The 72,089-nt window shown below is 34.9% G+C and overlaps 5 protein-coding genes and 1 long non-coding RNA gene across 9 annotated transcripts; 2 read left to right on the top strand and 4 right to left on the bottom strand.

The window, feature by feature from the left end:
• The first annotated feature begins 20,243 nt into the window (after nt 1-20,243).
• Nucleotides 20,244-22,688, top strand: LOC140813689 (subtilisin-like protease). Its single transcript, XM_073172328.1, has one exon. The coding sequence runs from the start codon at nt 20,342-20,344 to the stop codon at nt 22,586-22,588; it is 2,247 nt and encodes a 748-aa protein (XP_073028429.1). The 5' UTR covers nt 20,244-20,341; the 3' UTR covers nt 22,589-22,688.
• Nucleotides 22,689-25,587: 2,899 nt separating this feature from the next.
• On the bottom strand, nt 25,588-27,992 carry LOC140815070 (uncharacterized). Of its 2 annotated transcripts, none has more exons than XM_073174173.1 (3): nt 27,841-27,992; nt 27,326-27,441; nt 25,588-27,171 (listed from the first exon to the last, which is right to left on the bottom strand). In XM_073174173.1, exons 1-3 carry the CDS (start codon nt 27,967-27,969, stop codon nt 26,670-26,672), a joined length of 747 nt encoding a protein of 248 aa, XP_073030274.1. In that variant the 5' UTR covers nt 27,970-27,992; the 3' UTR covers nt 25,588-26,669. The 2 variants fall into 2 exon arrangements, 1 of the variants encoding a protein (XP_073030274.1); XR_012114251.1 differs by having other exon boundaries at nt 27,044-27,171; nt 27,275-27,441.
• An 879-nt stretch (nt 27,993-28,871) lies between these two features.
• Nucleotides 28,872-29,981, bottom strand: LOC140815593 (uncharacterized). The gene has a single exon (XM_073174670.1). It carries the CDS (start codon nt 29,979-29,981, stop codon nt 28,872-28,874), a length of 1,110 nt encoding a protein of 369 aa, XP_073030771.1.
• A 6,744-nt stretch (nt 29,982-36,725) lies between these two features.
• On the top strand, nt 36,726-41,475 carry LOC140814887 (RCC1 domain-containing protein RUG3, mitochondrial). Its single transcript, XM_073173984.1, has 6 exons — nt 36,726-37,299; nt 37,770-37,909; nt 38,950-39,144; nt 39,941-40,069; nt 40,171-40,326; nt 41,004-41,475. Exons 1-6 carry the CDS (start codon nt 36,782-36,784, stop codon nt 41,204-41,206), a joined length of 1,341 nt encoding a protein of 446 aa, XP_073030085.1. The 5' UTR covers nt 36,726-36,781; the 3' UTR covers nt 41,207-41,475.
• Nucleotides 41,476-52,191: 10,716 nt separating this feature from the next.
• Nucleotides 52,192-58,605, bottom strand: LOC140814018 (uncharacterized). Of its 3 annotated transcripts, XM_073172868.1 has the most exons (13): nt 58,472-58,605; nt 57,557-57,799; nt 56,373-56,582; nt 55,348-55,428; nt 55,175-55,261; nt 54,936-55,031; nt 54,381-54,434; nt 53,991-54,221; nt 53,567-53,848; nt 53,274-53,482; nt 53,122-53,170; nt 53,004-53,043; nt 52,192-52,492 (listed from the first exon to the last, which is right to left on the bottom strand). In XM_073172868.1, the coding sequence occupies exons 1-13, from the start codon at nt 58,481-58,483 to the stop codon at nt 52,344-52,346; spliced, it is 1,743 nt and encodes a 580-aa protein (XP_073028969.1). In that variant the 5' UTR covers nt 58,484-58,605; the 3' UTR covers nt 52,192-52,343. The 3 variants fall into 3 exon arrangements, with proteins under 3 accessions (XP_073028969.1, XP_073028967.1, XP_073028968.1); XM_073172866.1 differs by having other exon boundaries at nt 53,274-53,848; XM_073172867.1 differs by having other exon boundaries at nt 53,274-53,848; nt 57,557-57,796.
• Nucleotides 58,606-61,979: 3,374 nt separating this feature from the next.
• LOC140814716 (uncharacterized) lies at nt 61,980-64,277 on the bottom strand. Its single transcript, XR_012114142.1, has 2 exons — nt 64,135-64,277; nt 61,980-62,165 (listed from the first exon to the last, which is right to left on the bottom strand). It is a non-coding gene; the product is annotated as an uncharacterized lncRNA (long non-coding RNA).
• Between the last annotated feature and the right edge of the window lie 7,812 nt (nt 64,278-72,089).

Below are 72,089 nucleotides of genomic sequence, written 5' to 3'. Positions count from 1 at the left end.
ACTCTTCAATTCTGGTATCATTCAGTTTGTCAATTTTGATTCATCAGTTTTGAGACTTACTAAGACTTTTGAGAACTTTTGTTTATTTACTTCAGTTCTACTTGGTCCATTTCAATCCGATAAGTTTTCTTCAGTTCTGATATCAGTTACGTGCTTTCAGTTCAGTTACTTTTCAATTCGGGTCTCCAGTTCTGTAATGTTTGATTTGTCAAAGTCTGAAACTTATAATTTCCAACACAGATGAATTGCTAAAGAAATTTGTCTTGGAAATTTTGCTTGGAAAGTTGTTTGAAATTCAAATGCAGATTATCCAGGTTGCAATATTGATTGAAAAAATACAAGCGGATCATATCAATTTCTTGAATATATGATCATTTCTTAATTTAGGAAGAATAAAATATCTATTACTACATCTACCACAGAGGCAGAATAATTGGCAGTCAGGAGTTGTTTTGCTCAAACTATTTTGATTTAACAACAACTCATGGACTGTGGTGTCAAGTGATCCTCTAAGTATCCTATATTTTGCGACAACACTAATTCCATTGTAATCATTAAAATCCAATTTTGCACTCTCAGGACGAAACATATTGATATTAGACATCATTTCATCCAGGATCATGTCATGAAGAAGGGCATCAAACTGGAATACATCTCAAAAGATGAACAAGACGCGAATATATTCACCAAACTGCTACAGAATGCTATGTTTTATTATTTCCCTAACATTCTTGGTTTAGTTGATTTATCATAATGCATAAATTTATGGTGAATAAGTTATATTGGTAAGATTTTGTTGTCTAACCAAACTTAAATGTGTCTAACCGAATAAAGAATTGGACAAGCCGGTACATAAGTTTAGCTGGTCCAGCTCTAACTTATTGAAGCTTGACCTTCTCCAATGAGTTTTGAACATTTCCTCTCCCTATCTTAAAGAAATCAATTTCTGAACGGTCGTGTTTAAAAAATGTTTGTTACAATTTAATTACAATGAATTATGGATATTAATTCACGCATGTCCTTTCAATTAAATTCACCATATGTAGGTTCGTAATTCCTTGCTACTGATTATCATGATTTAGTGTAGGTTTTCGGGAGCTTTCAGGTGTAGTTGTATATTTACTATTTTTTTTCCTAATTTAATGAAAATAATTTCTTAAAAATATATATTCAAATTCTCCACATGCTTTCAGACACATGGACTGACACCCATGTCCCGCCTGACTGTATATATACTCGAGATTTTTCTCAAATCATCTCAGTTGCACACTGGAGCATTCTCTTTGCTTTCGCTGTTACCCTAGCTTCCTTCGCTACTGCTACCGTGGAGAATGACTAGATTCTATCCACTATCGACGGGACCAAATTCATCATCTCTCATAATATTTTTAAAGATATGTTTGATCCACCCTCCATGGGTTTGGTTAATTTTTCAAGCTATCGAATGGAAATGTAGCACTCTGGAAAATCCAATTATCCCTCTTTGGTCAATTATTTTGTTTGGAATTCTCTATGCAATGGTGAAAGGAAACAAATGTTGGTCATGATTTTCTCGTGCCCAAATGCACTGGAAGTTTTAAAAATTTTTAGATCTTGACATACAAGATATTTTTGAGCACTCGTATGGTTTTAATAAATTAAACATACATAAAATGTTTAGTATTTTTACTTTTAGTGAATTAATTCACTTGACTCCAACTACTCGGGCATTAGCGAACATAGCTCTTATTGTAAATCCCTACAAACGTTTTTCGATCTCCTAATCCGGTCCATGACTGGAATATTTATTCCTCTTCTAAATTGCACTAGAAAAATAGAAGATATTTTACGTAGAGATGGAACACGAAAAAGAAATCGACTCAATACTTCTGCGAATATTTCTCGCATAACAAAAGAGATTTTGAGAGCAACCACCGAAACTTGGGAAGAGCCGAAATTCTTTCTTGCAACAACCTTGTATGTCTCGAATCAATGCCATATATTAAGAATAATTAACTCATTATTTCTTTAATCCATCATTTACTCAATTAATCTTTAATTAAGTCAAGTATAGATTCTAAAATCCATGCCCAAATCATGCCAATCTCGACTTTTAATACATATATCTTTTTCAAGAATATCATGCATTAATTCTATTTTTGCTTTGTGTGTAAGTTTCTAAAATTATGGTATCATGAATATTTTCATATTACATAGATCAACACCATATTTTATAAGAGTAGGTCTCATGTGCGACCGTCTCACGGATATCAATATGTGAGACGGGTCAACCCTACCCATATTCACCACAAAAAGTAGTACTCTTAGCATAAAAAGCAATACTATTTCATGAATTACCCAAATAAAGATCCGTCTCACAAAATTTGACCCGTGAGACCGTCTCACACAAGTTTTTGCCATTTTATAAATAAATAAATAAACTTAATGGGATATATTTTAACTCAATTAAAATATAATTTAACTATTAAATCTCATTTGAACTATAATAAATTTGCATGATGGGATTATACTCTTACAAACCCATGATCCATGCTTCAATTACATTAATCTCATCATAATCCCGATCGGTGATCAAATATCATCGTTGTGATAATTTCAACTTGTTTGTTATTATGATGCACACTTTAATATCGAGATCTTCAATGTCTAAATAAGGCATGTGCACTCCCTTTGACTGTTTTAGCAGTAATGCTCTCAAAATTTTTATAAGCTTTTATAAAATTTATTTTTAAGCTTATTGATTGATCATATCAAGCTTATTTCTTATAAATTCAACTCATTGAATTTATTATCTCAATGGGAACAAGTAAACCAGTGCTTGTGTGACTCTTAATGGTTCAGGGATGTAGCTAGCCGTGAGTTCACAACTCTTTGTGATTCAGGACATAATCCTTTATTCAAGCTTACCCTAATTTGCCTCATTCTATGTATCAACTATTGATCATGAGAATGCCAGAAATCATATTTCTGATTAAACACATCGAATAATGGTAAGAGCGTTTAGTAGCATCGCCCCATGATTACCTAGGTATCACTGATAGTGCCTGCAAGAACCAGTCTATTATGATTAACATACAGTACGGTCCCTTCATCTCATATATCCCGATCAAATCTGCAAACATTGGTTCATCGAGGGTAGCATAAATAGTGATATCGCATGTATAATTGGAGAACTAATTCTCTAACGTACATCTCATACTCTGACCAGAGATTTAATGTACTATTATTTCATCAGATCACATAGGATATCCACATCCGTAGGCGAGCGGTGAATTTCCGACTAGAATGCACTGGCTCTTACATGTATCACAACTGTACCCAATCTCCCCACCTGATGACTCTCCTGGAGTCGGTAAACGAGTCAAAGCACAACCCTAGCATATAGAGCCTCAGTATTGTCCCGGATCGTAAGGACTAATGGTATATAATCATAACCACGGACTTATCCTCTCGATGAATGATAACCACTTGGAAAGTTCGAGGGAGGGTTGTTCGGTATGATCATCATATGACTACACATCTACATGTTTGGACATCTCTATGCCCTTACCAAGAAACGCGGTACACAACATCACAGATGCTAGTCTCGAGCTCAAGCGACCTTATCCATGTTTTAGGTGGCTGAATCGACTAGGAACGAATTTAGATTATACAGTGTTTACAAATGAGTTTCAACATCGAATTACGATTCATTTATATTAAAGTATAATCAAGAATTTTATCTATTCTGATTGCATGAATATACAGATAAAGTAAAACAAATCATGAAATAATGAATTATATTAAAATAAATATTGTTTATTACAACTGAGTCAATAAATTCTCTAGCCAACAGTTGGCTTACAGGGCATCTACTCTAACAATCTCCCACTTGCCTAGAGCCAACTACCCAGAAACTTTAATCACATTGCTTCACGATGCTTCTCAAACAATGGTCCTGGCAAGGGCTTTGTAGGTGGATCAAGAACATTATCTGCAGAGGGAACTCTTTCGACTGATATGTCTCCTCTTCCCACAATCTCCCATATGATGTGGAACTTCCTCAGTATATGTTTGAATCGTTGATGAGACCATGGCTCCTTTGCTTGCGCAACTGCACCAGTGTTGTCGCAGTACACCGGACTGGATCAACTCCATTAGGAATGATGCATAAATCTTGGACAAAATTCCTCATCCAAACTGCCTCTTTTTCTGCAGCAGATGCAACAATGTATTCAGCTTCAGTGGTGAAATCCATAACGGTGTCTTGCTTGGAACTTTTTCAAGAGACAGCCGCACCATTTAGCATGAATACAAAACCAGATGTTGATTTCGAATCATCTACATCACATTAGAAGCTAGAATCAGTATAGCCTTCCAATTTCAATTCTCCGCCCTCATAGACCATGAACAAGTTCTTAGTCCTTCTTAAGTACCTAAGAATATCTTCCACGGCCTTCCAATGCATTGGATCAGTATTCGCCTGATATCTGCTTGCAACACTCAGAGCATAGGCAACATCAGGACGTGTCGATATCATACCATACATGATACTACCAATGGCCGACGCATATGGCATATATGTCATCATCTCTATCTCTCCAATTTGGGACACATAGCTTTAGATAGAGTAACATCAAGACACATTGGTAAGTATCCTCTCTTAGACTCTTCCATATAGAATCGCTTCAGAATGATATCGATATAAGTGGCTTGAGTGTGTCCCAGCATCCTTTTTTTATCTATATCTATAGATTTGTATTCCTAATATATAGGATGCTTCACCCATGTCTTTCATGGAGAATTTACTTGCTAACCATACTTTAGTTGATTGCAGTAATCATACATCATTCCCAATGAGTAGGATTTCATCAACATAAAGTACTATGAATGTCACTGCACTCCCACTAACTTTCTTGTACACGCATGGTTCCTCAGGATTTTTAACAAAACCAAATTCATTGATAGTGTTATCAAATCTGAGGTTCCAACTCTTTGACGCCTGCTTGATACTATATATTGATCTCTGAAGTTTGCATACCTTATGCTCACTTCCTACTGATAAGTATCCCTGAGGTTGAGACATATAAAATTCTTCTTTGATTTTTCCATTGGGGAATGCAGTCTTTACATTCATTTGTCATATCTCATATTCATACCATGCTGATATGACTAATAATATATTGTGATGGACTTAAACATAGCAACTGGTGAAAAAGTTTCCTCATAGTTAATTCATTGCCTTTGAGTATAACTTTTTTGCAACAAGTCTTGCTTTGAAGGTCAATACTTTCCCATCCACCCCAAGCTTTCTTTTGTAGATCCATTTTCATCTCATGGGAACGATTCCCTCAAGTGGATCCACCAATGTCCAGACTTGGTTTTAATATATAGTGTCCATTTCAGACTGCATGGCTTCAAGCCATTTGGTTGAATCAGTATTAGATATTGATTCTTTGAAATTCATTGGATCATATCCAACACAAGTCTCATCATGGCTTTGTTCATGAAAAAACGTATATCTTGCAGGTGGTCTAATAACCCTATCAGACCTTCTAAGAGCGTATACTTCAACTACTGGTTGTTGGGGATTAGGTTCAACTTCTACAATTGAGGGAGTATCTTGAATTTCTTCAAGTTCTATCATCTTGCCTTTTCTATCTAATAGAAATTCCTTTTCAAAAATGTGGCATTTCTTGAAACAAACACTTTTACTCATCATGGTTGTGCCACTGTTTCGTGCACGCTGCGTGCGCAGCACTGCACTTAGAAGAACAGTTCCGTGCAGTCTAATTTTTTTTTTAAATTAAAAATTAAATTTCTGGAAAAATAAAAATCATTTAGAATGTTTCAATTTTCTGAAAAATTTTCTTGTGTAGTTAAAAATAAATTATTCAATATGATTTAAAACCATACGATATAGAGAACATGGCTCTGATACCACTATTGGGATCTCGGTTTTCTCGTGCCCAAAAGCAGAGGAATTTTTAAATTTCTTATGATGTTCTAAATCTCTCAGGACTCAACCACGTTTAATCATCGTACTAAAACATGACATCGAACCCCAAAACAATCCCTATATTTTCCCAAACATGGAAGACACGGACCCCGTGTACACATCGGGTCAGGGTCCGTGTAGACTCTGCTAACTTAACCTACGGAATTAACAAAGGCACATATCCCATGTCAGGGTTCGGCTTGGGGTCCGTGTAGACTCTGGAATGGTAAACCAACGGGAATCATTACACTTATGGCTTAATCCTCCTAACTCAATCATTCGAACTGTGAACGAACACCTCGAGACCCATCCTAGGATGTTATGACAATTATTCAAACTCCCATGACGCCTCAAAACAACGACACAAATCATACGAATGCAACTCAAACTGTGAACATGACATTTTGACACAAAAATGTTTCCTACGACTTGTAATGCAATCCAGTGCCTATCGACACGAAACAAAGCACCAAAAATCATCCTAACCTCATAATCGAAATACTTAAACACAACAGCGATCATCCAACGGTTCCCAACGGATCCTGAAACAAATAACTTCAAGAACGCATCAAGTACTCATTTTCCAGAAAATTACAGTTTAAGCAGTCCCACAAAAATGATCATAACTCACTCGTTTCTTGTCCAAAAATTATGAATTTACCGTCAAATCAAATGTATCAAAAAGTTATATATTTAATATGTTGAAAGTTTTTTTCTAGAAAGTTGACCGAATTTTTGCAGAAATCGAAATGACAACAGAATTCGGATTTCCAGATCTAAAATCATTTCAAAATCGATCTAACCAATTTTTGCTCAAACTTTGCACAACACACATGAATTTTTACACATAATAATCATAAGAACATGTACTATAACGAGATCGATGCATAAACGAAAGAATATACATGTTTTTTGATACGGGAAGGATGTGATGGTTGATCTGGGACGGACGTGGCATGATTTTCTTGAAGAAAAGTTGACGAAAATTTCTAGAAAGATGAAGAGGAAAGGGGGCGGCTGCTCTTGGTTCTTAGAACCCTAAATTTTCCTTTCAAAAATATGAAATGTGGTAAAGTGAAATGGGTGTGTGTGTTGTCGTGTATGTGTGTGGGTAAAAGTTTGTGTGCATGAGTTTTGGTGTGTGTGTTTTAGGTAATTAGGGAGAATAAAAAATTGCTTAATTACATAATTAAAAAGGTAATTAAAATACTAACTTCCTACTCACCTTTAATAAAATCTCTTAATTTAAAATAAAATGCATAAGTACTAAATCTTTAAAAGTTTTAAAATCTTAAAATCACATAATAATTAAATTAGGCCTTAAAATTGTAAAACTTAATAAATCGTTTAAATGCCAATTTCTTGACTTGAAATAAAATACCCCATTTTAAAATCACCTAAATCGTCGCCTGTCTCATTTCCTCGATCCCACCCGAATAATCGCTTGAAACATGAACATAAATAATTTAAGATAATGCAATTAAATAAATCATGCATCGCTAAAATCGTTTTAAAATTATTTAAATAATTTAAAAAATAAATAAATGCGTGGGTTTTACGTGTACTGAATTTGGACTCTACATTAAACCTCATATTCGATAACATTATCAAAGAATTTAATTTTGTTAAGAATCTTGAGGAACCTTGTGTGTATGAGTTGGTTAGTGGGAGTGCAATAACATTCCTTGTACTGTGTTGATGACATTCTACTAATTGAGAATCATGTATGATTTTTTCAATCAACAAAAGTATGGTTAGCGAGTATATTCTCTATGAAAGACATGAGTGAAGCATCATATGTATTAAAATACAGATCTATTGGGATAGATAAAATATGATTTCAGGGCTCACCAAAGTCACTTATATCAATCTCATACTGAGAAGATTATCTATGAAGGAGTTCAAGAGAGAATATCTAACAACATGTCATGGTGTAACTCTATTCAAGTTTATGTGCCCTAAGACGATTGAGGAGATAGAAACCATGACACACATTTCTTTTGTGTTTGTCATTAGTAGTATTATTAAGGTAAGATATCTAATCGACCTGATATAGCATATGCACTGAGTTTTGTAAGAAGATGTTACTCTATTCAAGTTTATGTGCCCTGAGACGAATGAGGAGATAGAAACCATGACACACATTTCTTATGTGTATGTCATTAGTAGTAATATGTACGATAAGATATCTAATCGACCTAATATAGCATATGCACTGAGTTTTGTAAGAAGATGTTACCCTAGTCCATTGCATTGGAAATCCATGAAGGATATTCTTATGTACTTAAGAAGGACTAAGAATTTGATCATGGTCTATGGAGGTGTAGAATTAAAATTTGAATGATACAATGATTCTAACTTTAAATCAGTTTTGAATGATTAGAAATCAATCTCTGAGTTTGTATTCAAGTTCAATGTAAGGTATTGTCTCTTGGAAAAGTTCCAAACAAAACACCACAATAGATTCAACTGAATGCATAGATGCATCGTGTAACGTCCGCAAACCTACGTAAACCATATGCATGCAAATGATTTAAATTTCATATTTGATTTATTTAATTGATTTTAATTGCTTGCATGATGCATACTAAGGGACTAATTGCACTGTATATTTTACTCGAATATTCAATAATACGCTGGGGAAAAGAGAACGGGGGCGACTAAGACAAAATAATATTTTTCAATAAATATTTTCAAGACTTATTAATAAGATTAAATATGATGAAGTTTTTCTAAAAATGATAAGACTTCAAATTATTTTACGAGACGAGCTCGATTTTATCCAAGAAGCCGGTTTTGGGCAAACAAGAGACTTTTAATATATAAAATAAATTATTTTTAAAAACTAATTTTTGTAAACGTTTTTTTTATTAAATAAGTGTTATTGGGACCAATTTACCTGGATGAGTAGGCCCAAAGCCTAAAACCCAAGCCCATGATCCTACAAATTAAAACCTATAAAATAAAAACCTAGGCTTTGGAGACCACATAGCAGCCGATCCTCACATACTTTACACACACTAAAATTTTAAATAAAAGAGAGGAAGAAAACAAGGATTCTTCGTCGCTAGTTCGTTCTTTTTCGCGCCCCACGCTGACTATCATATATTCGAGTTCTAAAACGCAAAGGCACGTTTCTAAATCCCTTTGACGCATCATTCAAACCATAGTGTGCATGTTTTGTTTATTGTGCATGTAGAATATGTATGCACGGTTGTTTTAACAATAGTACAAATATTTTCAAAGTTTTGATGCTTTTACGCTTGTTTTGAAAACGTTATGATTTCCAAGGGAATGGCTGCCAACATAGGATGAATTATGGATATAACAAGGACGCTTTACGATGGAAGCAAAGGCTGGAATCGAGCTTGGCTAGGAAGAAACGAACATAGGATTTCCTCATGGGTTTTATGGTGTTTGGGGTCGTCTAGGTGGGGAACTTGCGTGCGGATCGGCCAGGGCTTGGGCATGGGCATGGGCTGTGCTGGATGTGGTTCAGTGTTGCTAGGACTCATGTACAGTTGGTGGGGAATATTCATGTGTGCAAGGACTCTCCCCATGAACGCATAGGTGCGTCTCCTGGTTCAGTGTTGCTAGGACTTTTGTACAGTCGGTGGGGAAGATTACATGTGTGCAAGGACTCTCCCCATGCACGCATAGGTGCGGCTCCTGAAGAAATGGTTCGTGTCTTTGTTGGGTTGGTCTAGGCTGGTCCATTAGGGACTAGGGAGGATGGTCAAGGGTCGAGACAGAGACTGGTGTGTCTTGGTCTAAGGTGGCTTGAATCAATGCTTGAGGGAAATCGTGCGGCTCTTGTTCTTGACGGCAGGAACGTCGTGCACGGGCTGGGGGCCCGTGCGTGGTCAAGGAGGGTTAGGGTCCCTAGGTGCTATGGTCAGGGGCTGGCTCGAGGTGGCTCGGGTGTGGTTCGAGTAAAAAGAGAGTTGGCTCAAGGAAAGTCGCTAGGGTTCGAGTTTAGGGTTTAGGAAGAAAAGGTCCGAACCATGGTCCACAGGGGTCGATTCATGGCTCACAAAAGTATTTTAGGTATAAAAAGTCTATGTTTAAAATTTGGAAAGAAAATAATAAATTTTGAACTAATTTATAGAATTAAACGCTCACGAAATAGTAAATAGGAAATTTAATCGAAAACCTCTGATTTAAGCTAAATAAAAATATTTAAAATTATATTTAAGCTTAAATAATTATTTGGGATGATCTAGAATTAATAAAAGTAAGAAAAAGTCAAAATCGAGAAATTTTACGTCCACGGGCAAAACGGTAATTTTAGAACTGGGTAGTACGAAAGGGCTTGGCAGTATCCGAATGGTCATAACGCATGATAAATATACATTATGATGATTTTGAGGAAAATATGGTATCTTGTGAGTTATGGTAAAGATATGAAATTTTTACTGTAAAATGTTATTTTTGGAAAGTCATGATATTTTATGATTTATAAAGTAAAAAGAAAAATATTTTGAAAGATGTGAATTGACTGTGACAAAGAAGATATATGATTTTTTGAAATATCGTGAGGGAGAGGGCGCCCGTATACGGGAAATTCCCCAGAGGGAGCCTAACGGTCGTATTTTTAGTTTTACGTCGGTGCCTAGTGCACGTCCCCATGCGTAATGGTGAGCTAAGACTGATCAGTCGACCAATACATAAAAATCTAGTCAATTTCAAGGATCAAACTTCACCCAAAATGATAAAAGATTAAAAGTTTTACGATTTATGATTATTTATGATTACAAGCTTATTTTAAATAAAAGTATGATTTTAACGCATGTACTTGTATATATATTATTTGTTACTCATGTTTAGAGCGTGTTAGGTCATTAAACTCACTAGGTTTGAATGATGCAGGTGATATTTTGAGGGAAGCGCTGACGCTTGAGTGGATCGAGACAGACAGTACGCTCCCGAGGGCTTTTATTTTTCCGCTTTAGCTTGATAGTAAAAGTTTTAAAGGATTTTTTTAATGATTTAATTATATATTTTTATGCTTTATTTGGAAGTTAGTATGATCATGTTAAAGATTGGAGTTGAATTTTGTTAATTGACGATTTAGAGATTTTTATGTACTTGAGATTTTATATATTAAATTATTTTGATTTATGGAAATGATAATTTATGGTTAAAGGGTAAATTTTTGAAATATTGTTTATAAAAAAATAATAGAATTTTAAAGTGAAAAAACGAGGGTCGTTTCACATCAGTTGTTACAAAAGAGGCTTTTTGGATAAGTACTTCCGCTCAAGAGTGGAGCGTAATTCTAAATGGATTTGATCCAGTCCCGATGCACTGCAACAACACCAGTGTCGTTTCACAAACAAAAGAGTCGAGGTCTCATAACTGATCTAAACATATATACAGAAGAAGTTCCACATCATCTCGGATATTGTGGGAAAATGAGAAATATTGGAAGAGATAGTAGCCTCTACATATAACGTGTTGATCTACTTACGAAGCTCCTACCATGACCATTATTTGAGAAGCATAATAAAGTAATTGATTTGATCTCTATAGGTAGATGATAATAGGGCAAGTGAGAATTTTTTGAGTAGGTGCCTGGCGATCTAACTTGTTACTTGGACTTTATTGACTCTTGTGTAAAAAAAATCTTTATTTTAATAATATTGTAAGATTTTATCCAATCATATCATTTACTTTTTTTTGTATCAATACAAGCTACATAGACAAAGTTCTTGACTATACTACAGTATCATGAGGTCTATCTCTCAATGTAGATCGTGAAATTCATTAGAAAGTGTATTGTGTATTTCAAATTGGTTCCTAGTTGATTCAGGAGCCTAAAACAAGGACAAAGCTTGGTCGAACCTGAGACTAACATCTATGATGTAAACATTATATTCCATTGGTAAGGACATGAAGATGTTTATTCATGCAGATGAGTTCTCATTAAATAAGTCATTGAACACTTATCTCTCGTCATTTCCAAGTGGTTATCACTTATCCAATGAAATAGTATGCTGTTATGTTTCTATACCATTAGTCCATTGACCTAGACAACCCAGAGGCTTTACGTACTACCACTTCACTTTGATTCATTTACTTACTCCATGACGGTCATCAGGTAACGAGATTGGTTGTAGATCTGACATACATAGGAGTTGATACATTGTATTTGGTGATACCTAGGAGATCATGTGACGATGCTACTAGACGATCTTATCATGATCCGATGGGTGCAATCAGACTTGAGCTCTAACGTTCTTGATTAAGAGATTGATGAAAATGATGGGGCTAATTAGGGTAATCTCATATAAATTTAAATTATGTCCTAAATCATATGAAGTTGTAAACATACAACTAGTTTTATCCTTGAACAATTGAGGATCACACAAGTATTGAATTTTATGTTCCTATTGAGATAATCGAATTAAAGGAGTTGAATTTGACTATTGTAAGTTTGATGGAGATCAAACATAGTGCTTATAAAAAGATTTTATAGGTGGATTCAATATTTGAAAGTTGAAATTTAGCTTGACTACTAAATAAGTGAGGAGAGTACATCTGTCTAACTTAATGAAGGATTTCCAAAATAGAAAGTTGCCAAAAATGAGTCAATAGAAAATTTTGATATTAGAAATTTTCATTTTTCATTATAATAACAAGATTTGTAGCCTCATCGTATCGCTGTTGTCTAATAATCAATCCAGATTATAATGGAGTCAGAATTATTTAATTAGTAAATTTAGAAAATAGTAATTAAATGTTAATTAAGTAATTTTTACTACTATGTGAAATAATCATTGAATATTCAAGAAGAGATCATTAATTAATTAATTAATTAATTATTACTTAATTATGTCATAGTTTTCAAAAGTTGCAAATATTACATGAGATCATGACTCGGCATTGATTATTTTATTAATTAGAATAGAGTTTTTTACAAGGTGAGATCTCCCAAGTAAGAATACTATGGGTATGTTTGGTTGGGTAGATTAAACAAGGTTAGATAAATAATCAAACATTATCTAATGTTTGGTTAAAATTTTAAGATACTTTAACAATCACTTTGACCCGATTTAAGACCCAATTTTATGGATAATTATTTGATTATTAATCTAATAAAACAAGTGGGATAGGCTATCAACACTCATCAAATTACATTTTTATCCTCTTATTTCTTATTTCATGTCAACACTCATCATTTTATACCATGTCAAATATTATTTTGTCGTTTATTAAAAATAAGCAATCGAAAAATATATTTATAATAAATATAACAATAAAATTAATATTCAAAATATTATTACTATTTTAATTATTAATTAAATGCATATTTACAAATATATTTTTAATAAATATATTTAAATTAATTTTAATAAATGTAAATTATAATTATAAATATTTAATTATCTACCAAATTATTTTAAGAATATTTATAACTATTTTAAAAAAACAAAAATATTGTAATTATTACTAAACTTTATTTAACAGTAACATTCAAAATATTATTTTTATTTTAATTGTTAAAGTAAATGCATATTTAAAAATTTATTTCTAATAAATATATTTAAATTTATTTTAATAAATGTAAATTATAATTATAAATATTTAATTATCTACCCAATTATTTTAAGATATATTTAATTAGCACTCGGGGCATTTTGCTCATTACAATAAAATTTACAAAATTAATCTATCATTTTAAAATTATACCAAACACCATGTTATTTATCTCACCATTTTATTAATTCATATCTCTCAATTTTTAATCACTCTAATTACTAATCATTTACTTATCCCATCACAGATACCAAACGGAGCCTAATAGTATTTTAACTTAGGAGTCCTAGAAAGATTATAAATCAATCCATGAAAAGTTGAAATATAATAATACATGTCAAATTTACATGCTAAACATTTTCTTTCTCCTCTTACCGTAGAATTTGGCCATCACTCCCTTATCGAAAGTCTCAGCCGTCCTCCTCCACATCTCCGGGCACCGCTTGCGGTCTTGCTGCAACCGTGGTTCTGTCAACTTTCCGCGACCAATTCTCAACGCAATATTTTGTTTTGTTTTCTAGTGAAATCTAGACAAGGAACTCAATTTTCAATTTTGGACTAAATTTGAAAAACGAAGAACAGTGGTCAATCCACTAGATCATTCGTAGAGACTTACTAGGACTATCTACGCTAATCCTGAAATAGTTTGATGTCAAGCGTGTTAGAACGCAAATGTAAATCTAAACATTATATGTATGGATTTGAATCATTTGATTGTTAAAACGAACATTTCTTTAAAAATTTTAAACTTCTATTGCGTCTTTGGTGTGAAAAACAGTACTCCACCATAAATTACTTTATTATGCATCTATCTTCTGTCTTCGCTCCTCACTTCATCGTTCACCCCCTTGTTCGTCTCTTCACGATTTAAATAACTGAATCTGTGGGTTCATTACTTGTGATTCTCTATTTGGTTTATCTATATCTATATGTATCTAAATGAATGGGTGATAACAATGATTCCTTTGGAGTGCATAGAAAGGTCCTTATTTTTTCAAATTCGGTTTAATTTGAGCTGTGACGTTTTGTATTTTTTGCACTTGCCTATTCCGTTCTATGTTTATTTTTTTTCCAAAAAAATCGGTTTATTCGGTCACCGAACAAATAAAAAAAAATTTAATTCAGTTCAGTTTCACGCGTTTTTTTTAAAACATATATATTGGGAGATCAAGACCGAAGGAAATATGTTAACAACAAGCAATCATAAGAAAAAATCATGCACAAGAAGAATAAATAAAGACCTCGTAACATCCTAGATTCAACGATTGCTCAACTTGTGTGCAGTAGATTTGCAGATTGAAAAGGTGGTCACTATTTTAGATATTGTAACATTTTATATTGAGTTATTTTTTCATTCATTAACTTTGAATGCATAAATACATTTTAACTTGAATGTTTTCTTTTACATATGATCGAAAACATAGTGTTATATTAAAGACTCGATTCAATCCTTGATGTTTGGGCTCTTTCCTGGTTTGGTCTCAAATATTTCGGCTTTCTCAGTTTAGCATTAAACATTTACAAATCGTTCTTTCTGTTAATTTAACTGTTAAAACTAACGATAGACACGGTATGTGTCAGTCACGTCCCTAAAATCCTCACAAGCCAAATCCTATGGCTTTAATATTTACAGTCCAATTTCGAGCAAGGACGGATTTCTTCTTTCTTACTTGCATCATACTCAGAAATTTTGCTCCACTTTGAGAATGAAATCAACGCTGATTCTGGGTTCTTGTTCATTGATTGTATTTTTTTACAGTCATTGAGATTTTTTTTTTAGAATTAGTGTTTGATTTTTTTTTTTAGAATTAGTGTTTGATTTTTTTTTTTTTTTTTTGAATTAGTGTTTCGATTTTGACAATTAGAGGTTTTTAGAATTTTCTCTTTTGTGGAAAATTTGAGTAGTAAATTAAGCAACTGATGTTGATTAAAGTTCCGCATTTTTTTTTTGGGTTTCAGGTTGAATAGAACTTTTGATTCCTTAAAAGTTAAAATGACGATCCTTCTTTATCTGACAGGTAATTTAACAAAATTTTGTTTCCAATGATTTTTTATTGTTTCTATTATAGATAGATTATCTTAGAGTTGGTTCTCTCACGTGAGACGGGTCAATCCTACCGATATTCACAATAAAAAGTAAGACTCTTAGCATAAAAGGTAATATTTTTTCATGAATGACCCAAATAAGATATCTGTCTCACAAAATACGACTCGTGAGACTGTCTCACATAAGTTTTTGCTATTATTATCTTATATTATATATTAAAGTTTCATACGGAGATAAAATAGCGTCATTGTCTTTTCTTTATATCCTTAAAATACATTTATTCTTATAACAATATCTTAAATATTAAATTCTTTATTCATTAAAATCACATCAACCCCACATGATCGTAGCGGACTCAGGATTTTTATCTTTATAAAAAAATGAATATATATATATATATATATATATATATATATATATATATATATATAAAAGACATTTTAAAAAAATAAAACTTTAAACATTAGGAAAATTTTAATTCATATTTAATATTTCAAAATTTATTTTATATATTTTCTAAAACAATATTAGTTTGTATATATGAGCATCTTCTAAAATATCACATCAGCCGTCCTCCACACACTATTTCGGGTATCGAGAAACCTACATTAAATGCTTATATTAACATGAACATCTGCCCCCAGGGGCATTGGCAGTGTGATAAGGACCTGGAGTGAAGGACTGTTAATCCATGTTGGCAAGGGTTCGAGTCTCGGCTCCTCCTTTATGGTGAATTGCTCCAGCCATCCTCTCCTCTGGGTACCTGCTGCCGATGCATAATCTTGATTTACCTCCCTTCACGTTGGGGCTTGGGACGGCTCTGTGTGGGGCCCTCGGGTGTGGGGTTCACCCTTTTTTATTAACATGAACATCTTCTCGAAAAAAATAACCTAACAAGTCACACAACTCGCCTATCATGTGCGCGAGCGCCACTCCCTCTCTACATGTATATAATAGATTGTAAAAGCATGCAACACCCTTGAAAAAATAAAGTATATCTAATGATTTTGATATGTCAATAGTCATTTGCACTATTTAGTATAGGATTTTGTATCAAAATATTGCAATTTTTGCGCCAAAACTCTCAAAATCATCTATTTAAAAATTAAACTCTAAAAAATTATTATTAAAATATTCTCAACTTTTTGTTAATCTCTAATTGTCGTCACCCTTGTAATCGGTGTGTCATAATCATCGTCTTATTGTGGGACAAGCCAAGATTCAAATCCTGGTTATAGTTAGCTGTGTCAATTCGAGTGGATCATGTCGATTACAAATATAACTATTTAAAAATTGCGCAATTTGAACCCGACCCAAGCCCAAACCAACTCGAAACTCACAACCCAAACCCGACTAACACAACTCAATCTAATCAACTCGACACAACCTGATTTTAACTTTTAAATTTTTTTAAAAAAAATTTAAATAAATTTTAAATTTTATAAATATAATATTAAAAAATTAAAATATACTTACTAAATCAAATAAACAATTGTTTAAAAATAAAAAATATACAAAATAAATATTAAGTTATGAAAATTTATGATATAAATATACAATTAATATTTTTCAAACAAAAAATATATAAAAACATTATACAATATTTATTAATTATATTTTATAAAAACATTTAAAATTTCGGGTCAACCCCAGTTAACTCGAACCCAACACGAATACAATTATTTTTTTGGGTCGGGTCCAATTCGACCATGGTTCGCCGGAACGGCTGGAACGGCCGTTCCAAAGTTCCAGGGCAAATCGGCGAGTGTTTCGTAGCGTTGTTCTTCTACTTTTTAGCGGCGATTTAACGGCCTTGCGGAACGTGAAATCCGAATTTTCACCTTTCCCATGGACATGAATTTTGTTTTTGTTGATGGAGAAGAAGATGATTGAAGTGATGGTTGGACGAAACGGGAACGGAACGAGCGTTCCGGAACCGGAACGCAAGCAACCTTGACGAGGTTCTGGGGTGTGTAGGTTGATGGCTTGTATCGGCGTTTCATATACCAAAAACGGGGATTTAACGGCGGAACGGAACGGGACACGCGGCACGGAACGGAAAGGATTTTTACAGCTGCAACAAGAAAAAAATAGTATATTTAATTTTTGATATTGTTGAAAATATTTTAAATATAATGACGATATAAATTGTGTTCAATAAATTGTTAATAAAATTTTAAAAGTATTTTAATTTCTTATTTACATCAAATAATCTATTTAAATGATATTTATTTAAATTTTCATATCTCTAAATATTTTCCAAAAGTTTTATTTTTATAGATTTATAATATTTTTTTAAAATACCAGTTCCGCGACCGCTCTGCGAAATTTCATTGTAACTGGAACGGTTCCGATCTCCGCGACCGCGACAGCGAACCATGAATTCGACCTGACTTGAATCCGAAAACTTCAAACTCAAACATGATTTTTTTCAGGTTGAACTATTTTGGGTTGACGAGTTGGATTCGATTTTGACACCCCTAATTATAGTGACCCCCTCCCCGTCCCCAATGTAAAATTGCAAATTCATTATGTCAATATATATAGATAGTGTTCTAAACATTAATAATTAAATTAGATTTAATCTATAGTGAAAAGTTATATTTAATATAAAAAATAATATATTTTATGGGTGTTACAAAATTGATCTTGTTATGCAATCTTAATATCTTATAGAGTTTTTGTGTATAAATTTATTTTAACTTAATCTCTTTGTCACCGCGTATATATATTTTATAGCAAATCATTAGATAATTCTGTACGCACAATTTTTTTTAGAATTAACACATTTGAAAATCATCATTTTAAACCAAAAAAAAAAAAAAATAGAGTAGGTCTCTTGTGAGACGGTCTCACGAATCTTTATCTGTGAGACAGATCAATCATACCGATATTCACAATAAAAAGTAATACTCTTAGCATAAAAAGTAATACATTTTCATGTATGACTCAGATAAGAGATATGTCTCACAAAATACGACCCGTGAGACCGTCTCACACAAGTTTTTGCCAAAAAAATATTATATTTTGAAAAATTAGAATATTCATTCATTCTGATGATTCCCAGATAAATTCTGACAGATCGAGCATTGTATATAATTTGGAATCTGAGAAGGGTCGATTAAAAACATTAATTCAAATTCGAAAAAATATTTAAACTCTCTGAAAAAAGAGTAGGTCTTTTGAGAGACGGTCTTAAGAATCTTTATCTGTCAGATGGGTCAATCCTACTGATATTCACAATACAAAGTAATATTTTTTCATGGATAACCCAAATAAAAGATCTGTATCATAAAATATGATCCGTGAGACCTTCTTACACAAATTTTTGCCTTGAAAAAAATATCTAGCGAATAATTAGATTGAAACAATTAAGAAATTGAGTCAGTGGTAGTTGAACTGATGGCCCTCGATGTTAAATTTCTTTATCTTTCGTCGTTTGAAATTTTCTGATTGATAATAATTAGTCCAATTTTTGGGACCAATTTTACTATTATTAATATTCTAAAAAATTAAAAAACATGCTATTATTAAATGATGCTCAATTTCTTGATTATGCTTACATAAAATCTATAAATTTTAAAATTTTAATACATATTATTGAACAGATAATTTATCGGTTCAGGTAAAGAAAACAAGGTAAAAATTGTGTGAGACGGTCTCACGGGTCGTATTTTGTGAGACAGATCCCTTATTTAGGTCATCCATTAAAAAGTATTACTTTTATGCTAAAAATATTATTTTTTATTGTGGATATCGGTAGGTTTGACTCGTCTTGCAGATAAAAATTCGTAAGACCGTCACAAGAGACATACTCAGGAAACAAAACCATCAACAAGTATGTTTCATCACACAAAAATTATCAGTCGTAACAATCAAAATTTGAACAAGATTAACGATTATCTACTCTATTAAAACACTATAAATTATATTTGTATATTTTTTTAAACTATTTTAAATTTTCTTTTTTATTTTATGTTTGTGAAAAGTATTTTAGAAACAACTGGTTGGAAAAGTTGGTTTGAATGCAAATAAAAAAATCAACTGGAATAGTAGGTATAAAGTAAATTATTTTAATAAATGGCGAATGACAAGAAAAAAGAAGTGATGTTAGAAAACCGTACGATAGCTCGTAACTATCAAGTTCAACTCGGGAGAACTTACGCGGAATCACACGATTTTTGGTATTTGAGATGGATTTTAATTTGGAGGAATAAAATTATTGAAATAAGAGTAAGTATTTAGTGAGACGGTTTCACGAATCTTTATCTTTGAGACGATCCTACCGATTTTCACAATAAAAAGTAATACTCTTGTCATAAAAAGTAATAATTTTTCATGGATGACTCAAATAAGATATATGTCCCATAAAATACGACTCATTAGACCGTCTCACACAAATTTTTGTCATGAAATAAAAGAACAATACAGTTGTTGGGTAATATAATTTTGATTTATCAATTAAAACAAAAAACTTTAGACGTGAATTTGAAGAAGTGCTTAAAAGTCGTAGGCCCCAAAGTCTTTATCTCTCTTTCAATTAGATATTGACCTCTTCCATAACATTTTTTAAAAATATAATAACCCAAAAACAAATCGAAAATTTGAGTCTTGGTCAACTTACACTCGGTTGATATATTCCACACCGTGTTGAATACTACTATAAATTAACAATGCTTTACACAGAAAAATCCATCACAATGCATTAAGATTCCAATAATTACACCTAAATTTCTTCAATTCTTCCAAGAATTTGTATCCCTCCCAAGATTTCAATCATGGGTTTTTTCGCATTTTTTCTTACATTGGTATTCACATTCAATCTTCATGCATTAAGTATAGGAGCTCAAGAAAGTAATTTTGAGACATATATTGTTCATGTTGAGTTGCCTTTCGACCTGCAGCCGAGTTTGAGTAGTTCCTTGATTGATATTCAAGGATGGTACCATTCGTTTTTGCCGACGACGACGAAGAATTCGAGCTCGAACCAGGAACCCCACATCATATATTCTTACCACAATGTTTTCAGAGGATTTGCAGTAAGATTGTCTCCGGAACAGGTGAAAGCGATGGAGAAGATGCCTGGATTCGTGTCGGCCCGGCCCCAGAAAACTATCCCTCTCCACACAACACACTCTCCCAATTTCTTGGGGTTGAATCAGAACATGGGGTTTTGGAATGATTCCAATTATGGGAGAGGTGTGATCATTGGCGTGTTGGACTCAGGAATCAACCCTGATCATCCGTCGTTCAACGACGAAGGGATGCCGCCGCCGCCGGCTAAGTGGAGGGGGAGGTGCGAGTTTAATACTTCTGTGTGTAACAACAAGCTCATCGGAGCGAGATTTTTTACTATAGGTGATGGTACACCATATGATGAAAATGGGCATGGCACGCATACGGCAAGCACTGCCGCGGGGAATTTTGTGAGGGGTGCGAATGTTTTTGGAAATGCCAACGGTACGGCTGCTGGAATAGCTCCTCTTGCACATATTGCAATTTATAAGGTCTGTCAGAGAAGATGCTCGGAGAGTGATGTTCTTGCTGCAATGGATGCTGCTATAGATGATGGGGTAGATGTCCTATCCCTCTCTCTAGGCGCGCCGGCAAGAAACTTTTTTGACGATAACGTTGCTGTTGGGGCGTTTAGCGCCATGGAAAGGGGGATATTTGTGAGCTGCTCTGCAGGAAACAGAGGCCCTTCTCTTGGGACTATTGAAAATGGTGCTCCTTGGGTTCTTACGGTTGGAGCCAGCACGATCGATCGAAAAATCAGGGCGACTGCAGTGCTTGGAAACAACGAACAGCTAGATGGGGAATCCAACTATCAACCGGCAAGCTTTGGCTCAACATTCTTGCCTCTTATTTATCCTGGAATTGTTTCGACAGATCCAAATGCTACATTTTGCTTTCCCCAATCGTTGATGAATGTTGATGTCCAAGGGAAAGTCGTGTTATGTGACGATGGAGGCGGGCTCGGAAGAATTGCTAAAGGAAGGGCCGTGAAAAACGCCGGCGGGGCGGCCATGATTCTAGTCAACCAGCAGCCGCAACGCTACTCCATCCCTTCCGAATCGCACGTTCTCCCCGCAACACATCTCAGTTATGAGGACGGGCTCAGAGTAAAAGCCTACTTAAACTCAGCAACCACACCAGTCGCCACAATTTCCTTCAAGGGTACGATAATCGGGGACACCAGCGCTCCCACGGTGGCATCATTCTCCGCCAGAGGTCCAAATATGGCCAGCCCGGGGATCCTGAAACCAGATATCATTGGCCCAGGTGCCAACATCCTCGCCGCCTGGCACGTATCAGTCGAAAACAACACCAACACGAAATCGAATTTCAACATAATCTCTGGAACCTCGATGTCCTGTCCTCACCTCAGTGGCATCGCAGCATTGCTGAAAAACGCGCATCCCGATTGGTCTCCAGCCGCGATCAAATCCGCCATCATGACCTCCGCCGATCGAGTGAATCTCAACAGAACCTTAATCCAGGACCAAACTCTCCGCCCCGCCAATGTTTTAGCCACCGGTTCCGGTCACGTAAACATACTGAAGGCCACCGATCCAGGCCTCGTTTACGACCTGAGCCCAGCAGATTACCTACCATACTTATGCGGATTAGGGTACACAAATCAACAAGTTGGTTACATTGCGAATCGGGCAGTAACGTGCTCACTGATTTCAAGCATCCCAGAAGCAGAATTGAATCATCCATCATTTTCTGTGTTTCTTGGGACCGCACTTCTCGGAGGAACTACTCAAACATACACCCGAACAGTTACCAACGTGGGCGATGCGAATTCAGTTTATACAGTTGAAACAGTTGGATTGCCGGGTGCTGTTGTGAATGTTGAGCCCAATGTTCTTCGATTTTCGGCATCGAATCAGAAATTGACTTATCAAGTGAGATTTGACAGATCCCCGGAGGCTGCGAGTAATACAATTGTCCAAGGATTTCTTACATGGACTTCTGCTATCCATTCTGTTAGAAGTCCCATTGTTGTTTCTTTCCTTTGAGGGTTATTGGATTGGTTGTCTAGTGTTGGAATAATTGTTTGAACTATTGTAACATTGAGATTTAATGCCACAATTTCTCTGAATCTAATATTTCAATATATATCTTATCTTAATCTATATTATATTATTAAATACGAGATCCTTAAAATAATTAAAATCCCAAAATATTTAATTTCATAATTACTCTTTTTCTCTTACTAAAACCTTCTCAAATCAGTCCATATTTTACATAGAAAAAAATCTAAACAAAATTTTCTCATATATATAACTGCTCTGATACTACTTTTGTAGCATATCCTCGTCTTTTTAAGAGACATTCTTGCCAGCTAAAAACATCGGGTAATATGCAATGATTGGTCAAATGTATTTTATAAAGTTGAGCTAATATGTAAACTGATAGATTTGATTGCGCGAGCATTATCATCTAGAAATCGGTATGAAGGTTGTGCTTCTAATACGGTCCGAGAATTGAAACAATTTGACGTTGTTCGGCTTGAATTCTTATTGTCCACCTAGAAATCTGCGCAAATAGCAGTTGGACCCTAAATAACCCGATATTGTTTGTTATCATCAAAACTTAGGTATTTTCAAACTAAAAATTTCAAAATCACAAATTGTGAAGAATAAAACTTTTGTAGATCATCAGCATGCCAAGTATTTCTCTTAGTTTCGAAGAAAAGAAGTGTGACAAATTTTATTCGACGTCTTTAGTGTTTTTTTTGGTACAAATTTAAATTATTGGATATTTATGATTTAAAATAAAATTTATAATTTATAAAAGAAACTTAATTTCTAAAAAAAATTGTGCTTTTTAACATATTTTTATGGTCAACCAAACGATACACAGCTTTTTTGACACTTTTTTCTCTAAATAAATTTTTTTTCCATGATTCGGCCTTTTTACAACAATTGAATTCTCTCCTTTCACTGTTAAATTATAATATAAAATATTACTTTAAGTTTTTTTAATATTGTGATATTTAATTCCGTTTTCTCAATCTAGTATTATATATATATATATATATATATATATATATATATATATATATATATATATAACACCAAGAGAAGGGTTGATATTATAATATTCTAAACATCAATAATTATATTAACTTTTGATATATTTTTTAAAAATACATTATTTTAAAATGATCTATTATCTACTATTACTGTAAAAAATTATTAAGAAATAATATACATTTAATACCCACTTATATTGATGTTATATAAATAAATCATTAATAATTATGTGCACTCATTAAAATTACTAAATAAAAAATATTTTGGAAAATAAAATAACGTATATATAATTAAATGAAAATCGATACCAATCAAAATATACATTTAGCCACAGAAAGAGGAGTGGAAAGAAATGCAACTGGAATAATTTATAAACGGACAAACTTTATTATTTGTAAATATGTAATAAAACAAGGTGGAGTGGAAAGACATGAAACTACTGAATAATATATAAACTTACAAATTTTATTATATATACATATACTTTCTTTTTTATTAGATTTCTCGTGTATAAGAGCGAATACATTTGATTTATAAAAAAGATTACTAATCCTTAACTTTTACTTTTATACGTCGTCGTCGTCGTCGCTGCTGCTCTGTCCTTTCTTCTTCTTCTTCTCGCCTGTCTTGTCACGACAGAAACAATAGACTAAGCCACCCATTAACAAAAGTCCTGCCAAAACAGGGAGAGCGAAATAGAGCAACATAAAAAGAAAAAACTCCATTTGTCTAATACTTTAGTTGTAATTAGAACTCGATATGATTATATTGTTTGAATTAGAGAAGAGGGATTTGTGCATTTTATAGACGATTATCGACGCAGAAAATATGCATGGCGTGCATCCTTATTTATTCTCATAAATGTCACATATTCAGCTAATCATTATTTCATATTTTTTTTTTTTTTGTAATCTTACAGGATCGCATTAAATTCATATCATGCTTGTAATATTTTAATTTGATTTCTAAGAATAATCTTCTTACATTGTGCATTGAAATGAGAAATGACGAGGGGTTTGGTTTTTTTTTTTTTTGGGATAAAAATCCGAACAAAACCAAGAGTAAAAAGAAACTCCACGATATAGGACAAACATCTTCGGTAAAACAGTAATAAAAATTAAATTATATTTAGAAAAAAGAAGCAAATTCAATTACAAGAAATCAAGTTATTTATTCTATTTTATTAAAGTTGAGGACATGACAACAATCACTTAAGAAAGACACCAACTTTTTCTTCCAAAGATACCCTTATATGATAGTAATATTACATTTTCGTTTTTTGTTTTTTTTTTAAAAATTTCAATATACATTTTTTTTTATTTCAACAATTCAAATATCAATTTATGTCCTCCATAATTTGTCAAATTTTACTTTTGTCCATCAATAATGATAAAAAATGCTGTATACAGACGCATCGTGCAGGCTCCTATGATCTCCTTGACCAAACGTCAAGTTTGCATTCACAAATCCATCCCCCAACAACCCATATCCTTCCTTACAGACGAACCATAATTTTTTTACGGTCGTATTCTTCGTCTTGTTTTACTTTAGATATATGAGTATATATATAGCATAAGTCAGCATCTGGGTAAATACCGATCCGACACAATCCCTTGATGTCTAAATTTGGCTTACTTTATACATGAATATATATGTAGCATAAGTCAGCATCTGGGTAATAGTAATATGACACAATCCTTGAATGTCTAAGTTTGGCAAGTATATATATTTGTTAATCCCATTCCAAAAAATCGAGAATCTGATCGGAAAAATTGAAGAAATGAGGAGGGAAATCGATGTAGAAATGGAATGGAGCGAGGAGTTTGGAAGGAATTGGAGAGAAGGTGACGCGGCAGAGGAAGTCAGAGGAATTCTTTTTGAAAAATATATGTTGTGTGGGCGCCGCTGCCATAGTTGTGTGCAGCATAACAAATATAATGGCAGGGCGATTCGAGGTGGGTTTACTAACCCCGTGACTCGCCCCGGGCCTAAAACGTCCTGAACGGGGAGGTTTTAAACCCGGATGTTGCCATCGCTAGTCAATTGATTTATTCTTTGTGAACTTGTAAGCTTGTAATATGCTAAAAGTAAATGAATGCAATGGCTGGAACTGGTAGAACCAAAGAAGAAGAGATGTGATGTCTGGAAAAATAAATATAACAGATTGCAAGAGCTTCTTGGATGCCTATTGCTTGATTAGAGCTGCCCATACTGCTTTAAATTCATATATCCAAGAAATATCAAGGTAAAAAACAAAATTTGGGTGTACAAAACTTCAGGGAGTCGAGGAATTTCCTACACTGAAAAGTAACTACCGAAGTTTCTCGACATTCAAACTAATGTTGGTTTTAATGTTTGGCATCATTCGGGTATCAGATCAAATAACAAGCACCAACTCGACCAGTGCTTTTAATTTTCGTTCAAATTGATGTCCAGATTACTTTGCACGGTATTTTGCACTTAGGAAAGGTACAAGATGGAAATTTTTAACATGGAAAAAATAACCAAAATAATGAAATATCTACCAGCTTAAATGTTCTAACCAAGCCACTATACTCAAGAAATACACGAATGCATACATATATGCGTGTACACAAACTATTACATCAATAAACCAAGATGTCATTAGATGGAGGTATGCTAACAGCTAGAGGAAGGAGGATGTTTCTCAGCCGATAAATACAAGACAAAAGATGACCAAATCGGTATCCATCAAATAATGATTATGTAGCAAATAATCATTAGCATAGAAAATTCATGTCACGCCAAAAAATCAATAATTGAAGTTTAAAAACCATCGTAAAAATACCAGCTTTATTAATTACTTTGGTCAGTGGGAAATATCACAAGAACAATGGCAGTGCGTACTTACTATGAAAATTTCAAAAATAATTCCTCAACATTTGTTCTGTGACATTAGATTATGGTAGACATGGAGATCTCCCATGTGGTTACCATGGGTTCAGCAAACTCTTGGATTCATGATCATATACATGAAATATTGAACTTTGCCTCATCTTGTGAAGAATTAGGGATATCAATGGATGCTGCATGTGGTTCATCAACCGAATCCTGGAGGCACCTCAGGATCTTCATCAGTAGCACCTGCTGAAGTGCTATGCCCAAGGAAAGATGAAAATCCTGGGGGATTGTTCGGCTCTTCCAAATCGTCCGATTGCAAATTTTTGTACCTACCTTCCTTCATTCCTTTCCTTTTACGAGAAGAGGGATGCAAACCAATTTTGTTATGTTGATCGATATTGTTCATCTCATTACTTCGGTGCAGATCATTCAAACTAAATCCTGGTGGTTCGTTAGGCTCTCTATCCAACAGAGAGCCATCAATCTCACCAGCAGAAATTTTAGTATCCAGATTATTCTTAATATCACTCCTGATTGGACCAGAATTCATGCTAGAAGATGTCTCGACATTGTCATCTCTTCGCGGGTTTAATATTTTCTCATATACTGACTGTACAGTTTCTGTTATTTCAGTTTTCATGCCATCCGAAGATCTAATTATATTCCAGAGACCGTCTGAAACTTGGGTCATGAGTTTGTCCCTAAAGCAACGAGACAGTATTCCATGAATTTTTTGATACAAGCAGCTCTGTACTAACTCAAGACTTTGAAAAAACAAATCAACATTTCATGCATCATATTCACCAACATTAGCTTCACAAATTTCCTCATCTGATCAAGTGTAAACAATCATACCCGATTTCTCTATGTATAGCATCTGAGAGCTGCCGCGGTTTCATATTTTCTGTACCTGGACTGTTAAGCGCAGCCGACTCCCTCACAAGGGATATGATATTTCCTCGCAACTCCTCCTAAAGTGGCATTCAACAAAAGGTGTGAAACTAGAGTGAAGTTAAAGGCAGAAAAAAGTACTAAAATTCAATCTCAACTACATTCATCCATGGTATCCAGAAAATTTTCTGGTTAACCCCCAAAATTGTCAGTATCAGTATAAGGAGGTGCTTTTTCCCCTATGACCTATGTAAACTTGTGCAGTGCCGCATTATCCAGAAGCATAATCACATGGTTTCCAGAACGTCGATATATATCGATAGAAAAAATTTAAAATTTCAGAAACGCTAGAACATTTTCGGAATCTTAGGCTCCCATATATTAACCAATTTCAAATCACAAACCCTAATCAAACATTCTCAACCTAATTAACATATATATCATCATAATCCTCCTATTTATGAAAAGCATACACTCACGTTTTCCTTGAATTTACGGATGATCTTGACACGAAGACGATCGAAATCCCCATCGTCCTTCAGCTTCGAAATCACTTCTTCAGCCCTTATGCCGCCTCCGCCTCCATTCTGCATTGCTGTTCGATTCATGCCCTTCGGTGTCCGTTCAAATTATCACGATGGGTTGGGATGTGGGACGAATCGGGTTTTCGATTGGGCTGGTGGAGATGCGAATGGGCTTCACGAATCGGGTTTTCGATTGGGCTTTGTTTTGGGCTGGTGGAGATGTAAATGGGCTTCACTTTCTCATAATGGGCTCCCTTTTATTGAAAATGAATTTGGTATCCTTTATCCAGAATAAAGCTTGTTACTTTATTTTTTATTTTCACAATTATGAATGTACATGTTTACACTTGTTCAAAAAATATTTCTTCTATGCTAAAATCGAAGAATTATCTTATTTGATTTTCGGAGAATACCAATTAATGCACCAGGAAAGGTAAGGGAAAAAAAACATCTTCCGGTCCGCCACATCCGATCGATGTTTGGTTAATTGAAAAAATTGGGTGATACTTAAGTTTGAAAGAGTTTCTATTATATATATACTCACAATATCACATTATGTTGTTATTCTAAGAAAAATCAACCGATTAAGTATAATTTAAATGAAAACAATCTATTTGTGCAATAAAATCAAAAAGCATTAAGAAATAATCCAATAAAATCATGCAAAATAATAATAATAATAAATTGTACTAAAAAAACATGATAGAATTCAGACAACAGAAATAATCAAATCCAAGTTTGAAAATCACAACCATGAAAACATGATAGAATTCAGACAACAGAAATAATCAAATCCAAGTTTGAAAATCACAACCATGAAAACATGATAGAATTCAGACAACAGAAATAATCAAATCCAAGTTTGAAAATCACAACCATGCATGCATGCATGCAGCAAAAAACTGAAACAAAGCATTGTATCAATATATTATTATTATTGATATTTTATTATTATTGATAAATTGATTGATATAGATTCATTTCCCTCACTGACCAGGGCTGGGAGGCGGCGGCATGTTCAGATCAGGCAGAGTGTAGTTCTCCTCCGCCCCACCTTGTGGCTGCATTTCAGTGTCTCCTCCAACTTCTGCAGCAGGAGCCGCCGCTGCCTCGGCTTCCACACCTCCTCCGTCTACAGCAGCCTCCATTTCTCCTGGACGATTCAGGCCTGGAACATCAGCAAACTCTTCATCAGCCCTGAACGCCGGCGGCGGATGCACGCCCTTGTACCCGCGGTTCGGGTGCGACCGCATGTGTCCGAACAGAGCTTTCTCTGACATGAATTCCCTTCCGCAAATGGGGCAGGGAACCGGAGGCATCCCTCCCTCAGCTTTCTGCTTCCCGGAACCTCCTGCATTTCCCTCTTCCCGACCCCTCTTCCTGGCCGGGCTTCCACCTATCCTCAAAGCTCCGCCTTCAAATGGCGCCACACCCCCATACCCACTCCCTCCAACCGGTCCCACGTGACAGCCGAACAATCCGAACCCGTACCCGAAACCAAACCCGCTGGGACCGCTGCTTGACCCGGGGCCAGGGTACCAATCTGGACGCGGAGGCGCCCTGTTATAAAGCGTAAAGGCTGGTAAACCTGGAATGCCTCCAGCAGTACCAGTAGGCCCCACGCTAGTCGGACGTGGAGGTGGAGGCGGAGGCGGGGGCGGAGGCAGAGGCGGCCTGACGTAAGGAGAAAAGGCAGATACACCAGGAACCCCCATCGCTAAGGGCCTGATGGCTCGCGGAGGAGGAGAAGACACCCCCGCAAGGCGTAGTTGCCCGGCTCCCAGATTTGGTCCGCCGCTTCTCCGCAACGGGCTGCGTTCATTGAGCAACTGCTGCGTCGGCGGGGGGGAGTGTGGAGCAGGATTGGGGTTGAAAGAACCCTGATCACCCCCCGTGCTGTTACTACTGTTGCTGCTCTCGCTCTCCATGGAACTGAATTGAAGATTGAAAATAGAGCCGATGCGATCGCGAAATTCTGGTGAGGAGATATATGTTTCTTGAAAGGGCGTTGGTATAACATGGCGATTATTCATGCAGAAGCGACGATTCGGAAACAGTACGCTTTGGTTTTGGAGAACGCGGGAAATTACACTCATTGGTTCCAAAGGTTCTGTAGTAAGGTAACGGCTAACAACGATTTGAATATATATATATATATATATATATATAATATAAATTTTATGAAGTAATTAGTTTGTTTTCGTGTGCATAATTATTTATTGAGCAAGTATTTTATAAAACACATCTACAAAATCCATATTTTTATTGAAAAATAATATTTTTCACGTAAAACTAATATTTGTTAATAAATCGAAAATTTGTTTCACAAAATTGATATGAGTAAAAAACGACTAAGTAAGAAATAGGGGAATGTCAATGCCATTAGTATGAGCATAATGGAACACCTAAAAAGCCCTGCGTTGTGGGCTGCACCGAAGCTTCTATTCCATCAGTACTTGGTAGTTGGTGCTTTCTTCGGATGGCGCTTGGTTGCGTCCACTGAGGACATCAGTGTTCGATCTTACCCAAGTTTTTTTTTGTTTTTGGGCGAAGGTTTTTGTTGGCACTAAAACTAAATTTCTCGGCCGATATGAGAAGTCCATGAAATTTTGAACTAAATTGGCTAAATTTATTTTGGCCTAATTAATTATGCATAGGCCGAGGAACTTGAATTAACAGACAAAGATTCACTTTTGTTTGATTTTTAGAAGTTAGTTTTTTACATGTTTTTACACAAATTGGTGTTTTAAGTACTCAACACGCTCGCAATTCAAGAAAATTTGTGCAAACAAAATAAGTGCAGGAGATTACTTACCCAAAGTAAATGAGCTGAGGGAGACAAGGATGTACTTGTCTCACTAAGTGTAGGAGACTGAACGAGGGGAGTAGCCAATACAGAGGAAATAATGGATGTTGTAACATTAGAAGAACCTGTAATGAACAATTGTAACGTCCAAAAAATCAAACCTACCTAAATCTCATGTATGCAAATTATTTCAATTGCTTAATTATTTTATTTAATTGATTGAACTTGGTGGTTGAACTAGCTGAACTGATGGTATACATAACCCGATAACCTTTGCTAGTTTTTCCACATTATATATATATATATATATATATATATATATATATATATATATATGTAGTAGTGTAGTGTGTAAGTATATTCGGTCGAATGTATTTTAAGAAAAGAAAGAAAAAATGTAGCTAGTATATTTTAAAGAAAACTAGTAGTGTACGTTTCAACACAACCATCCAATGATGGTTTGAAAGATAAATACCACTATAAGTCCTGATTTATTTAATCATCCCACAAAATTTTGTTTTGTTTCTAGAGATAATTTGCAAGGAAAAACCAACATACAAATATTCAAGTTCTCCGAAAAGATGGTGGCTGATGAAGATTTGTTTCCCCCAATGGGCTCTATGATTTTAAGTGTGACAAATTTAAGTTCATTTCTAAATGGAAAGAAAAAAAAAAACACGTGACTCAAAATATGAAGATAAAGAAATTTTGGATTCCTAAAGAAAATATTTTTGAGGTGAAAGAGACGTCTCATTATTCCGATGATGTGAGAAAAGATATGTATTGTCGTGACATGAGATTCTATCAATGTATTCACTTTATAGAAGTGTGGGAGTTCACGGCCTTCGGGCCGAGTAACCAACATCTCTAAAAAAGAATTGTGATTGGTCAAGTAATCATTTGCATCTTAGGGTGTCACCCTACCAAGAGATAAGAAGTTGCATAAACATTAGGGTACCATCATATTTTGGATCAAAGATTTAAAAATATATGAGAAAGTATTCAGTAATGGAGGAGAACATGGCCTTCAGGCCAGGAGAACAACGTTTCTCAAGAAGACCAAGAGATAAAAATCGGTGGTTTCGAGGGTAGTTGTTCCATCAAGAATCAAGAAACTATCATGTCATTATTATTATTTAGTAGAAAATTACTCGTGGGGTTGTTGGTTCCAGATTGAGGCCATTTATTTCTCTTTGCAGGTGGTGGTTGCCCTTGTGGTACTTCGATATGGCTACAAACAAACTACTTTCCAACTCTTTTATGCACTTCTTGTGTAGGATCTTTGCAAGAAAACAAAAGTGCCGAGAACTACTCTGCTATGCACCGATTGAATCACAACCCCTTGCGTATCACGGATAATTTTTTTGGTCACTTACTGGCCATTGACGACTTATTTTTCATGTGCTATAACGCTTTAGTGGACCCAAAATGCTCCTTCATGCATTTTCATTTTCATTCAGAGCTTCTTTGAAGTTAAATTTTTATGTTGCATGAGTAAAATTTGCATGTTACTGCAGCAGTTTTCTCATTATACCTAAAACCAGTTATTTGCAACACGGCTGCAGAAATTTAGGGATGAAGGCTGATAGCCCATAAAGTGTATATGTTGGGCCTGTTTTTAAATTAACATGACTTACTAAACAATCATGATTAATTAGCGAAAACAACGAAGACCATTGAAAATGTTCCTTCAAAGCCTATGAAAATTCTACATAACGTCCTGTAAATAGAACATGCCGAAAACCACACAAAAACACTCCAAAATACAATATCCAATAAGCATACAACACAACTAGATTTTTTTAAAGTACACTACACAATAAAATCATAATCCAACAAAAAAGTTCACATTGTCCAGGAATAATCTAAAACTACATGCAGAGCCACACTTGCTCGATCATACGATAATTTAAAATCCCAATAGTAAAAAAATAACATAATAAAACTACTCGAGAAATCCCTATGGTAATGATACGACTCCAGATATAATAATATCTAGGTAACTTGATTGATACAACTTTCACTGGGCGTCGTGAGCTAACACTTCACCAGACATATCAAATCCTCTTGTGAAACCTGTTATGGAACCAAAAACAACGATATCATCTCAAGAAAATTGGGGTTTGGAAATAGAGAGGGTGCTCAATTTTTTGAGAGATGGAGGAGAGAGGAAATTATAAATATAGTATGTATGTGCACCCCTCTGTTTATATTAAGGGCTAATTTGTGGCCCAATTTGATTTATTTCAACACTCATGTGTTATTTAACTCAAATATGTATTGTATTATCGTCTCTAAATCTGATATTCATTAATATATATATTTTAACACATAATTAAATTGTTTGACTTAATTATTTTAATTTCGTACTTTAAAATTATTATACTAATTCTTGCCAAATACTAGATAATTAGCATCGGGTCCTTATATTTCCCCTCTAATAAAAGATTTCATCTTCAAAATCGAATATTCATCTTCAAAATCGAATACACACACACACACACAAGACTTACACATTAAGTGGTTAAAATATCTACCAGTGGAAGTACATAGGAACATCATAGTACATGGAATAATTTGTTACATACTCAAAACAATGAAGTCATTTTTTATGTATGTTCAAATATAATTCCCTTAAGCCTCCTCTATCTCATTGTTACTTTAATGTACCATGACTAGTGGGATCGTATTGTTTTAGAGTTGTTTTTACTTGCAATCAAGAATATGCACTGGATACTCAATGTCGCTAAGAGAACTATTCAACTCCACATCCTCGATCTACAAGGCATGAAACGTATCTAGCTCATATTTCCGTCACATAGATACATGAAAGACATTGTGTATCGATGACAAGCTCTGCAGAAAGTTTAGTCGATATGCCAAATTTTCAATCCTCTCTCAAAAATCATATATCTCAAACATAACGTGTAGCTAACTTCCCTTTACGCCCAAATTACATATTACTACGGAATGGTGATACTAAAAAAACATCATTTCCAACCTGAAATTCTAAAGGCTTACACCTATCATAAATGATTTGACAATCATGGGTTGCTTTCATCCTCTTCATTATCAATTTAACATTTTATTTCTTTTCTAGTATAAATATAAATAATCAATGCCACTATCCCGATAGTTTCTTGGATAGTTTTATTATAAAAAAATTCAATGAGAGAAAATGATTTCTATCAACCACCACTGAAACCAATCACAACTTATTGCAAATTGTCCTCGAGCATCTGGATCGTCCTCTATGATTGACCATCTCTCTATGGGTGATAGGTGGTTTTCATTGCGAACTTTGAACCCCAAGCTAATTCCAAACTACCCCAAAACATGGAAGCAATCATGGGATCACAGTCTGATATTATGCTTACTGGAACACCATGCAATTTCACTACATGTTCAATGTAAAATTTTGTCCTTTTCTATTGATTACAAGTACAATCATATGGAACAAAATGAGATAATTTAGAAAATATATCCACAATCACCCAAATAACATAACAATCACGATTAGAACGAGACATATGTGTAACAAAATCCACAGAAATATGATTATAAATTCCATTGTGGCACTTTCAAAATCTGTAATATAAAACAAGTTCTCATTCTCTCAGCCTTAACATGTTGGCATTCTAAACATCTAGCCACACACTCATAAATCTTCTTCTTCTTCATATCTTCCCACCAATAATGAGATCTCAATATATGATACATCTTCCTGTTTCTTGGATGGACATTGTGCCGACAACAATATAGCTTCCTTCAAATTATCAAATTCAGGACCACAAGTCTATCATTACAGCACAGCAATCCATTAAAAAACACAACTTATATAACTGGCTTGTTGAGCCAATTCTTTCAATATGTGAATATATGGATCACTCCTCTGCTCTTGTTTGACGTTAGAAACTATTTGTGGTTCAAATTAGATCGATGAAAATATGAAGCCGTCGTTGTTGGGGGTGATATGTCCATCTTGAATTTCTAGAGTTCTCATGGAACTTATAGATAGTCAGAGATACAAGAATCACATTATGAACTTTCCTACAAAGGACATATGTAACTAGGTTCATTCTCCTTGGTCGATACTTAATTTCACGGTCAAAGTCCTTGAGCAACTCCATCCATAAACGTTGTCTCATGTTCAAGAAATATTGTGTGAAAATATATTTCAGGCTCTTGTGATCATGACAAATCACAAATTGTTCATTGTACAAATATGACATCATTTATTCAACACAAAAAAATGACAACTAACTCTAAGTCATGAACTGTATATCGAGAGCCTCGTGTGATTTCAATTGATGAGATACATATGCATTCACTTGCTCATTTTGCATCAAAACACAACCCAGTCCATTTAGAGATTCATTATACAAACTATAAATCCTTCTTAGCCCGAAGGTAAAGCCAACACTAGAGTTCGGACTAAAATCTCCTTCAAAGTCTGAAAACTAGATCCACACTCCTTAGTCCACATAAAACATCGATCTTTTTACATAAATTTGGTTATACTCCTAGTTATTTTAGAAAATCCTTTGATAAAGCACCCATAATGCCCGATCGATCCCAAAACGCTGCAAATGTCGGAAACATTTGTTGGTTTTGGTAAGCTAATAAAAATTTCAAATTTACTAAGATCCAGTGATACTCCCTATTTCGATATAACATGATATAAAAATATTACTTTTTTCCAACTAGAGTTCACACTTGGAAAATTTGTCATATAACTATGCTCTGTGTTTTTGGAGGAAAGTGTGAAATGCTTCTTGTGTTGCTTCTTTTTCTTGGAATAGATTAGAATGTCATCAACAAAAATAATTAAAAATATTTTTATGAATTCTTGAAATACACGATTAATTAAATTCATAAAAATTTCATGAGCTTTCGTCAATTCAAACGACATCACTAGGAATGCATAGTGACCATAGGTCCATAGCATGCTCAAAACACTATCTCAGGAACATTTTCCTCTCGATCTCTGAGCGGATGGTACCCTGGAACAAAGATATATTTTACAATACATTAAAATACTTGCGACTGATAAAAAAATCATCAATGCATGACAAAGAGTTTTTTTTCTTCTTAGTGAGCATGTTCGACTGTCCGTAATCGATGAACATTCTTATTGTTGGATCTCCTTATTTAAAAACAGTATGAAGCTCTCCAATGAGAGATACTTGTCTGATATAGGAAATTAATTTCCTTTAGTTTCGAGGAAGATTTCCAATGGTTCATCCTAGTGCATTAATAAATATGATTGGGAGCAATAACACCTACACTAAGAGAACAAATAAAATGTAGAGTTAAGATTAACCATGCATATTATTTGAGATTCATCGTCTGAAATGATTGTAATTTTTGTTAAAATAATAAATGTTTGACTATATATATTTAATATTAGAGTCACGATCATATATTGGATCAAATTAGTTGCAAACTTGTGTAATTATCGAGGTCAATTCTAGAGAACATGTTATCTTAATTAGTAGAACGGTCGAATCATAATATAAATAATTTGATTTGTATCATCATAACAGTACATGCTACTTTTAGTTAAACGTCAAATGTTTGAACTTAAAAGTAGCATGAAAATTAGCAAATTTGAAAATGCATGAGATTAATTTTTAAAACTTTATTATTTTTGTATAATTTTTGAAGTTGCTATTTATTTGCGAATTATTTTTTAATACAACTTGCTAATTATTTGCGAATTATAGCAAATTAGCAAGTTGTATTAAAAAAAATATTTTTAAAAAGAGTGTCAATTTTGGGAATAATGAAATTTGAAAATTTGGATGTTATTTAAACAGTATAATATTTTTTAAATAATAAAATATCAAATTTAAGGACAAAAAATTTACTAATAGATTTTTTTTAAAAAAAAGTAATTAATTTTTTCCTCAAGGCAAACTAATAAAACAAAATTAAAATATTTTTTAATAAACTTATATATCTCATAGATTTTTTTAAAAAGTAATTAATTTTTCCCTCGAGTATCGGATTTCCGGGTTTTTCCGGTTCGGGTTAGACTTTCGGCATTTTCTAGAACCTCGACAGAGGGAACACAAACCCCTGAAATCGATGGCCTTTCGCCACCGCCACATTTACTCCTCATTGCTCCTACGCCGCCGCCCATACTCCTCGGCCGCCAAATCAGCTCCAGTTCTGATCGAAATTTCCTCTACCACCACCGAAGAATCAGTCACCCTCCAGCTTTTGTCATGGGGTCGTGGAGGCTCCGGGCAGCTCGGAGGAGGCGTGGAGGAAAGCCGAATATATCCTTCACCCGTCGCCACCTTGCGTATTCCGCCGAATTTCCGCCTCTCTGACGCGACTACTGGTCGCCTATCCCGATTTTCGGATTCCGATGGGTCCCCTATCGAAGTGGGGATTTCGTGTGGGCTGTTCCACTCGGGCTTGGTGGTGGATGGACAACTATGGATTTGGGGAAAAGGTGACGGCGGCAGGCTCGGGTTTGGGCATGAAAACTCGGTGTTTGTGCCAACACTGAATCCTCATTTGGAATCCCATGTTAGAAGTATTGCTCTCGGTGGTCTCCATTCTGTTGCTCTCGATTCCCTTGGCCGTGTCTTCACGTGGTCAGTTCCTATCTCACCCTTGATTGATTTTGTCGTAATGTTAATAATATTAAGTGATGAGATGACATTATTGGCTTGAATATCTCGAATGAGGTTAGAAAGTTTGTGGTACTTGTTTTCCACATTAGTAGCTCAGTATTTTGGAGCTTCTTGGATCTGTATGAATGACCAAAGCAATCTGTTTACACTTTAGAGACTTAATTAATTAGTGCCCATCTGATTTTGGATGCGCAAATCCTGTTAATGCTTGTGTGGAGAAGTTAAGGAAGCTTTAGCACAATAATCTCACTTATTGCCTGTTATTATTTTAGTTTTATCCCTTTATCATAGAGATGTCTTGTTGGATAATGTTCACAAATGACAATGAACCCACTAAGATGCGCATAGTGTGTTTAAGCCCCTCATTTTTATTTGGGTTGGATTGTTGTCTGCAAATCCTGATATTCTTTTCACAAAATAAAGTTTTTCAGGGGTTATGGTGGATTTGGTGCTCTCGGACATTCTGTGTATCACAGAGAACTCTTGCCTAAAAAGGTCGAAGGATCTTGGATTGAAGAAATATGTCATATTGCTACCAGTGGTACACATTCAGCTGCTATCACAAAATCTGGTTAGATATTTCTTTGTTACCAGCTTAGTTTTTGAGCATTTGAAGTCCATCTGTTTATTTTTCTTGAGGATTAGGGGCTAAAAGCTTAAGGAGACACAGAGATACTACACAATAGTGGCGTTTGGTTGAGCTTTGTATTATTTTCAATTCAAAGTTTAGAATTAGTCTTTTAAAGATTTTTTGGAATGTCACTGCAGAATTTTTTGGAAGTTGACGAGATTTTTTTCTATTTAAAAGCATATCTCGTATAATTAATTTTTAAAAATGATTGAGATATTTGTAATACAGAATAGATATAGACATGTGTCTCTGATGTGTATATTTAATAGGAGTATGATTGAGATAATGAAAGAATATTGATTTCTGAACCCTAACACCCAACCCATGTTATTTTACATTAAATCTGCACCGTGTCACTTGAATTAAGTTTTATGTTAGTGATACCTCTGATACAAAAACCTGGGCTTTCTCTTGTTAACCTTAAATTACTCAGAAAGAGCACAGATCTCTTCCACAAGAATTATGGTAGAGAAATATAGATGTAACGATTTAATGTTGAAAAATTGAATGCAAACATATGTTAATCACTCTCAGTACCCCAAAAACAAAAGGAGGGATCTCACTACTACCCTTGCCCGTAGCCATGTTAGCACACAAAATTTAAGGAATTTTTTAAGTGCCGAACAATTACCCCACTTCCCCTCATTTTATTCCCTTGTGTTCCTCCCGTATGTTTCTTATACTTAGTCTCCTTACTAACCATCATCTGTATTCTTTGTAAGTTGGGGCTTCAGTATCCATTGGGCTTTACTTTCCTGGATCTGTAACTATGTCTCTCTTCATCAAGAGAATAAGTTTTATGCATAAAAAGAATCCTGAACATTAGAGCCATTGTGCTTTGTGGGCATTTTATTTATTCCCGCTGTTTGGCATTATCTGCTCTAGAATATTCAGATATTACTTCAATACTGCATTTGTGTACCACCTTTTCTTGATTTAATAATTTGTTTCTTCCATGATATTGTTAATTTGTTATGTAGGAAAACTTTACATTTGGGGACGAGATGAAGGGGATGGTAGATTGGGCCTTGGTCCTGGTCGTGGCCCAGACCATGCAGGTGGTCTCAGCACTCCGACTGAAGTAAAGGCAATGCCTGTGCCAGTAGCTGCTGTTTCATGTGGTGGGTTTTTCACGATGGCATTGACCGAAGAAGGACAACTTTGGAACTGGGGTGGTAAGGATGCATGCAATTTACAGTTATGATGTTTTGATCATGATTTGACAAGAAAATATTTAATATATTGAAATAAAGAATAAACTTGACAGAAATTATTTAATATACTGAAATAAAGAATAAACTTGACCCATATTTCAAATTATAAGAAAACCACCCATATACTTTATCATATGTTTAAGCAACATTTTAAGAGAAACTAAATGGTTATTGATTATTTGAAAATGCAGAATGCAAACTTTATTCCAGTTGTTCAAAATCCATTGTCATGTGTTTTAGGTCACAAAATTTAGTGAAAGTTAAAAAGTTCCATAGTTTTTGGAAGTGAATCAATGAGTTACTTCCATGTTTTGAGATGGCCAATATATGTATGAACCTTGAACCCAAAAATCAAGGATCAGTTCATTTCACCATTTTTGAGATTATATGAAACCTGCAGTTTTTTTAGTGGAATTATGTTCTATTTTCTGTTGTCAACATAGATAATTCAGATTTGGTATATATGTTTTTTAAATCTGTCACTGTGCTCATTCTGTTTTAAATGAAAACCGACCTGGAGAAAATCGATCATACTTTAAATATGTCACATTGAGTGCCAGAACGAGTTGCCTGAGTTTCTGTTAGAATTTCAATTTGTCTAAATATTACAAAGTTTTCCTCATATAGTATTTTTATCTTGATTGTCAATGTGGGTTGAGAAGGCAGTGAGGCTGCTATAAAAGGTAGCTTCGTTTTCATATTATATGTAATGCTTTAGCTTTGCATTTTTCCAACTAACAGATACTTTGAATCGCAGCAAACTCCAACTATGAGCTGGGTAGAGGTGATAAAGTCGGTGGCTGGAAACCTCAACATGTTCGTGCTCTCAAAGAGGAACGTGTAGTTCAGATTGCCTGTGGCGGATACCATTCTCTTGCTTTGACAGGTATAGTAACTTTATAACCTAGCACGTTTCGGTTAGTATGCATTGATGTGGGAGATAGGCTTTGTGGATCTGATTTTACTACATCGTGTATTACATCTCAGAAAAAGGACAAGTTCTTTCATGGGGTCATGGTGGGCATGGTCAGTTGGGCCATTCTTCTTTTCATTTACAAAAGGTTCCTGAGCCTGTTGAGGCCTTAGCTAATGAGAAGGTCATTTATGTTGCTTGTGGGGGTTCATCATCAGCAGCTATAACTGGTAAGCAGTCCATTCTATACGATTAAATTCTTATTTGAGATCAATATTATCAAATCTTTCATCTGGCACATTATTTTTTCCGTGTATATATGCTTGAAATGATTATAAAACGTTAAAAAGAAAATGTGTGCTACATCTTAAACTATGCAATTTACAAGGCATAAGATGTTGATAACTAGATGCAAATCTTCTTTATTTTCTCTTTCTGTGGCAATTATTCGGAAAAAAATCGAAGCAGCTCATGTTAGTACCTTCAAAAGAAAATCTACCACTGATATGGTTCATGTACAATAGTAGAACTGGAAAAAATTGAGGTGATAAATAATATATTCTCAGACATAAATGGCTTGGCAGAACAGGGAGATGTCTGCGGTGCAGATACCGTGTTGCTCTCGTTGTACCCATAAATCCCTGGTCATTTTTCCTGTGTTTTTGAGTTGGACATCATCCCTCAAGAACTAGAATCATAACCATATTTCTTGTCATGTGAGTAAGCAAAAATTGATTAGCATTAATTTTTTTAAAAAAAAGTTGGGTAACTATTTATTCTGTATTTGGAGGTTTCCAATGTCCTCACCGGCAATTTTGTTCTCATCAGTGAAAATCATTTCTTAATAAAAAAAAGAAGAAAGAAGAGGTTTTTCGCAACCAAATTGATGTTTTTTTTTAATCCGCAGACAAAGGGAAGTTGTACATGTGGGGCAATGCAAGGGATAATCAACTAGGTGTTCCTGGGCTTTCTGAGGTACAACCGTCTCCAGTTGAAGTAAAGTTTCTTTGGGAAGATGATGGACTGGGGGAGTACAAAGTTTTGTCTGTTGCCGCTGGCGCGTCTCATGCCATGTGCCTTGTTTCAAGAACAGAGACTGCGAAGAGGTAATATTGTTCTGTGTAACGGGGACCTACTGCTTCAATCTAATGATCCTTGTGGATTATCTTGTCCCACCTAGTAATAGGTGATTCTCTGTGGTGTTTTGTTTTATATCTTTATCCGGATTAATTAAGATATAGTATTTTATTTATTTTTGTTTGAGCTAAGGTTTAAATATTTTTCAAGTTACCAAATTTCAGTGGTGAAATTGGCAGCATGTACCGGAATTGGAACTACTGACACTCACAGAATTAGTTTTCTTTCCAAAGAATCGAACAATTTAGTTGTTTTCAATCATTTAAACATTCAGCAAGATTACCGATTTGCTCAAGGTTTCAATCGTTTTAGCGAAAGAATGCTAGCACTTTAACTAGGAAGTGTGATTTTAATTATACTACTACATTAAGTTGCAAAAATTCAATTATTTTTAAAGGAATGTAACTGAGAAATTTGATATGTTATAATAGCTCAAGTGCTATATAGATTATAATAATTAAAACAAATTTTCTGAAAGTAATCGATGGACTCACCCGAAAAGTCGGTTAGTCATTAAACTGATACATTAATATTTTCTATCAGGAATTGGAAGCAATCAAACTTACAAATAAAAAAAAAAAAGAAAAATAGCTCCTCGGGTGAAGTATTAAAAAGTAAGACTGAAACGTCTTCTTTTTTATGCTTTAAAATATTATTAAATTTTTTTATAAACATTTTCTTATGACTTTAAAACCAATAAACATAAAAACTAATGTTTAAAAATCTTAAATACATAATATATTTAAATCGTCGATCACAAAGTTGTACGTCAATTTTAAAATAATTCAAAAACTAAATTTTAAAATAAAGCATAAATTCTTTTAATAAAATAACTCTTAAAATATGTACTTCAAAACTTTAAATACTAAGTTAATGCAGAAAATAAAAGTCCATTGAGAGTGTACTGTCGGATCCGATCTACTCAAACACCATCGCCTCTCTCAAAATCATCCTCACCTACGACCATCCAAACCTAGTGAGTCTAATGACACATGTCGTTTTAAAATAACTATTTTACTAAAATAAGCTGCTTAAAAACTCATAATCATATATAAAGCATAAATCTTTTCGTCATCGTGTATCATATTGGTGAAGTTTGATAATTGAAAGTGACTATCCTTTATCATATCAACACGTGGTCGACTAATCAGTCTATATACACCAAGTACCTTGGGGCAGGGCCGTAAACAAATATGGAAATACGATCGTCGGGCTCTTTCTGGGGCCTTCTCCTGTAAACGACTCCCTATGGGTTTTCCTCACGATATCCCCAATCATATCATTTATGTCACAGTCAATTCACATCCTTCAAAATATTTTTCTTTTCTTTTATTTATAAAATATTGTATCCTTCAAAAATCGTAAAATATCATTTTTCAAGAAAATTGTACAGGCTTTGCATATATATCATAAAATATCATATTTGCACCATAAACATTTTAAAATTTCATTTAACATATATTATGATTCTTCGCGACACTGTCAGACCTTTCGAACTACCCGGGACGTAAAATGACTATTTTATCCATGGACTCCAGAATTCTCGATTTTGAATTTTTCTTACTTTTCTTGACCCGAATAAATTCGAAACTTAATATTTTAAATCCAAAATTTTAAACTTCGACTTTAATCCGAAATTACCCCCGTGAGCCAGGGTTCAAGCCCCTTTCCTTCCCAAGCCATAACCGAACCCGTTCTCTCTGAGAACACCTCGGCCACCCCATGACCTGAACCACCGCCAGACCAGACCCTAACCCTAGCGCACCAGACTGTAGCCTACCCCTCCTGGACAATCACAGACCCCTGAACCACGCCTAGCCGCATGCCGCAGCCCTCTTCTTCCTTAGCCGCACACATCTCTCGTGATTCTCCCTCGGTTCGTGGCTTCCATCAGCGACCACCCTTCTAGCTCCTCAAGGGCTCTTCCTAGCCTCTTCCCTAAGTTGCGCGTAGGGCCCTGGCCAAGCCCTGGTGCCATTCCTCCCTAGCCGCCCATGACCACAAGGAAACTCATGAAGAAACCTCAGCCCTCGTTCCGCCTTTAAACAACTCCATTTCCAATCCCCTAACGTCTCCAACGAGCGTAAAAATGTCAAAAACTTTGGAAAATAAACCTTTAAATGTTAAATATTTGAATTACAAAATTTTCATGCTTAAAAACATAAATCACACGTATTATGATTCGAATGGTGCAAAAAAATAAAGCTTAGAACTGTGCCTTTGCGTTTAGAATGTTCGAATATTCGATCGTTGCGCGGGTTGCAAAGAAGAACGAACGGACAACGAACAACCTTGGATTTTGCTCTTAAATTTTCGAATTTTAGTGTGTGTGTGTGTGTGTGTTGTGTGTGTTTTCAGCCACTTGGAGTCTTTAGAACCCTAGGTTTTGATTTATAAATTTCAGAATATTGTTTTAAGAAGTTATGTTTCTAGGTTTTTGGTTCGGAAACAATTAGGCCCATCAATCATAGGTAAGTTAGGCCTATTAAGGCCCAATTAATTATAAAATAAAACTTTACAAAAATCGTTTTCAAAAATAATAATTTTCGGGTCTTTAAAAGTCATTCGTTTGACAAAAATCGGTTTCTCGGTTAAAATAAGGCTCGATTCGTAAATAATTTAAACTCCAACATTTTTATAAAATTTTCATCCTATTTAATCATTTTATCGAGCCTTAAAAATATTTATCGAAAAATATTTCCATCTTGGTCGTCCCTGGTCTCCTTTCCCCGACCTAATATCGAATATTCAGAGAAAATCCTTAATTTCATGAAATCATGCAATTTAGACATTTAATCGTATAAATATATCATTTAAGCATATAAAACTATTTAAATAAAATAAATAATCAATTTAAATAATTTGCATGCATGCGGTTTACGTGTACTGATTTTTGGATGTTACAAATCCTCTCTCCTTAAATAAAATTTCGTCATCGAAATTAAGATTTACCAAACAACTCCGGGTAGCGACTCTTCATCTCAGTCTCGTTCTCCCAAGTGGCTTCTTCCTCTGAATGGTTCAGCCACATGACTTTGACCATCTTTATCACATTGTTCCGCATCTTTCTCTCATGTCTGTAAAAAATTTAAGTAGGTCTCTCCTCATAAGATAGGTTTGGTGTAAGCTGCAGTGTCTAAAAAATTAGTACATGTGAAGGATTCAACATGTACTTGCGGAGTATCGATACGTGGAAAATGTTGTGAACTCCTATGCCACTCGATATGCTAATGCTCCCACTCTGTCGAGTATCTCGAATGGTCAGATTAATCTCGGATTGAGTTTTTATTTTTTTATCAAATCTTATAGGTGCTATTTTCATAAACACGTGATCACCGACTGCAAACTCGAGATCCCGTCTTCTATTATCAGCGTAGCTTTTCTGTCAACTTTGAGCAGTCTTCATCCTGTCTCGGATCTTGGCGACTAAATCTGCGGTGTGCTGAACTATTTCGGGGACCTATTTTAGCTCTTTCTCCTACATCGTCCCAATGTATGGGCGATCTACACTTCCTTCTGTAGACTGCCTTGTATATAGCCATTCTAATAGACGTTTGATAGTTGTTGTTATATGTAAACTTCTCTAGATGTAGCTTCGGTTCCCAACTCCCTTGGAAATAGATCACGCATTCCAGGAGTAGATCTTCTAGAATCTGTATGACTCTCAGACTAACCGTTTGCCTGGGGATAAACGTTGTGCTGAATAGTAGCTTGGTCCCCAAGGCTACAAATTTTTCCAGAATAATGAAGTGAATTGTGTGTCTCTGTCCGACACTATGAAAACTGAAATTCTATGCAGTCTGACCATCTCTCGAATATACAGCTCTGCATATTGCATCATTGAGAAATTCGTCTTTACTGGTAGGTATGTGATGACTTAGTAAGACGGTCTACCATTACTCAAATAATATTGAATCCTTTTACCGTCTTTGGTAGACCTAGCCACGAAGTCCTTTGCAATGTTCTCCCACTTCTACTCGGGGATTGGGAGTGGTCGGAGCATTCCAATTGTTCTTTGATGCTTTACCTTCACTTGTTGACACGTCAAACATTCGGATACGAAGCAAATAATGTCTCGTTTCATATCCAGCCACAAATATAAAAGTTGCAAGTCCTTGTACATTTTTGTACTTTCGGGATGTATAGAATAAGTGATAGTATGGGCTTCTGTCATAATTTCAGCTCTAAGTGAATATCCCCGCTAGGAACCCATAGTCGTCCTTAATATTTGACAATGTCGTCTTCGACTGAGTATAACATCCTGCCCTTTGATTCATATTGTTGTCTCCATTTCTACAGTTGCTCATCATTAATCTTCTCGGCTCGAATTCTGTCTCGCAATGTAGACTGTGCTGTTAAAGTAGCAAGATTAGGGGCCTCGCTCCTAGCATAAACTTCAAGATTGAACCGCTGAATTTCCGTCTGCAGAGGTTTCTGTACTGATAATTGAGTCAAGACTATCGCTTTTCTACTCAAAGCATCCGCAACTATATTAGCTTTCCCAAGATGAAGCTAATGTCTCAATCGTAGTCATTTACAAGCCATAACCATCTTTGTTGTCTCATGTTCAACTCCTTTTGAGTGAAGAAATACTTGAGACTTTTGTGATCCGTATAAATCTTGCATTTTTCACCATATAGGTAGCATCTCCAAATTTTAAGCGCAAATACCATTGTTGCAAGTTCAAGATCAATGCGTTGAATAATTCTTCTCGTGGACTTTCAACTGTCTAGTCGCATGTGCGATGACCCAATCATGTTGCATAAGAATTGCGCCCAATCATAGCTTCGAAGCGTCGGTATACATGACATAATCCCCTTGTTTTGTCGGCATAGCTAGAACTGGCGCGGTAGTGGGCGCTTGTTTCAACTGATCAAAATTTCTTTGACACTCCGTCCCCATAAAAATTTCACATTCTTCTTTGTCAGGGATGTCAAGGATATTTCAATGGACAAAAAATCCTTGATGAAATTGCGATAGTAGCCAGCTAAAGCCAAGAAGCTGCAGGTTTATGTTAAACTTTTAGGCACCAGCCACTCTTTAACTGTCTCGACCTTAGATGGGTCGACTTCTATTCCTTATCTCGAAACGATGTGGCCTAAGAATGTCACATTCTCTAGCCAAAACTCGCATTTGTTGAACTTCGCATAAAATTTTCGATCTCATAATACCTGCAAAGTCGTCTTCAAGTGCTGATCATGCTCCTCTGGGCTTTTGGAATAAATCAAAAGATCATCGATGTAGACAATGATAAAATGATCGAGGTACGGTTGAAACACGTGATTCATGAGATCCATAAAGATTGCTGGGGCATTTGTCAGTCCAAAAAACATCACCAAAAATTCATAATGTCCATAGCTTGTTCTGAAAGCCGTCTTATGCACGTCTGCCTCCTTTACTCTCAGCTGATGATATCCCGATCGAAGATCTATCTTGGAAAATACCGAAGCTCCTTGCAGCTGATCAAAAAAATTCTTGATTCGAGGCAATGAATACTTTTTCTTCACTGTCAACCTATTCAGTTCTCGGTAGTCGATGTAGTGTCGCATACTCCCGTCTTTTTTCTTCACAAATAGCACAGGCGTGCGCTAGAAGATACGATGCCTTGGAGATCGGCACAGTACCCGAAATCAACTCAATAGCAAACTGCACCTCTTTCTCGGGTGGAACGCCAGAAACATTCTATCTGGAAAGTTCTTGACAACTTCCACACATTCTATCGATCGAATGCCAGCATCGGGTACGGATATAAGACTGGCAATAAAAACTTGGCAGCCTCTCCGGATAAGCTTTTTTGCACGAATACATGAAATAATGTGTGGCATCTGTTTGTTCTGTACAACCTCAAAGATGAATGATTTCCCGTTGGGCGGTTTAATAGATACTGACCTCTGCTGGAAATCGATAGTAGCTCCGTTCAGTGTGAGCCAATCCATGACCAAAATAATGTCGAACTCGAGCATCAGCAACACAATAAGGTCCGCTTGTACGACATTCTTCTGTAATTTTGCACGAAGGAACTGTGATTCTGAATCCTGACTCCAAGTCCTCCGGTAAGATTTCCAATATTTTCACAAATGATTCAGATATGAAAGAATGCGCAGCTCCAGAATCTAGCAAAGCATATGTAGCTACACCAGCTAACAATATTATGTCTGTGATAATAATCGCATTATACTTGAATAAGACCATAAAATTCAAAAAAAAAATCATCTAGGCCCTTTTTAGTTTCTCATATTAGAAAATTAGTCCCTAATGTTTCGAACATATTGCAAAATGGCCCTTTTATTTTCGAAAATTTCCGAAACAACCTCTACATCCTTCAAAATTGCCGATTGGCCCTCAAAATTTTCGCATTGCTGCAATTAAGTCCCCAAAATTTCCAATTATGGCAATTCACCCCCAATATTTCGAATTATGTTGAATTTTCCATCAATAATTTTCAAAAATTGCTAATTAATCCCTTAAATTTCAAAATTGACACAATTCTGCCCATTTCGATACCCATAGCTAATAATTTCTAAATTCAATTCCCTAATCCTTAGAATTTGAAACATGCCATTTTAATCATCAAATTCAATGCACCTCTAATTAACCCTAGCATTCATGCTTATTAATTCAAGCAGTAAAGCAATATAAAATGCTTAGATACCCGGAATACATGTAATAAGCGTAGTGTCTGGCTCTGCTTGCTCAGCATGCATCACATAAGCCCTTTCAGTCACGGGATGCCTATGTTTCTAGCAATCAGTAGTCCTTATGCACGTATCCTCCGCACCGGAATCACTTGTAAGTGACCCACATGCACTTGTCAAAATGATGGCGGTTTCATCCCTTGCAGAGCGGCTTCTTATCAGTCTTCGGGACACCTTCTCTCTGTGGTTTCCCCTGTGGTTTCTATTGTCCTGGCCGCTTCGGTGGTCCAGAGCACGACTTCTTGCTCTGCTGTGATTGTCGTTGTGGAGGCGGCCTCTTCCTTTGCATCTCCCGCTCAAATATCTATCAGAGAATTCTTTGCCCTGAAGGCCTTTATAACAGCATCATTATAACTCTTCGGGTCTCCCAACAGCACATCCCGACGTGCAATAAGCCTAAGACCATCCAGAAAGTGCCTCAGTTTCTCAACAACATCATTAGTGGTTAGAGGCACAAAGTGACAACCCCTATCGAACTTCTTGACAAACTCCGCAACAGGCATTTCCCCTTGCTGGAGATTCATGAACTGTCGCTTTAGCTTGGACCTCACGTCAACAGTAAAGTATTTTTCATAAAAGATCTGCTTGAAGTCCTCCCATGTCATAGTATTCAGATTCACCCCCTCTCAACTCCTTCCTACCATAGAGATGCCTCCTCCTTCAGTAAATAAATGGCGCATCGAACCCTGTCAGCATTCACTATGTTCATATAACGGAAGATCAACTCCAACGACCTAATCCACCCCTTAGCCATGAATGGATCAGTAGTACCAGAAAAATCCTTCGGATCCATCCTCCGAAACTGCATGTATATATCATCCCCCTGGCAGCATTTCTAGCATGCTGCTCCAATAAACGAGCCATCCCCTCGAGCACCCGAGTAGCAGCATCTGGGGGTGGTTGAGGTATCTCCCCACCTCTCTCTTCCTGCCTCTCCCCCTCAGTACTCATGGAAATAACACGTCTGGGAGACATCAATGTACATGTCATTTAAATCACGTAACCAACATGCATTTACATTTTAAAAATACGTCTAACCTCCTAATTCGTATATCATAAAATCATTTAAAATTCAGCATATAAAATTCAAAGTAGTAAAACTCATACTTGAGACGTGACTTCTCGAGTTTCTAGGAGTGGCAATAACACAACCCTTTCGGGATCATTCGCTCTGATACCAACCGAAACGTCCATTCTTTTTCATACTTTAAAATACTACTAATATATATTTTTTAATAAACATTTTCCTCCAACTTCGAAACCATCCAACATAAAAACTAATATTTAAAGATCTTAAATTCATAAAATCCATAAATCTTCAATCACAAAATCGTATGTCAATTTTAAAATAATCCAAAACTAAACTTCAATATAAAGCATTAAATCTTTAATAAGATAACCCTCAAAATTTTTACCTCAAGAAATTAAATACTAAGCTAATGCGGAAAATAAAAGCTCCTCGGGAGTGTACTGTCGGACCCGATCCACTCAAGCGTCAGCACCTCCATCAAAATCATACTCATCTACGACCATCCAGACCTACTGAATTTAATGACTCAATATGTTCTAACCATATATAACAAATAATACATATACATGCACATGAAGCTTTAAAATAAATCTTTTACTCAAATAAATTGTCGTAAAAACTAATAATATATAAATCATAAATCATTTCGTCATCGTGTATCATTTTGGATGGAGTTTGATTCTTGAAAGTGATTATCCTTTTATCATATCATCATATGGTTGACTGATCAGTCTATATACACCAAGTACCTGGGGGCAGGGCGTCAGCAACTCTCGTCATTGGCCCGTGTCCAAACATGGAAATACGATCATCAGGCTCTCTCTGGAGTCTTCTCCTGTAAACAGGCTCTTTCTGGGCCTTTTCCCGCACGATATCCCCAATCATATCCTTTACGTCACAATCAATTCACATCCTTTAAAACATTTTTTCTTTCCTTTAATTTATAAAATATCGTAATCTTCAAAAATCGTATAATAGCATTTGTCGGTAAAAATCATACAAACTTTGCATATATCATAAAAATATCATATTTGCATCATAAACATTTAAAAATATCATTTAGCATGTATTATGATTCTTCGAGACACTGTCAGACCTTTTGAACTACCCGGGACGTAAAATGATCATTTTACTCCTGGACTCCAAAACTCTCGATTTTGACATTTTCTTACTTTTCTTGACTCGAGCCTATCTTGTAGCATCATATAAGCTTATATTTGACTTCTAATATTTTTTTAGACGTAAACCCGAGCTTTTTGATTTAATGACTTATTAAATAAACCGTAAAGTGTTTTAAACCCGAATAAATTCAAAACTTAATATTTTAAATCTCAAATTTTAAATTTAGACTTTTATTCCCTAAACTACCCCCGTGAGCCACGAACCAATCCCTGTGGACCACGGTTCAAGCCCCTTTCCTTCCCAAGCCATAACCAAACTCATTCTCTCCCTCGAACCCCTCGGCCACCCCATGAGCCAAACCATCGTCGGACCAGACCCTAACCCCGACGCACCAGACCCTAGCCACCCCTTCTTGACCATCACATACCACTGAACCATGCCTAGCCGCGTGCCACATCCCTCTTCTTCCTCAGCCGTGCACATCTCTCGTGATTCTCCTTGGTTCGCGGCTTCCATCAGCGACCACCCTTCCAGCCCCTCAAGGGATATTCCTAGCCTCTTCCCTAAGCCGCACGCAGGGCCCTGGCCAAAACCTAGTTGAGCCCTGGTGTGATTCCTCCCTAGCCGTCCCACGACCACAAGGAAACTCATGAAGATACCCTAGGTTCGACTACCTAACCATGCACGACCATTGCGCTACTGTCCAGCCCTCGTTCCTCGTTTAAACAACTCTTTTTCAAATCCTTTAACATCCCCTAATGACAACATGTCCTTTAGAAATCATAACAAGTCTCCAACAAGTGTAAAAACATCAAAATTTTGGAAAATAAACCTGTAAACATTAAATATTTGAACTAAAAATACTTCTTGCTTAAAAACAAAAATCACACGTATTATGATTCGAATGGTGCAAAAAGGAAATTTAGAAAAATGTCTTTTCTTTTAGAACGCTCGAATATTTGATCGTTGGCGTTGATTGCGAAGAAGAATGGACGAGTGACGAACAACCTTGGATTTTGCTCTCAAATTTTCGAAAATTTAGTGTGTGTTGTTTGTGTTTTTCGGCCACTAAGAGTCTTTAGAACCCTAGGGTTTGATATATAAATTTCAAAATTGTGTTTTAAAAAGTTAGGTTTCTAGGTTTTTTGTTTGGAAACGATTAGGTCCATCAATCCTGAGTAAATTAGGCGCAACAAGGCCTAATTAATTATAAAATAAAAGTTTTCAAAAATTATAACTTTCAGACCTTTAAAAATCTTTCGTTTGACTAAAACCGACCTCCCGGATAAAATAGGACTTGATTCGTAAAATAATTTAGACCCCAACATTTTTAGAAAATTTTAATCCCATTTAATTATTTTATCGAGCTTTTAAAATATTATCTAAAAATATTTTCATCTTGATCGTCCCCGATCTTCTTTTCCCGGCCTAATATCGAATATTCAGAAAAAATCCTTAGTTTCATAAAATCATGCAATTTGGACATTTAATTATATAAAATATATCATTTAAACATTTAAAACTATTTAGATAAAATAAATAAGCAATTTAAATAATTTGCATGAAAACGATTGACTGATTTATGAAGGTTACAAAAACAACCATTTTCACAACATTAATTATGATAATCTAAGCTTCTAGCAAACTATTTGTGGTTTAATTTTTGAAAAGGCATTTAAAACTCCAATTGGAAGTTTATTAGAATCTTGTGGAGTGGTCAAAATTTGATACCAAACGAGTAATATGCAATCGGTGCACACAGGATTCATGGTTAAACAAAGGTCATTGAAGTATCATCGTACTTTTTCTCCAACATATACCTAATGTAACTTTAAGCAAAACAAGTCGCAGAATTCAAGGGCTTTTCTAATCTTGCAAAGTCTCTAGTCTCTTTAAGCAAATACAAGTCGCACGGCACAAATTAATCAAAGCGCTAGCTTTTACATAGATTTTCAGAGATGCATGGATGGTGCCAGCAAGAACGTCGATTGAATCAAGGCCGAAGATACAACCGAAAGTCATCAGCACATTCAAAACCCATAGTAGTTTAAAAAATCATAATCTAAAATAACTCAAGACAAATCAAATTTTACAACATTGATAGCCCAATGTAAATCAAACACCTGTATTTCTTGATTCATTTTGGTTTGTTCTTGGATGATGAAACATCATTATACATTCAATGATACACAAATATATCAACTGCACAACGTTATAGATATGGGTATCCCACTTCTATTTTCACTGTTGATCATAAACTCATTTACAATGCAATGTATGTCTCAATAGTTGATTTGGCAAGCCACAACAAACCTGGATCATTTCGCTTCAGCACTAAAAAGGTTTCGGCCTTCCCATTTTCGTCCATAACATCTTCACAGAATCCAACCAGTATGAGAATGTCCATAGCAGCTGCCACAAAATTAAAGTGCATTTTAGTTTCAAACTTTAAGAGGAAAATCCTTGCCCCTTACATAACGCATGCATTGTCAAAGATATAGACAAGTAGAAACACATTGGAAAATAATCATGGCGCTAGATACAAGATATGACGCGCTATACAGCATTGATGGTATCACGTGTAGGCTCCAACTTTAAACTTGCCAAGTTGACATGTATATCCAGTCATGGTGAACTTGAAGATTTTAAAGTTTTAAATATTCTCCATTCTTTGAATGTCAGCAAAATGAAATATCTTAAACCCTGCTCTACATGGAACATAGGGCATAATTGTGAATTGCAGAGTGGGATTCCTCCTTACTCAACCCCGGTCACAATTAAAAAGGGTGGGCTGGAGGAGATCGTTGGATGAGATTAATGGACAAAAGTCTACTATTATATTGCGTCAAGTTTCATGTTGTTGGAAGCACAATAAGTATGACAGCGCATTAATGTGAATTTAAATGCAAGATGCAGTCATTACCTTTGTGTCCAACAATGTTCTTTTGTATCACTGGATTAGCCTGCAACAGATCAACATCACCAGCTAAACATCATTTAATGTATGATGAAGGTATTAAACATGCAGGTATTAAAATTACCTTTCTGAGTTTTTTGAACTTCAACTCATTTGGGTGTTCAATCACATTACTGCAGGTAAATTAAAATGTCAGCTCTAACACTGAATGCATAAGTTGATAGACAATAGTTAAATGATGAAAATAAAAAATAAAACTCCGAATTCAAGTTATACCGTATTATCTTGATTAAAGTATGTAAAATCACACCAGCTTCTGAGGGACTAACTTCATTCCTCAATAACTGAATAGCATTTTGCAGACGATCGCAAACCACGGTGACAGGGTCTTGAATTATCTGTAATTTTGGATCATCTGAATTGGACTGAACAGTTTGGCTCCTGGATGATATCTCACCAGAATCAGGCTCGGTCATTGCCACTTCCTGAGAATCATTTTGCTTAGGTTCAAAATGACAAGGGATATCTGTAGCTGCACACGTATGAGAGTCCATTTGATCACATCTCACCGTGTTCTGAAATCTTGGATAACCATCTGCTCCAGAATCATCATCTTCTGGTTCTAAAGTTTTCTGAAGTACTCCAGGGTAGCATGGCCCAATTCTGGCACTAGATACATCAAGATTTGATTCTTCACACCCCAGAGTTTGGGGCGGAGACAAAATTTCGCTCACTTGAGAATTATCAGGATCAACTTCCATATCCGCATGGATTTCTCCTGATTCCACGTAACTTTTGAGCTCCAAGACCTCATCCTTATAATCAACATCAGTATCAGGTTCCAAAGCATTCTGATTGTGAAAGCAGACACCAGAATTAGCTATGCAAGTGAGTTTGCCAGCTATCGGAATTTTTCCATTATGTTGCTAATGAATTCAGGTTTTAAGCAAACACCTATCAGATTTATTTACTTCTTTATTTATTTTGACGTACCATAGATGATCTCAGAAGTGCAGTGGATGAGTTGGCTAAACGTTGATAAGCAGCACTTGCTGAAGATGCACGAGCATCAGGAAGTATAGAAGTTCGTCCTCCAAGCTTTTGCGATGAGGTTTCATTTCGGTTAATATCAAACTCTTCTTCATATTGTACTAAATGAGTGAAACCACTCAAGGTGTGGCCCCTTGATTTAGTCCAGTCAAGAGTAGCTGCTTCCTTGTTAAGCTGATTAGAATTAAACGAAATCAAAATATACAGCAGTGACAGTATTATCTAGAAGGCGTGCACAACCAAGAACAAAAATTCCTCAACTCACACACATGAAACACAAAAGAGAGGAGATTCTTGAGGGCACCAGATACAGAATAAGTTGATATTCGGTACCTGACTATCCAGCGCATAAAAATTTGCATCATGATCAGAATACACCATGTGTGCCTAAAAAGGTGCCAAAAGTACAGAGGAATTCATATGTCAGCAGTAGAAGTGAAACATAAATAAACAAAGAGCAGACCCCTAAGGTTTATGTTTAATTCATGATCTTTACTTTCAGACGTGTTTTCCTGAAGATTTATTTTAAAATTTGTATTGGGAAATGTGATGTATGTTTGATTTGTTTTCCAGAGGAGATATTTTTGCTGCAAAATATCAAACCATGGGAGAGTATTTTGGATTATGTAATTTTTTGGTGGTTTATAGAGTAATTTAAAATTTTGAAAGTATATTTTATTGTATAAGGGTATAATATAATAATTAAGTTGTTTTTGAGAATGGTAAAACAATGAATTGAAAAATAATGATGGTATGTGTAATGATTGTAAATGCAATTGAAATGTAAATTGAGCGTTTTCAAAAAATAACATGGTTTTGAAAATGAAATCAAACATAGCCTAAATTTTTTTGGACAGAAACAGAACAGATTGAAATGTAATAACATACTAGTTCATGAAGAAGAGTCTTCTTAATGCTTTCATATTTACGGAAACCATGCAAGTCATCTGTTCGAAGGCGCAGTGATATCTCTTCTCCATGATTCTTCATATAATTCACAAACCAATAACATAAGAAGTCAGAGATGTTATAAGAGAAGTTAAACAGATTGACAAGCCTTGAAATTGTGTGAGCATAAATTAAGATAACAACAAAAGCATGTGAGAGTTTCTCATCAGGATCCTCACCTTGTTGACGCCAAGTATGCATTTAGGACTTACACCAACATAACCAATTGGTGCCATCTCCGTTAAAATTCCCACTCGCCAATGATGCTTAAGATGCCCGTGAAAAGAAAACATGTTATAATTGACAAGATGTATTAAATTTTACGGAAACTCAAAAGTACATCCAAGTGTACCTTATTCATAATTGAAACAATTCCCGGATCCGAAGCAAGCATATGTAGCAATTCCAAAGCCTTGGATGTAGGAGGATTTAACTGACATCATGACATCAGAGATCAATTACTGAATACAAGTACTCTACTCAGGTTATTTCCTCAATGGGAGGAATATTGTAATTACAATAATTTCTATATGTAAAATTAAAATGCAAGAAAGAAAGAGAGAGAATTAGTTAACAAGGTCAAACAGCATGGAGAAGATTGCAATATTTTATCTCAAAACACTACCCATGCCTTCAGAATAATAGAAAAGAACTGATACCCAGTGAAAAGAACCATAAACTGTTCAAGGCATAGATATGAGGTACCAAGATTTGACATATTGTAGTTTCTCGCCATAATTCTTTCAGTATAGAGGCCCATAATTTTCCATGTCATGCATGAACTTCCCAGATGATAATTGAAGTAAATTGAAATTTGGCAAAAAGTTCATCTTATCAGAAGCTCATAGTCCAATACTCCACGCAGTGCAAGCAACCAACATAAAATTACTGACATATATTGTTTCTTTAACCCATTCAAGCACATATTGTTCATGAAATAAGTCTAATCATGATCAAAACAATGATTTTAGCAGCTTAAGATTTAAAGCCCATGTGCATCATCACTTCATGGCAGAGTCAAGTTTCACCCTGGGCACAGACAGACCAAAAGAGCGCAAAGGTAGAGAATTGGAGAGTGTATCGGCCAGTCTCATCTAAATGCCCAATGTCGATCTGAGCCGATGCGTGATCCATATCAGTAGCGCAGTCATAAAAACCAGCAAACTTTACTCCTTTTCAGAGAAAAAATCAGTATTTCTACAGACGGTTGAAGAGCTTCATTCTTCCATTCATAGTCAGTTTCATTACATTTTGTTTGGAGGTTTGAGCAGATAAAAGTTTCCAATTTATAAACCCCCAAATTTTTATCCATCCAACACAGTAATGACCGCATAGCCGAATTGCTGAAAGATAAAGAAGAAGAAATGCAAACTTTACCTCTACTCCTGGAAGACTGAGTGTTCTGAAATCACAAAAAATGTAAGGTCCTTGAGGAAGTTTATGCGAAGTATAGGGTCGGTTTGAAATTTTCCGCCTCAATCTTTTTGCTTCTTCATCAAATCCAGCAATCCTTAGGTCCACCTTTTCATTCTGTAGGACTTCATTAACCTCATCTTCTAGAACTCCCATCATTCGAACAACCTTTCCCTGGAGAAGATAGAAGACAGCTAATGGCAATGAATGTGATGCACTATGAGACCATTCTTTTAAACATGTTTGGAAGGTATATTTAGTCATTCAGTTGTATCAATGCAATCTAAACAAAATGTAAGAAAAAAGGCCAAAAGAATTGGTAACAAAAGACACGATTCATTCTGAAAATATGCCACATCATATTTATTAGTTTGGGTGACCCTATCTACCTTCCAATGAGCACAACCATTTCAAAAGAACTTGCTATTGCCGAGCCTGGGGACAGTAAATGCATTTAGACTTACTCTCCATGAGCTCGTGAGTGCAAGGTCGCAATGGATTAATTTGTAGAAACTGCTAGTACCACTCAGTGTTGGTCAAAGATATTTATGGTAAAGTTATGTAATTTCACTAAAAGAAATCAAACAACACTGCCAGTTTGTGATACGAAGAGTTTTATCTATTTTTTCAATACGGTCACACTAAATTGTTGTCATCCTCCTATAACTCACGAGTAAAGACTGGAAAAGATAAAAAAAACCGCAAGATTTGTTTTCTAACATTGCAAAAGCATAATGATAGGTTTTTTTATTCTAGAGTAAAGATGATGGACAGTTTCTCATGATTGAATATGCGGCAATTCATCTGAGATGTGTTTCCAGTGTGTTGATTTTAATCCAGCTTATGTCATATATTCGTGCAATCAATAAAACAAAACAACTGTAGTGTTAAATGTGATGCCTTTGTCTTACAACGTCTAATCTGATTTGTGCTTAGCTGTTCTATTTATTTTTGTTATTACCCAACATGGGTGTACCCATCATTCATCAACCTCCTCTCAGAACATCATGCCCCCCCATACACAATAAATTATGAGCAAGTCTTTCATTTTGAGAAACGGAACCAATTTGAGTACAAAGTAGTTAAATTTATGAACGGATTATAATGATAGAAGTCGGTGGATGTATAACAAGGGCAAGACTTGGCACCTTATGAACTGATGCTGCTTCCAGGCTTAGACAAGAATGTTGGTCGGAAAAAGGGTATAGCATTGTAGAACTTTTTCCCGTGGAAACAAGAAGCCGAAGAGTGTCAGCTTTGACATTAGTGAGTGTTTGCAAATGGTCCCCCAAGTCCTTGAGAGTAGCATTTTGATTAATCTCCACTGTGAACTTTTGTCCACGCCATGTAACTAAGCAACTATGTGATTCTTCCTGCTGCCCCATGTTCTGCTACATGAAAGGGAAGCAACCCATATTTTAGAATAACTCATTTAAGCTTGATTAAGAATATATTACAGTGTACACAGATTTCCTTTATTCTCTTTGGTTAGCATTACAGATCTGACTATTAATCTTATACACCTAATCTTAACTTAATTAACAATTCTGGTATAATGATAAAATTCAAATTCCATCTCTTAAAAAAAATAAATCAGCAAACACCCAGAACAGTAAAATATTCAACGACAATCATTCAATAGTAATTCATGATGAATCACATTCAATCAATCTATGATGCAAATAACACGAGATGAAAATAAATATATCAGTAGAGGCCCAGATAATTTCGATAAACAGATAGATAATGTCTATATTTCGAACTTTCTCACAACAAATTTCAGATCAAAGTTTTTCAACACAGCATGAGGCAAATACAGACGATCAACTGAAATACGAAGCTCAATTCCAATAATACAAACTCGCATATGGGATATTCATCACCCATTCATCACAAATTTCGAACATTTTCACAACAAATTTCAGCTCAACGGATTATATAATCCGGTTCTCTGACATGAATCCACAAAAAAAAAATTTCAACCTACCTCGTCTTAATCCAGTTGTTTGACAGAAGACTGTAAGCTAATTAAAACATTCGATCAATGAAATGAGAGAATTTACCCCAGTTTCCATGCGATTTCTTCTTTCTCAAGACAATATTTTACAAATATAGAGGCTTGAATTTGTTCGCTGGTATTTATCTATATATTGGCAGGATTTTAAAGCGCACTTTAGTATGGCTCAGCTAATTTGGCTAATGTGATCGGTTGCGCGTTTGATCAAGTAAGCACTGACGTAAAAAAAAAAAAGCGGAAATAGGGCGATTCTGTTCAATGAAAATTACATCTGAGTAGGGGTGCTCAAACTTCGGATAAAATCGAAAATCCAAAACCGAACACTGAATCCAACCGAAAATCTAATTTTATAATTCGGATATAAATGTTAAAAAAAAGTTATTTGGTCGGTTTCAGACTATATATGTCAAAACCGAATTGACCGAAAAACCCGAAATTTCATTAAATTAATAATTTTATTTTTATTATATATTTTTTGAGATGATATCAGTGAAGAATGAATTATTTTGAATAATATTTAGTTCATTGTTGTTTATGTAATTCATTTAGACTTTATATTTAAATATTTTATTAAGAAATCATATAAAAAGATAACATATTATATTTTACAATATCTTTCTTATTAATATAAATAATTGGATCAAAACCGAAATAACTGACCGAAATAACCGAACCATTTCGGTAGAAAACTGAACTGAACCGAATCGAAGAAAATGGTTCGAATATCGGATGATATATTTGTAAAACCAAAAACCGAAATAAAAAATCAAAAATCGAACCGAACCGACCGATGAACATCCCTACACTTTGGGTATTGATTCATTCTCCTTTTTTTTATGAATTCTCTCTACTCATCTCTATTTATTTTATAGTTTATAACACGTTATTAGCAGGGACGGATCCAGGAATAAGAGTTGGGGTGGGCTTGAACTCAATATGATAAGTTATATATTATTAAAAAAAAAGTACATTATATCGTTCAACGAAGTTGTGCCTTACGGGATTTTAAAACATAAAATTCATCAATAATAGAATTTACATCAATATGTTTAGCTAAATCTCGTTCAATATAGAGTGTCAAACAATCGGCAAGAAAGTCATCCTCCATTTTATTGCGAAGTGCCGTCTTCACATGCTTCATTGCTGAAAAAGCCTGTTCAATAGTGGCAGTAGACACAGATAATGTCAAAACAAGATTAATCAATCTAGTCAACATAACATAAACACTTGACCGTCCACTCTCGGTCAATTGCTGACATAACTCAACCAGTGTAGAAACCTTTAAATTCTGCATCACATCGAGTTTATAAATGTATCAATTCATACTTCAAAACAACAATTTCTTGATCTGTGAAATCTCCAGGATAAAACTTCTTCGCAAGCTTGCAAATATCATCACTGTTAAATGAGTCAAATGAATTTTTAGGATCTAAAGCTATACTAAGAGAAAGAAGTTTCACCGATTACTCATTGAACCGAGTATTTAACTCCATCAAAATGAAATCTATTGCTGCATTATAAACATCAAAGTGGTAATGATGTTCTATTGAATAAACCGTCGCTAATTAAAACCGCCGATCCACCTTTTTTTTATTTTTTAATAATGTAGCGACGGTTTTAGCAATAACCGTCGCTAATAATTGCGACGGTTTTTGATAAACCTGTCGCCGATCCACATCGGCGACAGGTTTACTAAAACCGTCGCAAAAGTAGCGACGGTTATCAAAAACCGTCGCTAAATAAAAAAAAATGGCCTGGGCTACAGCCCAGTATAGCCCTAGCGTAGATCCGTCTCTGGTTATTAGCATAATGTTGTAAACACCTTAGAATGAACATATTTCTTGTTTTATTGATGCTATTGGAATAGCACAAAGTGTTGTCAATACTCAATTTTATGAGATAGTTGTTAGTGCTCTAGAAGTAGCACAATTATAATTATTGATATATTGATGTCTATGAAATATCATGATATTTATGTCTGTAAAGTAGCACAACAAGATTTTATATGGAGAGAAATTCATAATTAAGATACGATATAAAGTTAAAATATATTGAGAATCTAAAAGGATTTTAAAGAAATTCATGATAAATATATGATTTATGATTTTATGTATTGAGAAACTGAAGATATTCACTTCTGATACATGATATTAGATCCAAGATCCATAAGTATTACTTAAAGGTATAGCTTTATGCCAAAATATATAAATATTTATAAAGAAATATTGGTCAAAAGATAAAAATTTGTTGATATTCATTAAGAATATTTACATAAGATCCAAGATTTGATAATATTCTTGAGTAATGTTAATTTAATGTCCTTTTGGTTAAATGTTTTTTTTAAGATCTTATGAATTGAGAAATTTATTTCAATTTCTTTAAAAAATATCGATATAAGATTTAAAATTATCTATATTCCTAAAGGAGGTGATTAAAGCTCTAAGATCTATCAAAAGAAAATGTATGATATATTATTTGTCATCATTTTATTATGTATAGTAACTTTATGTTCAATGATGAACTACATAGACTGTTTGATAAAATATATATATGAATATGTGGAAGTGAGACCACAATGTTTGAAAGAGAATATATACCAATGAGACCACAACGTTATCAATCGAAAAAGAAAATAAGTTGTAAACTCAGTGAATTGATATCATCATCTATATTAAATATCGATAATTATGGTAGTATATACACGATCATGGCAGTGAATTGAACTTTGAACATTCACATATTTCACATCCACTGTCACCGATTTTCAATTTCATGTTTCATTGCATGTTATTTTTATGTTAACTAATATGCTTATATTATGTTTTTTAAAGCTATCGTGCATCATCATATATAAATCTTCTTATAAATTCTTAAATCATGGCATAACCACGTGAATCTGAGTAATTATCTATTTTTTTGTTTTCTTTTAACCTAATGTTATTTAATGAAATGTTATTTTATATAGATATTGATGTTTATTTATTGATGAATATTATAAGATTTTAAGATTTGAAATAAAGACAAATCACATTAAGGAAATAATCGATTTCCCATTTTTTATTGTGGATATAATTTTGATTAGTCTCAAAATTATTTGATTAAAATTGTTTTTATTTTAAAGTGCTAATAAATGATAAAATATTGTATTACATATTGTTGTTTTATGTGTTTATAACGTAGGAACGAAAAGTCTAATGTGGAATGACATTAATGAGAGACCAGATGTCGTTATTTAAAGTAAAAGATCTACTTGGTACATGTAAGATTTGAAAAGATGCGTAGAATTAGAAAAGATACGTTCAATTTCCTAAGTTCAATTTCTCGATTTCAATATATTAGTTATAGTATTTTGTTTATTCAAAGAGAAAAAAGGAAAACAATAATTCAAAGTTTTCTAATTAATGTGATACATTCTATAAGATGAATATGATATTTAAAAATAATATTTGACAGTAAAAATAATAATATTCAAAGTTGTCGCATTTTCGAAATAATATTTAAAAATGATCTTAAATATTTGACAGTAAAAATAGCGTAATTTAAAATAACCAAACTCGTCCAAAACCATACATAAACGTAAACGTGTAAAAATCATAAAATCATCATCGTAAGAAAATGTTCATCTCCTCTCAATTGCATAAATCGTAATGCAGAAAACATGTGGTCCTCGGGTTGTGTCACCGCACCAGGTCTGCCTACTCAGAGTTCGGCACCTCCAGTCTCCTCAACATTTAGCTCACCTGCATCACACACGCCTGTACCAGGAATAACAAGTACATATATATAGCACACATCAGTGAAAAATATCATACTCAACATATCTTTCATGAACTTAAAAGCACAACGTAAACGTGTTGTGTAAAATCATATCGTGTCAAAGCATGTCATCTCATATCATCTTATACGTAAACATGTCGTATCCTTTCAAAACATGATAATAATCATAGTATGTGTCATCGTATCAACATATACGTGTTAAAGCATGTCAACCCATGTCATCATATACGTAAACATTTCCTTTTTAATTGAATTCAGTTCATTAGTTGTGACTTTCGTATCAGCTATCGATGGATCCATCTACATGTAACCGTGGTACCCGGCGGCGAGGGACATCAGCGACAGCATTACCCGTCCACTGAGCCCGAGCCTCAGCTCATCATATCTCATATCATCGTATGCATATACATCGTCAGTCACAATCAAATCCCATCCTTCAAAATAGCATCATAATCATCAATTAATAAAAACATGTATATACGTAACTTTTCCTTTAAACCAAATATGCAATGTATTTATCGTAATTCTATAAAATTCATGAACGTGATGCATAAAAATTTAAAAACATGATAAAATGTGCTCAGGGCGTTGTCTTGACCAAAATCTCACCACGGGTGCAAAATGACCATATTTCCTCTGAAAATCCAAAAATTACCATTTTGCCCATAGACGTAAAATTCCACGTTTTTGACATTTTCTTAATTCCATTGACACTAACATGTCCCAAATAATTATTTAAGCCAACATGAATTTTCTCATATTTTTATTTGGCTTAAATCGATAACTTTTAAATTAATCTTTAAATATAGCATATTAATGTGTTTTAATCCCGAATTAAACCAAAACTTAGCATAAAATTCCCAAATTAAAAACTTATACTTCTAATAATTATTTAAGCTTAAATATAATTTCTCATAATTTTTTTAAGCTTAAATCTAGTCGTTTCAATTAATTCTTTAATTAACCTTTCGTGAGACGATTAAATCCCGGATAAATCTAAAACTCATTATTTTGATCCAAAACTTACCAAACTCCGAAAAATGCCCCAAAACATATTTAAAAGTATCTCTAGACGTAAACTCGAGCTCATTTTATAACTTAACCTAATTGTTTTAAAACTTGGATCGAGGTCCCGATTTTTACCCGAATCGAACCGATATTTAACCAAACTTTCCCAACTTTTTACCACACCTTATAATTTCTTAAAAGACCTTAATTTCCCAAAATCAGCCCCTTAGGCCTTTGAATAAACCTTGGATAGCACTTCCTACCTCTCAATAAATATCGGCCCCTCTCTTGTACACTTATTTCCCAACACCTTTCCCACCTCTTAAATGTTTCGGTCCACTTCTATCCTCACTTGTCCAGCCATTAAGGGTCACCATTAAGACCTTAATGAACTCCTAAACCAAGACTAAACGAAGCGTAAAGCTGCTGGATTTTTAGATCATGCCCAAGCCCAAACTCTAGTTCATGCACCTCCCTTAATTTCGCTCCTAATCTTCGTCCAATGGAACCAGTCCTTACCCGACCTCTCCTAGACCTCGACTGGACCCTCATGGACAGCACCTAGTTCTGGTTCAGCCCCCTTTTCAGCGGAGTCTACTCTACCTTGAACCATACCTCTCGAAACCCTTACCACCCAAGAACACCACCTCTCAAAACCTTACTCTCGACCCTTCCCTTACAGCGTCCAGCAACTGATCTAACTCACAAGGCAACTCCTTGACATCAAATACAGCCCTTAAACAACTAAAAACAGCAGCCCCTTGCACCACAGAAAACAAAACGTGAGATCATGTATGCAACAACATACGGTTTTCGTGTCAAACCAAGAGCATAAAAGCTTTGCCATGCCAATACCGAAAAATGCATAAACATGACAGCACATATATGACGTGAATGATGCAGAAATAATGATACAATGCGTGCCTTGAAGAGTAAAACGCGAGGCGGCCGAAGGATGGAGCAACAATGCAACGCCGAAGGATTTTCTTTGCAAGAATGATTGAAAACCAAGGCCACCAGCTGGTTTTAAATTCTGAAACCGAGGATAATGAAATGTTTAATAGGGATGTCGGCTGTTGGGGAAAGTGATAATGGTGTAGGGTCAATATGTATTAATAAAATAGTTATCTAATAGGTTAATGGACCCTTATTTTAAATTAGAAGGAATTAAAAGAGTTTTAAGCCCAGTAAACATAAAAGTAGGCCCATTAAATCCAAACATGCTCCCGAAAAATATTTCATGTTGGAAAGATTTTGAAAATATTAGCCGAACCCTCAAAAAGTCACCCGATTCGATAAAATTTACGTACCGTTAAAAATTAAATTCTTACGGGTAAAAATACCCTATAAATACCAATTCTTGAAAAATACCTTTAAAACATCTTAAATTAATATTTAAAAACAAATCATGTAATTAAAATAATTTTCCTGAAAATTCTCCAGTCTCCGATCCTCGTTCGAGCGCGAAATGAAACTTAAAAATCTTTAATGCATATACCTTTAAAATTTCGTGAAATAAATTCTATCATGCAATAGTAATGCATAAAATGCATAAAAATAATTAAACACAAATTAATAAAATAAATATGCATTTTATTCTTTAAAAGAATTTAATAAAATACCAAATAAATTTAATAACTTGCATGCATGTGGTTTACGTGACCCTTCAAAATTTCGGGACGTTACACTTACATTTCAGTTTGAATGATCAATAAGAACAAATTTTGCAAACAATCTATAAGGGCGAAAACTTGTGTAAGACGGTCTCACGGGTCGATTTGTGATACGGATCTTTTATTTGGGTCATTTATGAAAAAATATTACTTTTTATGCTAAGAGTGTTACCTTTTACTGTCAATATCCGTAGGGTTTACCCGTATCACAGATTAATATACGTGAGACGGTCTCACATGAGACTCACTCATCTATATATGATCAAGTAAGTTGTGAATAAAGAGAATTCTTCTACCCCGGCCCTATGTAGGTGCATAACTGATCATGTACGTTGTGATAAGTTTTGGGTTGTACTCGTACTTGTGGGTAGGCATGCTTAACAGATCGGTTCGGGCCGGAACCGACCCGGAACCGGTCCGTTAAGCCCAGAACCAGATTCAGTATTGATGAACTGGACCCGAAACCGTGTAGAATCCATTCGTTAGTGGGTTGAACCAGTTCTTCATTTTCTGAACCGGTTCAACCGGTTCCGGATCCAGTTTCGAACCGGTTCCTGTCCATATCCAGAACCGGCCCGAAACCAGACACAGAACCCAGAATCCGAAATTTTAAAAAAAAATGCCTTTGGGCCAACGGGTTCAGCTGCAGATTTCAGTAGCCATGACTGCAGATTTCAATAGCCGTTCCACGGCTACTGAAATCTGTTTTTTTTTTTTTTTTTTTTTTTTTGCAATTTGGGGGCCAAATTGCAAATATAAATTTTTTTTACCCCCAAAAATCACATATAAATACAAGCCATTTTTTATATTTCACATATCAATTTTCTCTCAACTTTTCATTTCTCTACAATCAATATCTTTCTTTGCTATCATTTCCCCAAATATATTCAATAAGTGTGCTATAATTTTATCTATAATCAATATTATTTTTATTGTTATTTATTTACTATTTCGCAATTTACTCATATAAATAATTCGAATTTCAATGACATCATCTTCAAACCGTCGTGGTGGTGGTGGCGAATATGCTTCCGACTTCGGTGAACATTTTGGCTACATCTTCGACTTTGATGAAGTCAAACCTGGCCACGAGGATGAAGAAGACATGGAACTCCCCAACAAAGATGTAGGTACGCCATCGTCTACTCGAGCAAGCAACAAAATGTCAACGAGCACGACGACAACCCGTGCAAAGCGAAGCAAAGTTGGGATCACTTTGATATTGAACAACAAGGTACGCATAACTCTTTTGTCGTTTGTAAAATTTGCAAAACGAGGTATTCTTACAAAACGGGTTGTGGTTCCGGTGGTACCCGCACTTTGAAAAAATATTTAGTTAAGGTACATAAAATAGACCCTGATACGCTACATCCATTCGCTAAGGAACCAAGACAATAACAAATTAATCCTTCAAGTGGCAAAGCTTTCACAATTACAAAAGAAATTTCTCGGAAAGCCATCGTAAAGTTTGTTACCAAATGTTGTCAACCTTTTATAATAGCTGAATAAGAAGGTTTTGTTGAATTTACTAGTACTATTCGACCTGATTTTCACAATATTTCTAGGCACACACTTAAGAAATATTATTTTCATATTTATAAAGAATATAAAGAGACGCTAAAATCGCATCTTTCAAATATTTCTTGTAAAGTTAGTTTGACAACTGATATTTGGACTAATTTAAAATATGAATCTTATCTTGTTGTTACATGTCATTGGATTGACGAAACTTGGAGTATACAAAAAATAATTTTAGCGCTAGATCATTTAGAATCGTCTCACAACACATACACTATAGCTAGACATGTTTTAAATGTTGTTAAGATTTATGGTATTGAAAATAAAATAATTTCGATAATGTTAGATAATGCAAGTGCTAATACTTTTGCAATTAAATATCTTAAAGATTCACTAAAACCAATTTTAGATGACAATTTAATTCATGTTAGATGTGTGTGTCATATTATCAACTTATGTGTCAAATGTGCATGTGATGAGCAAATGTCCATTTTAATAGAAAAATTCAAATTATGTGGGAATTTATTACGTGAAAGAAGATATGGACGTGACTGGAAAACACTAGTCGAATCAAATGGAATTAAAATTAAAAAATTTCCTCTTCCTGTTGAAACTAGATGGAATTCTTTGTATCACTTGCTTCATACTTTATTACATTTTCACGATTTAGTTACTCCATCTTATAATAATATTGCGGTACAATCTTTAATGCTAACTAACGATGATTGGAATATTTTGAGTAAATGTGTTTCTTTGTTAGAAATTTTTAAAGAAGCAACCGAAAAATTTTCTGGCATTTACTACCTTACTTAAACCATGTTTCTACCTTTACTTTTCAATATGTTTTATAAATTTATTGAATATCGTGATGATTCTGTTACGCGTGATTTTGTTTCAAATATGGAAAATAAAATTTTAAAATATTGGGAAACTATACCAAATGTGCATGATTTAGCAACATTACTTGATCCTACTCAAATTCAAGGAGGATTAGACGGGTTTTTTTAATATTATGATAAATTTCTTGGGAAGAATGTTGACGATCAAAAGAAGTCAATCATGCATTCTCTCCAAGAATTCTTTGATTTGTATGCTAGTATACAATGTGATGAATCATGTGCGTAGCCGGAGGAGATGCCGACATATAAAATCAAAAATGGAGCACTGAACTTCTTTCAAAGTTTAAAGCGACAAAAATTCAAAGAAAAATCGGTGACAACATCCAATTACAATGAGATTCAAATTTATCTAAGCCAATATATTGAGACTACGGAGAATTTCGATTTCTTGATTGGTGGAGAGTAAATTCTAAACTTTATCCAATGTTAGCTGCAATTGTAAGAGATGTCCTACCAATTCAAAGTTCAAGTGTTGCTTCCGAATCAGCATTTTCAGTATGTGGAAGGATCATTGGTGAACAAAGAACTAATTTAAAGTTAGAAACACTTTACACGCTAACATGCCTACAAGATTGGTTTGCAGCCGAAAAAAGAATAGGACCTCTGGCGCAATCGATGAATTTCAAAGCTCAAGTTCTCGTGAAGATCCGGAACATTCAAAATATATTTTTATAAATCGTGATGAATTTTAGATTTTCAATTGTAAAATCAATCTTTCAATTATTTTATTTGTATGATTGTTCAGTATTGTTTCAAGTTGAAATACTAAATAATAAAATGTTCATTAATAAAAGTAATTATATATTAAAAATAATAATATTCGGTCAATGAACTCTGAACCGGTCCAAACCGAACAAGAACCGATCTGAAGTTCGTCGAACCGGTTCAAGATTGGATTAGTTTCGGAACCGGTCGGAACCGATCCGGAACCGGAACCCTAGAACCGGTAAGCATGCCTACTTGTGGGTAAAATTTTCGGTTCGGGTTACCTTGTGAGTTTTTGAGTAGTTGACACATGTTTATGAATAAATTTTTAAGACTAGCACCTAGATCATATTTTGGGTCAATTTTCTTACTTGTAGACCATATTTTGGATGAACAATTTAATGAATTTAATTTATTTTTAGTCGAAGATATTTTGATACTGTTGTATATTTGTTCAATGTAACGTCCAAAAATCCTGTTACGTAAATCGCATGCATGGAAAATTTTAAATTGCTACATTTATTTAATGAATGATTTAGGATGCGTGAATGATATATTTTGATTGACTAAATGATTAATTGTATAATTTTGCCCGATTGCATAATTTAAAGATTTTCAGGTTAATATCGGCGGTTGTCTAGGGACGGAAGACCGAAGACGATTAAGGTGTCAAAAATTTAAAATCTAAATTTTTATTTTTAGTTAAGAACATATTTATTTAAAATAATTTAAGAAATTTAGCATTTTTAAGGTCAAGTCTTTTCTGTGGGTTTTGTCGAGAAAAAATGGTATAAATCGTCCTCTGTTCATCATCGATGTTTCACTGCACCGATAATCGTATTTCTAGCATTTTAAATGCAAAAGCACGTTATAAACCTTTCTTTTCGCATCATTGAAACCATATTATGCATGTTTATAATCTTTTGGATGAAGGAACATGATGATCAAATTTTATCAACGTTTTGAATAATTTATTTTAAAGTTTTGAAGTTTTTAATGCACGTTTGAGTCGCGTTATGATTCCTAGGAACTCGATGTCACTAAAGGGAAGGGAGATGATGTTTAGAAGTCCTAAAATAAATCACATGTAGGTTATAAAAGGGCTAATATGAGAGGGGAAAGTAGCGAGTCTTGGTTAGGGTGTATTGCATGTGTTGAGTTTGGTTTTGTCACTTGCGAGGGGAGGCTGTGTGCTGTCTGTCCAGCCGTGATCGAGGCCCTGTGTTGGGTCGAGTCATGGTAGGAGGGTGTGTCAGGGGCTGGCTGGACCGTGGTCTTGTGTGGGCTGGACCGTGGCTAATGAGGGTGGACTAGGGTCTAGTAAGTCATGGTTCGAGTTTGGGAAAAAGTTATTAAGTTTCGAGTCAATTCGGGCTATAAACAGGATTACTGTTAGACTTAACTTTATTGTGGTGATAAGTATTAAAACCAGTAGGAATAATATCAACCAGAAGATTATGCAAAACAATGTCTTTTGAGTTGCTCTATCAGAAGCAGTATTTTAGTTAATACTCAACGGCTTAGCAGAACTTAGTTCTACTGGATCAGAACTTAACGGCTTTCTACTCGATTGTTTCAATCTTAATTATTACCGTTATCTTATCTAGTACCAAGCATTTATTGCACAATATGCTATACTAAGTCATTTAATACGCTTTATCGATTTTAGTATAAAACATGACTGATTGTTCTGTAGCTCTTATGCAGGAACCTATTTCGGTAATAAAGCTGATTGTATAAGAGGACAGGAGACAATATCTGATTATAGACGTTGGACTCAAGTTACCTATATATATGGATCAAAACCATTTGGGTAGCAATGCTGATCATTCTTATCTATCCAACGATACATTGAGCAACCGCGAAATTTCCATTATCTTCAAAAGCTCAAACCTGCAGAAAAGCAGTACACGCATCATATTTACATTTGATCTTTGGAGATCACTTTGTACTGGTGTTTCTTCATCTCTTCAAGCCAAACTTTATAATATTGTTGTAGAAGAGTTGTAAACTGGAAAAGAGTCTTTTTCAGAACATTGCTATATTGAACTATTGTATCGAGTTGCTAAGAGTTTCAGTAGGCAATAGATAAGTCCTGCTGAAGTGGGTGTGTACTAATGTGTACTGAAAAACCAAAGTCTTTTAGTGATATCTTTTGGAAACAGAAGAAGGTGAGACGTAGAAGATTTTATCTTCGAACTTCCAGAAACAAATACTGTGTTACTATCTACTGCTATTACTGTCTTTCACCTTACTCCATCAGATTGTTTCCGCACTTTCAATTGTGATATGTTGGACGTACTATTGAACAAGAATAGCAATAATCTCTAACAGGATTTTAGCACCCTTTGCATAAATTATCATCAAAGGAGAAGAGTTTATTCACCCCTCCCCCTCTAAACTCTACCTCTATCCCCAACAAGTGGTATCAGAGCAGATTTCTCTTGTTCTGAAAGTTTTCAACAGTTATGGCACATTTTAGCAAAGTTCTCATGTTCTCAAAAGAAGATTTTGATAATTGGAAGATTCATACGCAAGCTCACCTTGCAGCACAGGATGATGAAATGTGGTATGTCATCACAGATGGACCATTAAAGATCTTAAAGCCAAACACAGCTATTGATGTTACTGATGGGGCACCACAAATGGTTGAAAAATCAAGAAATGAATGGACCGGCGAAGATAAGAAGAAAGCTAATCTTGATAATGTCGCGAAGGACATTCTGTATAAAACTCTTGATAAGAACACCTTCAGCAAAATCAAGATGTGTTCTACCGCAAAAGAAATATGGGAAAAGCTCATTCAGATATGTGAAGGAAATGAGCAGACAAAAGAAAATAAACTGTCTGTAGCAATGCAGAAGTTTGAAAATCTAAAGATGAATGCTGGTGAAACTCTAAATGAGTTCAATGAACGTTTCGGCAGCCTGGTTAATGAACTCGCTACCCTTGGAAAAGAGCATAGCAACAGAGAGATAGCACTCAAGGTGATGAGAGCTTTACCTAGGGAATGGGATGTCAAAACAATGGCCATGAGAGTCTCTAAAGACTTGAACAAGTTGGAGTTACACGACTTGTTTGCTGATTTAAAGGCCTATGAGTTCGAGCTAGAAGTGGAGAAGAGCCCTCAACAAATCTACCAACCAAGGCCCTTGCTGCTACTACTGCTACTACCTCTACTGCTGCTGCTGCAATCATCTTTCAAGCAGTACCTGCTACTATTACTGAGAGTACTTCTGAAAAGACTTCTGAAAAGATCAGCAATGAAGCTATGTCCTTATTTGTGAAAAATTTCTCCAGGTTCATGAAGAAAAATCACCGAGCCTACCAAAACCCTAATCGCAACTTCAAGAAGGATTCACCATCTAGTGATATGGCATGCTTCAACTGTGGAAAGATTGGTCACTTTATTGCTGACTTTCCAAAGCCCAAGAAAGATGACCAGAAGAAGAAAGACTACAAAAGGAATGACAAAAAGTTCAGAAAAGACCGCAAAGCGATGTTTGCTGAAGAAAGCAAATCTAAATGGGCGGATTCCAGTTCTGAGTCATCTGACTCAGAAAGTCATTCTAGTGAAAGTGATGCAGAAGAGATTAAATGTCTTATGGCAGATGTTGAATCAAACTCAACATCTGAAGAGTTATTCGACTTCGACTCTGACGAATTTACACGAACTGATTTAATTAAAGCATTGCATGACATGGTAGGGGAGTACTCAAGACTTTCTCAATCATTCGAGGAAGTTAAGATTGAAAATCTAAACTTAAGAAATCAAGTCAGTAAATTCACTTGCTTGCAAGAGAATAGCTGCGATGATTTGAAATTGGAGATGAGTAAGTTGAAAACCGAGAATGAAAGAGTAAAAATAGATTACCAGACAATGAAATCTGAGAATCATAAGCTGTCTGTTCTGGTAAATGCTTGGAATAAGTCTTCTGTTTCATTGGGAAAGATGCAAGAATTGAAGAAGCAATCCGGTGACTGAAGTGGTCTCGGATTCAGCAATAATGAAAGCATTTCTGAAACCAGTACCAAACCAGAAATGGAGAAAGGCAAAGGGAAATTCATTCACTTTGTCAAATCT

Source organism: Primulina eburnea, chromosome 15, assembly GCF_022965805.1.
Source record: "Primulina eburnea isolate SZY01 chromosome 15, ASM2296580v1, whole genome shotgun sequence".
NCBI classification, from domain to species: Eukaryota; Viridiplantae; Streptophyta; class Magnoliopsida; order Lamiales; family Gesneriaceae; genus Primulina; species Primulina eburnea.
The sequence above is the reverse complement of the archived record's forward strand: the minus strand, read 5'-3'. Positions and strand labels throughout refer to the sequence as shown.

Coding starts and splice junctions, on each gene's coding strand:
- LOC140815593 (XM_073174670.1), bottom strand. CDS start 29,981: ATGAGTGTAATTTCCCGCGTTCTCCAAAACCAAAGCGTACTGTTTCCG.
- LOC140813689 (XM_073172328.1), top strand. CDS start 20,342: ATGGGTTTTTTCGCATTTTTTCTTACATTGGTATTCACATTCAATCTT.
- LOC140814018 (XM_073172866.1), bottom strand. Junction 54,435..54,935: donor AGACTCTTCTTCATGAACTA/GTATGTTATTAC, acceptor GCACCTTTTTAG/GCACACATGGTGTATTCTGA. Junction 54,222..54,380: donor TTTATGCGCTGGATAGTCAG/GTACCGAATATC, acceptor AATTCTAATCAG/CTTAACAAGGAAGCAGCTAC.
- LOC140814887 (XM_073173984.1), top strand. CDS start 36,782: ATGGCCTTTCGCCACCGCCACATTTACTCCTCATTGCTCCTACGCCGC. Junction 40,070..40,170: donor CCATTCTCTTGCTTTGACAG/GTATAGTAACTT, acceptor ATTACATCTCAG/AAAAAGGACAAGTTCTTTCA. Junction 40,327..41,003: donor ATCATCAGCAGCTATAACTG/GTAAGCAGTCCA, acceptor TTTAATCCGCAG/ACAAAGGGAAGTTGTACATG.
- LOC140815070 (XM_073174173.1), bottom strand. CDS start 27,969: ATGAATCGAACAGCAATGCAGAATGGAGGCGGAGGCGGCATAAGGGCT. Junction 27,442..27,840: donor TCCGTAAATTCAAGGAAAAC/GTGAGTGTATGC, acceptor ATGCCACTTTAG/GAGGAGTTGCGAGGAAATAT. Junction 27,172..27,325: donor GCTATACATAGAGAAATCGG/GTATGATTGTTT, acceptor TCGTTGCTTTAG/GGACAAACTCATGACCCAAG.